Source organism: Semicossyphus pulcher, unplaced genomic scaffold (genome assembly GCF_022749685.1).
Source record: "Semicossyphus pulcher isolate SPU_LCO1_2020_fin unplaced genomic scaffold, fSemPul1.0.p SCAF_22, whole genome shotgun sequence".
NCBI classification, from domain to species: domain Eukaryota; kingdom Metazoa; phylum Chordata; class Actinopteri; order Labriformes; family Labridae; genus Semicossyphus; species Semicossyphus pulcher.
This window is the reverse complement of record NW_027211696.1, coordinates 17,657,852-17,718,799: the sequence shown is the minus strand read 5'-3', so window position 1 is coordinate 17,718,799 and position 60,948 is coordinate 17,657,852. Positions and strand designations below refer to the sequence as shown.

General features: G+C 42.7%; 1 protein-coding gene across 3 annotated transcripts; it reads right to left on the bottom strand.

Annotated features, from left to right (window-relative positions):
* Positions 1 to 6,325: 6,325 nt before the first annotated feature.
* On the bottom strand, positions 6,326 to 33,812 carry pik3r1 (phosphoinositide-3-kinase, regulatory subunit 1 (alpha)). 3 transcript variants are annotated; one of them, XM_069672999.1, is made up of 15 exons: positions 33,572 to 33,812; positions 30,882 to 31,511; positions 17,341 to 17,433; positions 17,148 to 17,222; positions 16,706 to 16,837; positions 15,922 to 16,123; positions 15,503 to 15,585; positions 10,766 to 10,967; positions 10,492 to 10,672; positions 10,279 to 10,404; positions 10,053 to 10,195; positions 9,781 to 9,957; positions 9,595 to 9,669; positions 9,335 to 9,505; positions 6,326 to 8,906 (listed from the first exon to the last, which is right to left on the bottom strand). In XM_069672999.1, the coding sequence occupies exons 2-15, from the start codon at positions 31,216 to 31,218 to the stop codon at positions 8,717 to 8,719; spliced, it is 2,187 nt and encodes a 728-aa protein (XP_069529100.1). In that variant the 5' UTR covers positions 31,219 to 31,511; positions 33,572 to 33,812; the 3' UTR covers positions 6,326 to 8,716. The 3 variants fall into 3 exon arrangements, with proteins under 3 accessions (XP_069529100.1, XP_069529101.1, XP_069529102.1); XM_069673000.1 differs by lacking the exons at positions 15,503 to 15,585; positions 15,922 to 16,123; positions 16,706 to 16,837; ... (2 more) ...; positions 30,882 to 31,511; positions 33,572 to 33,812 and adding an exon at positions 13,169 to 13,567; XM_069673001.1 differs by lacking the exons at positions 15,503 to 15,585; positions 15,922 to 16,123; positions 16,706 to 16,837; ... (2 more) ...; positions 30,882 to 31,511; positions 33,572 to 33,812 and adding an exon at positions 12,043 to 12,387.
* Between the last annotated feature and the right edge of the window lie 27,136 nt (positions 33,813 to 60,948).

The following is a 60,948-nucleotide window of genomic DNA, read 5'->3' as shown; positions in this document are numbered from 1 at the left end:
ACTAGATTTATGAACGTTTATTATTCAGTGACATCAGAGACAATGATATCCTCAGAAAGGCTAAGCCATGTTGAACCTAAGGATATTATTTTGAGGTCTGTGTGTTTAGATTTGACAGAGTTTAGAGTCGGAGAAGAAGTGCGATTTTTGGCGCAAATTATGCCAACCAGGGTCTTTGGATTCTACAGTAACTTTAAGTGACAAACAGGCAACTTCCCAAAAGTCACTTATTTTAATCTAACTTGCAACTTTCCAAGAATTATTGCACTAACCTGTACTCAGGTTTCAACGTGTCATCTTAAGTTCAAGGACCAGGAGTCACCTGTATCACCCGTTTAATAAAGATAGACTGTGGGCCTTCCTATCTCCCAGACGCTGCAAATTGCTGTGGGAATCGCTTAGTCAGGATAATGGCCTCGATTATTGATTTACAGTCTGACTATTTACAGTGTGCACACTTCTGCAGCCCAGCCACATGGTGCGATGCGCTCAGCAGCATGTGACCAGGTACTAAAGTCGTCTTATTTCACTTGAAGCTTGGAGACTGAGGCTGTTTATGGTGTGACTCATCAGGCTGTTTCTCTCAGGGTTCAGATATTCTTACAGCTGCGCACCTGGAGGCCTCACAGTGTGACCACATCAGACACTGGTCCAGTGTGTCTCTGCATGTATTTTAGGAACAGTTAATTGCAGACAAATGTCTAACTGAGGACAAAAGTGATATAAGTTTGTTTTCACTGTAATTGCCCGAGGTCGGAGCTAGAGTCCTTGTTTAGGGAGTCAAAAGAGGTTCTTCTTGGAAGAAGGTTCAGAATGAGTGACTTGTACATCAGCCACAGGTTTAAGTTGGTTGCTGTTTTTTTCCTTTGGTATCAAAATTCTCTAAACAACTCAGTGAATCTTCTTCCTGGAACGTATACATTTCCTAAAACCCGATTTGAGCCGCTTTGCGGATTCACATGATTGGGTCAAATTTCATCTAAAAGGATCGTCGGTGGAACTTTCACGACCACATCAGGACAACGTGACAGAGAATGAAAGGAAGGTTATTTAAAGTTAATTTATAAAGACGTTTTAAACTATTGATGACAAAAGTACACTCTTTCAGTACAGATACTAAAACAAGACTGCTGTTGAAGTAAAAGTACAGTTTCAACTTCTTCTCTGGAGTAAAGGTAAAAAGTGCAGCCTTTGAAATGTAGCCACAGTATTAAAGTTTATTTATAAAGCACCTTTCATACATAGAGCAAATCAAGTTCTTTACACAGTTAAAAACCTTAAGAGTATTAAAATAAATATGACATTAAGCAAATATAAGCATTAATATACAGAATACACTCAAAAAAAAGGTCCGTAAAGCAGCTCACTAAACGACATTTCTGGTTGTTTTTGTACAAAATTCAGTGAATATTTAGGAGACTTTTAAACTAAAATCATTCAATCTTCAAAAGTATATATTTATTTCAAATTTTTTACATTAACTTCGCTCCTTGTGTGTTTTAATCAGTTGGATGTGGTTGGTCCTCCTGCTCTGAATCTGCTCCAATCTCGTCGGCCATGTCGGTTCACTCTCATCCATGTTGGCACAAGTTCTCCCTGTCGCTCGCATACATCTCATTCAAAACACGCATTGTCTGCGTGGTTGAGTTTCCATCTCTTGATCGACTTGATGCGTCTTTTACGCTGTTTTCGCCCGTCACATCTGCTTTGACATCTATGCACTGACGGATGCACCAAGAGATCTCTTTTATGTTTCATCTTCCCGTCCATTCAGGTTGAAATGGGTCATGATTTGGGGAAGCTTCCAGCAGTGATTTAAAATAAATACAATGTTTTATTCCCCTCAAAAGTATTGAAGCTGTTTTGAAAATGTAAGGGGTAAAAAGTACAGATATTTGTGTTAAAATGTCAGAGGTTAAAGCACCTAAAAACTTCTCTTAAATCCAGTAACAAAGTTTTGTACTTAGTTTCTTCCCTCTTCTGTAAAACAGTGAATTCCCTTACTGATAAATCAGGTCACCTTTGCAAAGTTGCTCTACAGTGTCTTAATAAGATAGGAATCATTCTGTAGTTTCAATCCGGCATGAAATGTACGTCAACAACACCTCAGAGTCAGAAATGCTTTATTATTCCCCGGGGAATATTCGTGAAGCTTGTTCATACTTTGTAGGGCGACAGCAGCCGGACTTTGGTCCTGAATTACTTCCCTGAGATCAGTTTCTGAGAGGGGCGCATCACTGCTGCAGATATGTCTGTAAAACATTAACAGAGTGCTGTGCAATGCCGGAGCCTCTGCTCCCTCTATCAGCGTTTTCTGAGATAAACTGTCTGAACCCGAGGCCTTATCTTCAGCCCTCATCCTTTACAGCTCTGTAACCAGTGTGGCTGCATTACAGTCCTCGGGTCTGACCTAAAAGAGGAAGGATTCCTGCTTTTAAAGGACCAGACACACACAAAAAAAAGCGTCTGGAAAAACCAAAGTGGGACTTCTTAGCAGAGTTCTTGCTTTGGGGGAAAAGGCTGACTTCACTGTAAACGCTTTACGCCAGCTCGCTTCCATCATGTTCAGTTCAGAGTCGCTTTCATGTCGATTCGCTTCACAACATCTCCTGGATGTGTCCTTGTGTAAACTCTGAGCCGTTGCAAATCCCTGCCATTAAATATTCCCTGCAGATTATAACCATTAATCACGGTTGTAAAATCAACAATATCCATTAACCTCACCTCCCATGATCCACTAAAGTAGCCCGTAATAACAGCACACGAGCGAGAAGGCCACTTACACCGCATCGTGATGATGCTTTACCTTTTGAAATATTACCGGCCGTGCTTCCTCGTTATTTTTATTTATTTAGAGTCATTTTGCACCAGGAACAGCAGAAGTGGTTAACACGTAATTATTTCACCCTCGCACAACTTACAAGTGAAAAGTAAAGAAGAAGAAAGAAGCATCACTGCTGGATGAGAATCATCTGATGTGTGTTACACTGTTAGGTGAGCTTGTGTACAAAAACTGTAAAGGAACAGGATACTACAGCTGTCACATGAATGTATATTTATCACTTAACTGTAGTATGATTTTAAAAAACGACACAATTAAAGGCAAAGAACTTAAATGTAAGTGTTTTTTTGCATCATAAACTATATAACTTTTTGATTTGATCAATACATGACAGAAAAAACAGACGCAGTCAAATCAAGTGACAATCATTATCATTATGTCAAACTTCATTAATAAGCATAATCATTAAATGACAATTGTTAAAAATTCAGTCTTACTCGACATCTGTAATCGGTTCTTTTCATTATTTGTGTAACAAGGAAACGGCTGCATCGAGACATTAATCATTTAAAATGAAACAGTGCTAAAAATTCAATGATAAACTGTCTGAAGAACTGCTAAATGTATTGTCTTATGTAGGGCAACTATTGGTGGTTTTTTAAGTGTTCTGATTTAAAGTCGAGGTGAAATGAAAAACGTTTTAATCCTTTTAGATCACATCCCCGGTAATATTGTGCATCGATTTGACAATATAGGCCAAAAAAATACAGAAAATTCCTTTCTTCTTCGTATTATATAAAGTCCTGCATTCAAGATTTAACAAATGGACTATTAATAGTTAATACTTTTTCATTGTCGTCCAAATGTAGCAAAGTAAATGTAAAAGAATCATTTTGCAGAGAATTGTAGGATTACTGTAGCATTAATGTGTAAACAGTAGAAGCTAATGCTACAGGAGATAAAGCTAATGCTAACACAATTAAATAATCTTATCAGCTTTATCTATGTCGATGTGCATACTTCACACAAACATACATAGATATTCTGATGATCTTGTATGAGCTATCTGTAGCTCTCAAATGTCTGGATGTGTTAAATTTCCACCTGAAGGTTTTCTTCTTCTGAGAAACAGAAACAAAGTGGTGAAACATTTCCACTCTGACACCTTGTTCTACTTTGGTTGCATGTCTGGTATGACTGTCACGTCCACTGAATCTGTACGCTTCAAACATCAAAGGTGTTTCGCAACGTGGGAAGCTTAAAGTCAGCTGTACCTAAAAGGAAACGGGTTTGTACACCTGTAAACATCTGTAATATGTGCTGCTAGCAAAAGATAAACTTGTGTTATGATCCAAATCTTAACAGGCTGCAAGAACAAATGGCTTGTGTGTAGCTGGAGGTACAAAAATTGACTCAATTTCTTCGGTTTACACCATGCTAACATGCAATGCTAAAGAGTCTACAGGCATGCTAGCATCTCTGTTAGGGGAGTACTTAGCCATTATGGTGCTATTAGCTAAACGCTTATGTTAGCCTGTGTAATGTAAGAATAATGCTAATGCTAACATGATGATTTCAAACAAGTATGAGGTTCACCAGCTTAGGATAACTTCCTAACCTGCTAACGTTGGCTAATTAGCGCTAAACTCAGTGCGGCTACGGCTAAGGCAGATGGCAGTGTTCTAAGTCTTTTACACTAAAGTGATAAAAGATGAAACGTTAAAGAAATCACCAAAGCGGGTTTTTAATGAAGGTAGCGTGATTTTATGTACAAAATGTGTCAGTCCGTTTAATATTTGCCAAGACATTTTACCGATAGCCACTAGAGCTGCAACGATTAGCCTATTTAATCAAATGATTAGTCAGTAGATGTAAAACTATTTGGGTAAACAATTAAGTGCATTTTCTAGCTTTTTAAACGGGAACATTTGGTGCTTCTCTTTCATGTAAAAGTTGATATCTTTGAGTTTTGGACTGTTGGTCCAACAAAAGTAAGACGTAACATGAGTCTCTGAAAAGTTGCTACACGCCATTTTTTTAAGCTATTTCTGGATATTTAATCGACTGTCTATTCATGAGAGAAAATTATATTTGCCAGCTAATTAGGTAATAAAAATACTTATAAAATAAACTATTTAATATAATAATAAGCAACTATTTTGGTTGAAGAAAATCTTCCATCTTACAAATGTGAGGATTTGATGTTTGTCTTTGTCTTAACATGAGATTAAACTAAAAGTCTTACGGGAAAGGAAATTGAAGACGTCACATGGGTCTCTGGGAAAGTTGCAATGAGGCCTTTTTCTCCCCACTTTTTAAAAATGTAATTAGACAACAAACAAATCCAAGTGAACTCAACTGAGTCTGAGATAATTATCTGAGAGTTCTAAAAAAAGTTTACCCGGAAAAATAAAACTGCTTTGTTTCAGAGTAAGAAAAGAAAAGAGTTAATCCCTCACCGACATGGAAAAAGATTGCTGACTGCTGCTAATCTGCCTGACCCTCCAACAGTGTTATCTGATTTCAAACACTGGGTCATTACAGGTGAGGTGTCTGAGGTATTAGTTGCATCTTAGAAGCTAAATAATGTCAGCTATCTATAGCGCTGGTGGGTCAGGCTGGTAAGCAGCAGCAGCAGCAACACAACATGCAGGTCGGAGCGTCTCGCAGGATCTTGAGCCATCCTGTTCATTCAGAAAAACAGAGTCAACATTTTTTTTCCTGAAGCCAATACACTGATATATTAACAACTGTTTAAATACAAGTAAATGGTTTATTAAGAGAATATTTGTGTTTTTGTTTTGTAGTTTGAATAAGACAAGAAACATTAGCGAAGACGTGTTATTCTGTTTTCTCTTATCTTGAAAAAAAAGATTTAGAAATACAGTAAAACATGAAACTTTAAAGTGATAATCTCAAAGATTTTCGTGTAAATGAACGTCTGTTAAGTCACTATCTATTGCACATAACACAATGGTGATTGAGCCTATGGCCCACTGATGAAATCCTTTGCATTTGCAGTATTACAGACTGGCTGTCTGTGGCGACTTTCACAGAAAAAATCACAAGCAGCGCCCAGTTAGTGACGCGTTTTCCATCACCCAGCAGTGGTTGGTCTGCCAGAGAGGGTAGGCGGAGCTAAGTGGCTGCTTTTCCGGTCTCTGCAAGTGTTGCGAGTAAACAGTAATCTACTATGGCTGAACAAACAAAGAAAAGATGGATGACTACAGATACAACTTCAACAAGAAGTGAAAATCCAAAGAAAAAGAAACAAACTCGACGCTCAGATGAAGCAAACAGTCTAAAAAGGAAAGCGACCGTCAGCGAGGAAAATCAAGAGTTACAACCGGAGCCAACCGTGGACGTCACACATGCAGCACTGTCTGGATATCTGGGAAGTGTGCTCCTGCAATTACCGTTTATCACCACAGGTGCCGCCAAAGAGAACCAAACTGAAATCTGTTCCTTTCTTAGAAAAGGACAACTTTGCGTTTGTGGCTAGAAATGGACGATAAATCACGTGTACAAGAATAAGACAAAAACTTTTTTTTTTTCTTAAAAAGAAGTGTTTTATTTCCTTTTTAACAAAGCCCAATACAGATTTGAAGCAAAACTGGGGGAACACTGGTCAATCTCAATCCAATCATCATGTCTGGGGACACCCACAAAAAGATGAGCTTCAAATAAAAAAAGAAGAGAGACACCTAAAATAATCATACAACCCAGAACTGGGGCAAAGAAAATAATGGTGCATGTTGTCGAGACAGAGAGAGAGAGAACTATAAAACAAGATTAATTTGACAAACAAGAAGTTCATGCCAGCAGCTGTTGGGGAGGGAAATAAAACAGCTTTAAAGAACCCAATAATAATAGACCTAATGATACATCTAAACACGTTTTAGTCGCTTGTTTAAGCTGTACAGTTCTGCCATGAGGGGGGGGCGACGATAATATGCAAGAAAATAATTCTTTTATCTTTTGCTGTCTTTAATACACATGTAGACGTTTTTTCCACAAAGAGAAGTTGTGCCAAAGTTGAGAGAATTAAGAGTCAAATTCAACGTTGGGTTAAGTTTTTTTTTTTTTTTTTAACAACTAAATTTGTTACACAAAGATATATTAGAGTTTACGTCGACAGCTGAGCTGACCGTGAGCACATTTTGGGGCTGGGGGGTAAAAATATCACATCATTTTAATGGCAGGTAGATCTACGACTGTGAGACACATTTATTATTAATGGCGGATGTTTTGTCTTTGAGCGATGTAGGTTAGATTGGGTCGGGTTTTTTGTGGCTTACTTTGAAACACTTCCCGCTGGGTTCGCGCGTGTACCGATAAAACCGGACTTGTAAAAGTCGAATAAAAGATGGGGAAAGAAAAATATATATTTGAGCCGTTGTGGTTTTTCCGTCGAGGACTCCTCTGAAACACGTGATCCTCTCTCGGAAATATGAAACGACAGACAGATCTGAAATGAGCTGATCCACCCATGTAAACACAGTGATTTTCTGATACAGAAAAATACTAAGTGGACGATGTTTATATTGATCTTTAATAACAATATCCATCTGAAAACACCAGTCTGCTCTGATATATTCTCATGTGGGAACATATATATTTTATAACAAAATAAATCTATACTGTTGTTTGGGTGGTGATGGTCGCTAAGGGTCGTACACTCCCATCATCCCCGTTTCTCTGAGTGCTCTCTTTGTCCGCCCGAACAAAGAACTTTAGCTCTGTTAGAAATAGTACTTGTGACCGAAGCAGCTCAAATACTCGAGAGGCTCTGCCTGAGAAGAACGTTAGTTCGAAGCAAAAAAGAGACTAATAAAATACTCATCTTTTCCATCTGTATACCAGCTGTTAAAGTAATTTATAATAAAGTGTATGTTGCTATTATTATCTTTAAAAATCAGAAGCAGTTTTTTTCTGTATCGTAGCATTTTGACACAAAATATCCTCGGGGGGATATTTACACAGGAAAAGATACTTTTCAAGCAATAAAACAAGCTTATATCGTCGGTCTGCAACAGAAGAGAACACAGTCTGAAGACGTCACGGAGAAAGAATTGCATAGCAGATCAGAAGAGAACGAAAACAGGAGCTGATCCTTTTTGGTATGGTGCACTTTTTGATTCATGACGTTTTGCACATTTTCACATATGTACATGAAATAAGAAGTCCATTCATAGTTTCTGCCCACAGTTTTACTTCTGCGCTGTGACGCTCGACAGAGAGAAGGCCGGGCGTCTTCTCGCCCGCTGCGCTCGTCTCTCAAGAGTCCATAGGAGTCTTTTCAAAAACAAAAAAAAATTAAACTTTGTTTAAAAAAGTGCCATTTTGCTACATTTATCAGCCGACCCGAGGCCTGCTGAGAACAGTTAACACACGCACATGTGTTACACTCCCCCACAAACGTCACACAGTTTCCTGATTCTATGAGTTTTGGTCACATGGACAATCACACACGCTCACTCACAGACACACAAACACTTGTGCATAAACACACACACACACACATAGATGACATGAAAGGTAAAAGAAGAAGTGGAAAACAGAGTTGTGGCCGGTGGGTACAGTTCCATTTGAAGAGTTTATCTTGCTGCGATTAGACATTCCCGGCTGGTAAAGCTTTGAAAAAGAACAAGCACCGTTAGGAAAAGGCCTCAGAAGTCCTCTGCCGGGGGAGAGTTCAGCAGTTTCCGCTTGATTCTGTGCTCCCACCGAACGCAAGAGAGAGAAATCTACATTCAGACTCGCCTCAGGCTCGTGGTCGGGCAAAGTCACTGAAATGTTTCAGGCTTTTTCTTTCTCCAAGTTCGAACAGAGCCTCGTTTTTTTTTTCTCAAAACCACGGAGTCCGAGGACGTTAAATCTCCAACTCCCATGAGGCCTTTTTCTCGTGTCCGTGTGGAAACATCCGGGAGGTCCTCACCGTCTCTGCTGGGCGTAGACCGGGTACGCTAGCGTCACATTCAGAGAGTCATTGTGCTGGACCAAAGACGTGTGCTGGTAGTGAAGAACGAGTTCTTTTAAGGAGCTGTACAGGTTGTACGGCTCGGCAAAGCCATAACCTGAGGGGGTCTTGTTGATGACGCAGTGCTTCACCTCGCCGTCCACGCTGTGGAGAGAGGACAAACAGGCGGTCACAGGCTGTTCTGTGTCGGGCAATAACACTGTTCTCTCTCTCTAAGTGCTTTTTTAAAGACTGAACTGCTCCCTGTTTTAATGAACCAGAATAATCAGTTTCAAGCTCTCTTTTAATCCTTGTTCTGTGCAAGAATGTGTCTCAAACTTAGAGTTAAATAAATCAACTTGATTTCTGATTATTGGAACATTTTCTGTCTGCGTTTCCAGGCTGAAAAAACAGGAACTTTAGGACTTGCTCTGTCAAACCTCGCCTGTTATCTTCACATGTAGACATTGAACTGAGAGGATCTAAATGTCTGGTATGAACAGGAGGAATAACTACAGCTGGCACAACCTGTTCCTAAGATCATATGGGCACCTAACGTCTGTTTAAGGCTTGGCACACGTGCTGATACGTACACAACGCTGCAGGCGTAGCATCCTGCTTTGCTGCTGTCTCGAACCAGGAATGTTCCGTCTCTCTTGCCCTGGAGGAGAGCCTCCGCCTGTAGCCGGTTGATGTTGCCCAGTTTCCAGGAGCGCTCGTCGTGATGAGGAAGGTCCTCGTCGTCCTCGACCATCGAATATTGACTGGAAAAGAAAAGAGCACAGAAACGTAAGCTTTGAGACGACAGGCGGTTTCGTTTCCTGTCGTGTTTGAGATGAAAAAGTGGACTCACTCTTCTGTGTTCTCGTTCTTGATTCCGAGCCACTCGTTCAGCTTCTTCTGTCTGACTCCCTTCTGGGTCAACCACCTAGAAAAGAGAGACACACAAGGACGTTAGAAACCAGGGCAGACCCATTTCTTCTTCCCCCGGAGGGAACGTTTAAGCTTCCGAAGCAGCCGAGGTGACCGTTACACTCACATGAGATACTGGTCTCTGGTCTTGCGGAGCTGGATGAGGTCGGGCTTGATGCTGTTCATCCTCTTGTCGATCTCTCTGTAGTCTGCAGCCTGTTTCTTCAGGTCCTCCTCCAGCCGGCGCTTGCTGTCCACGATCTCACTTATCCGGGACTTTAACTTCTCGTAGTTTCCCATGATCCTGCAAGAAGGAGTTGTGAGTATTTTCCCACATTTATTATCTTTTTTTGTTACTTGTTTTTAACGTAAAAGGATCTTGTGAGGCCTCGTGTTTACCTCTGGATCTCCTTGTCGTTGCCTTCCCTCCTGAACTTCTCGATGTACTCCTTGCTGTACCGCTCTTGCGTTTGGCATTGCTCCTCGAATATCTTTATGGTTTCGTTAAAAGCTTCGATAGCCGTCCTTTTCATTTGGATTTCCTGCAAGCAGAGGGACGTTATTAGTGCATGTCGTACAAATACTGCTGTTGTAATGTGTGTGTTTGTCTCTGGATGGTCCTCACCTGTGACGTTCTGGTGTACTCTTCGTACAGGCGGTCGTACTCTTTGTTCTTCTCCTGGTACTGCTGGTGGTACTCGCACAGCTTCCTCCCCACAGCTTCGATGTTGTCTTCTTTCACCACCTGATCCTGAAAGAAGAGGCAAAAAGTTGCAGTTAAATCGCTCAAACTTAAGCTTTATAAGTGCGAGTTAGTTTAGACGGCTCTGCTGCGTACCTGCTGGTGTTTGGAGACGGGGTACAGCAGCTTGACGTCGAGCTTGGGGTTGTACTGAGCAAGCGACTCGTTGCGATAGTGGTTGATGAGCTCGACGACGGAGCTGAAGGTCAGCGGGTCCGAGAAGCCGTACTTTCCGTCCCGGTGGAATATCTTAATGAGCTTGTTGTTTCCTCCTTTCCTGCAGACCGAAAAAAGGAGAAGGAAACCGATTAAACTAACCGCCAAAGAGGAAATCAGCTCAAAGCGAAAGAGGAAGAGGAAGAGAGCTCACCTCAGAGTCAGAGTGTAGTCGCCGTGCATCTTCGTCGAGGCGTCCCGCACCAGAAACGTACCGTCGGCCGTGTCCCTCAGTTTCTCGTTGACCTCCTCCCTCGAGATGTCTCCCCAGTACCATTCGGCGTCCTGCAGAGCCATGTTGTTGTTCATACCGTTGTTAGTCACAGAGGCGGGCTTGGGTGGCTTTGGAGGTAGAGCTGTGAGAGGAGGGAGCACAGGAGGTAAATAAACCAGCTCACATTGAATCCTCAGCTTGAACTAAACGGTGGATTTTCTGCCTCGTTATCAGCGGCAGATGACAGATAAAAATAAAGCATTTTGCAGAGGCTGGGAGTCGAACGCACGCTGTGTAACTCTCTCGCTCATCTTTTTTCTCTCCATTGATTAATCGCTGAAAAAAACGCTGCCCGTCTCTGACAGGGAGGGGGAGGCGACGGTGAGGCAGTGGGAGGGGAGATGAGGCATGAGTCAGGGAGAATGAATTTCATTCAAAAGAAGGAGAGGTCTATAAATATTTCCTCGCTGCAAAAACAGCAGGAACGATAGCGTTATGTTTTCATGCAGAGAGAATTATCTCCTTCAAACAGGAACGGTTCAAATGCACATTTTAAATAAGAGACGATCGGATGCAAACGCTCGGCTTGCGGTGGATTCCCCTCCAGCTTTAATGCAAAATAACCAGATTGATTCACCACTGATGATCAGCCCTTTAAAGCTCCTTAAAGCACTGAGAGTTAGCTTTGCATTGCTTTCATGGTGATTAAAACAGACGTGTATTTTTCTCTGCTGTGAATTTAAAGAGGAAAACCTGCAGAGGCTGCCGAGCGTAGCAGAGCTAAGGTAACAGGCTATTTTTAACCCACAAATCTGCACTGCCTTTGTTCACTCCCTCTGCATCAACACTCTTTCTGCTACAACAGACCGAGCAACTCGCTCCCAGCGGCGGCAGCAGCCGCGTTATCTGTTGCCAGACAGATTGTGACACGGCAGAAAACGCAGAGCTTTCCAATCTGTGCACCAAACGCTGCCTACCCGTTCACCCACACAAGCACATGGTTTCCTCTGCGCTTCTCGGCACGGCTGCCTTCCAGCCCGGTCGCAGGATTACAAGAAATGTCTGCTTCTTAAACCCGCTCGTGCACGGTGAAGCTTTAGCTCTGCAGACTGACTGCAACACAAAGACAGCTCCTCTTCTTCTTGTTTAAACGATCGCCTAAAGATCCATCAGAGCCATTAAGGGCAGCCTGCTCGGTAACGTGTTACATCACTTACCACAGCCAATCAGAAGGGGGGTCTGTCACCAACCGCTCCTGCATCTTTCATTTCCTGAGAGCGATGAGGTCATTCTGAAAGCCCAGTACCTTTTTTTTTTACCTCTCTGCTTCAATTCTGTCGCTAAACAGGAAATAAATCTCTCTGCAGAATCCAGCGCTCTGTCCTAGCATGCATCCATGTTAAACGCAAACGTGCAGCATCTCTGTACACGCAGAGAGGAGGGAAAAAAGGGAGCTGCAGCCTGTTCCATGCTTTCCCTCTGTCATCCTCTCTCTCTGTGGCCACTGGCTCTCCTGCAGGTCTGCTCACGCCCCTCCTCCCCGCGCGTGTCGTGCGGAGGGGTTTTAGTCCGTCCCACTGCTGGCACTCAGACAAAGCCAGCTCTGCTGCAGCAGCACGTACGCAGCTAAATTATAATGCCTGAGCCCCGGTCAGCGGCACCCGGAGCTCCAAAATACGCCTGTAATCCCACAGCGTGACACTCGGCATGACAGAGATAGCTCCCCTGATATCCTGAGTGAAATTAAAATAGGCCTAGTTCTAGGTATAAAGGATTGGAGAGGAACGCGGTGGCAGTCGCTACAGGTTCACGTGGGGATCTGTTTGAACTCTTAAGAAGTCACAAAACCGGACGCTTTAAATAAAAAGCAGCGTCTGAAACACTTTCTGTCAAAGCCTGTAAAATGTCTGTTTTGTTACGAGCTGTGAAAAGTCTGAAAGCGAGCGTCTGCAGGCTTTTAAAGACCTCGATTTATCCTGTTCCACTACAGCAACACTCAGCCTGCTGGGGGAGTTTAAGGCCTCTTTGAATCTTACAAATCTCCCATAACTCTTCATCAACTTGCCCCAGAGCGGAGCAGACTTCTACATATGCAGCCTGCGAGAACAGATCACAACCACACAGCTCGAGCAGCCGCCCGAGGCAACACAGCTCGCTGACAGATCTGACTGGAGGCTCAGAGAAAACAAAAAGAGCTATTACACTTGTTCTGTTCTCGTCTCGAGCTGCGGCTCTTTGCGTCTTATTCCGCCTCTTTTGGTTAGCGCCTGAAGGCAACAGGAGAAACAAACCGTCCCACCTCTCTGTGGTCGTTCCCAGAAAGGTGTAGAACATGAAACTTACGTTGCAAGTTGTGCATGATTTGGTGAGTCGTCTTTGTAGCTTCGGTTTTATTCCCAAACGGTAAAATAAATCCAACAGAGTTACTTTCAAGTCCTGAAGTAACGCTCCATTTCATAGTTCAGGCCAGTGAGAAGCTCGATTATTTAATACTTCGGAATAAAGCAGGCTGCGGCTTTATGTGCTTCTTAATGAAATCCAGGTAATCCGCTCGGCGTGAGGCAGGTGCAACATGCGACACAAGTGGAGCTGAGTGACTGCTCGGTTCCTGCTGCGAGTGTGGTACACTCTCTCTCTCTCTCTCTCTCTCGCTCGCTCTCTCTCTCTCTCTCTGAGCTCTGTGAGGCCTGCTCGCGTGGAGGCAGATAGTTAATGATTAGCGGTAGCTGCTCCGGTGTCAGTGCTGCCTGTTCTGAAAGCGGCCGCTCGTGCCAGCTGCGTGTGTGTGCGTGTCTCTCTCTCTCTCTCTCTCCCTCTTTCTCTGTTTGCAAAGGAGGAGGCGGGAGGGAGGGACGACCAGAGGGGAGAAAGGGGGGAGTTCAGTCTTATGATTAACTTGCAAAGTTTCAAATATTTGCTGAGCTGGGCACTTTGAGGCAGGGAGGACATGTGGAGGGAGGGAGGGAGGAGAGGAGGAGGGAGGGAGGGAGGAGAGTGGCCCTAGAAACTGGAAGCAGCCCTCAGTTAACAAGAAGTGCTCTGTGGAGCAGGCCGACTTTCCAGCCAACCAAATCTAAGTGGGCCTTTTGTCGCTTACTTAAAATAGGCAGGCAGTAACTGGGAGGAGGCGCGCACACACACACACACACACACACACACACACACACACAGGTCATTGACAGAGCGTATATGTGTGTTTAGCAGGCTTTTCTTCCTCTCTTCCTCTTGTCGTGCGTCTGTACGAGACAGGTGACTGACACCAGTTTGCCACGCACTAACTCCGTCCGCCTGGGTCATGTGTTTATGTGTGTGCGCCTCAGCGCTGGGCTCTTGCCCACCTGGCCGCCCTTCAATCCATCCATCCAGCGAAGCAGCGAGCTCCCGCAGGTGCAAATTACCGACAGCTGAGAGTGACCCACGCACAGGGACATTATAAATAGACCCTAACAGGTAATAAAATGTTTAAACAGCCACAGCCGGCCTCTGGGCCTCTGGGGCCAGCCGACGACAGTGCTTTTAACTAGCACTGTAAAAACAGTGTCCCACGCACACACACACACACACACACACACACACACACACACACACACACACACACACACACACACAGAGAGGACAGACCTCGTCTCTGCAGAGCGGCCATGAACACTGACTTTGTGCAGCTTGAGGTTTGACATTTTATATCGACTTACAACCCACTTGGAAAACAATCTGTCCCGAGAAGGAAACCCGAAAATGAAACAAGATTTTAACAGCTTTCTGCTTTCATACCTGCTCCATCAAATGTCAAACGGAAACTCACCGGTAGTCACCGTCACTCTCAAACCATGTCTTCCTAATGTTGCAAATACATGCATTTGATTTTCAAGCTTATTTTTCATCAGTTGGTTCTAATTTGTCATCTTATGTTATGCATTAAACTTTGCACCCTTACTTCCTTATTTTCACTGTTGCTATAAGTTGGTTTGAACTTTGCATCTCACCATTATTGGAGCTTTATCTCTGACTTTACATCTGTTTCATGCACAGCACATGTTGCATGCGTTTCCTTATTGTAAAGCACACTGAGCTGCATTTCTTGCACTTTACAAATGATGCTTATATATATATATATGCAAAGTTGTACTTGTGCCTGTGGCAACTTTGTGCACCGTTTCATTAACTATAAAACCCAAACGTTATATATATTTTTAACAAGGTAACCTGCAAACCATAAAGCAGAAGCATGCATCCTCTGCAGCTGTAGATGCAGTTCAAACACGCTTATGTAACTGAGTCTAAGAGGAAATGTGTTGCAGTCGAAGCACTTGTTTCCTTCACTGACCAGCACACGATGCTTTAACTCTAACTTTGCTTCAGCCACACAAGAGTCAGTCATTCCCCTCTCACTTGTGCGCCCTGTGGCTCCTCTACAGCTGCAGCAGTTGCAAGTCTCGACACCTTTCTTCAAAGCTATTAATATTTCAGGTCGTTCAGTTCATGTTCTGCAGCGTTTGAGGCCCTGCAGGATGCACATGCATGTTCTGCATTGGACAATGAGTGCAACAAAAACTCCCCAGCAATGCAAAGCTAACCAGCTTTGCATTTTTAAAACACATAAATAATATGCCACCATCCTGCACAAGCAAACAGCGCTTTAAGACGTTTTGCATGATAGAAGCAGAAGAGTTTCAGTACCTGGAGCTGCCTGGCTTTCAGTCCATTCACTGGTCACCAGAACCTCAATGATCTTGATGTGAGCATCCGAGCTGGGTTCACAGCTGTGGGAGGAAGAGGGCAACAAAAAAGGAAAGTTAAACGAAGTGGGTGTTTTACAGGCCAGGTGACTCTGCTGCTCAGTGCTGCTTTCAATCTGCTGCTGATTCAGGCTTAGCTACTTTAATTGTGGCGCACAGCTGGTAAGTAGAAAAGCTCCAACCTATATCCGTGTACAGCTGAAAGCCATGAGTGCCTGACAGCCTGTGCTCTGATGAGTGTGTGTGTGTGTGTGTCTGAGAGTCAGTGTGTGTCAGCGTTGCATGACTGAGCCTGTGTCTGTCTGCTGTCTATCTCTGACAGAGCGGTGGCACGATGGCCGCGGCTGCTCCGACACCCACCTGGTGGTCTGTTGTCTGAAAAACACGGGGCTGAAGATCTCGCCCAGTGCCCGGGCGCTGAGCAGGTTCTTGGAGCCGTTTTGGCACACTCTAGCGAAATGCCTGAGCACACAGTGGAGGGTGAGCCAGTACTGGGGAGGCAGGCTGGGGCTGCTGGCGATGCGACGCAGCAGCTGGGCGCATTCCTCAGCATTCACCACCTCTGTTGGAGCAGACGAGAAACGAGCCGGGAGGTCAGCGAGACAGACAGATGTGAAAAAACTGATCAGAGCAGGAAACTCAGAAGAGAAAGAAAAATGAAAGACGTTCAAAAAAAAATATGAAGGGATGGAAAGAAAGCGTCATGTGCAGTTAGGTTTGGAGACCGCAGAGAGATTGTGTGGTTGACAATGAGCGTAAGGTACACTGGCAGGTGATTGGCTGCCTCGAGATGCTACAGATAAACTTTCAGGCTTCTTTTAGTTCCTATTAACCACAGATATCCTGTTTCTGGCCATGTGACGGCACGAGAATGCAGCGCTGCAGAACGCGGTGCGGTGTGAGAATTGTCTCTGTGCTTGCAGCAGAAGAAGCAACACAACGTCAGTTAAAGAACGTGCAGAAACACAAACTATAGTAAAGCTTGTGTACGTCTTTGTGGGCCAGAGGGAACTGACGAGGTCTTGTGGTTTTGTGTTCAAGTACTGAATGTGCAGGGGCTCATTACGTCAGCACTTTGGTTTTAGGTCAGCTGTACTAGGTGACAAATGATTGTTGGATCTGTGTTAGAGTTGACTGCTCTCACCTTTGACTGTGTGCACCATCTGAGCATACATTGCACTGGGGATGATGGGCTGGGGGAGATCCTGCAGGTACCTGCGCAGACCGTCACACAGGACGGGGAGCTCCAGCTGATCCAGGTCTGCTGAGGGAGGATCTGATGTGCAGAATCACAGAGGCACGATTAATACTAACACTCCCTGCACGGTGCAATCTTTAATTAAAGGCATCATGCATAGGCAGACACGAACATGCACTGCAATGCGAGCGTCACAAACGTGCCTTTTCTGCACACATTCAAATCTTTTTCAGTCACCACACACTTAAAACTCGATCCGTCTTCACCACTGACGCAAGTCCTTTTTTTTTAGACTTCCTCTCTTCTGTCTTCTTCTCACGCGCTCAAATAATGGAAACTAGGTTTCATACAGGTAGTAAACAGAGGTGATGGAAAAGAAGCTGCTTACCACAATCAAAATACTGTCTGACTTCGAGTCCACCACCAGCAGTGAATGTTCGGTATAGAGTCGGGTTGTCCAGACCTGCAAGAATCAGTGAGACACGAGTCATTACATCTTTTAACTCTAACTTAACCGATGCCGTTTTGTTCGTGTGATTCTGTGCAACAGGTGAGAGGCTTTTTCTCTCAGTCACGCTCACCTTTCCTCTCCACAGCCTCCAGCAGTCTGGCCAGCATGGGGGGAGTCGTCTCTGGGAGGGAAAACTGCTCCGTCAAGTCCAGCAGACAGAAGCCTGGAAGAGATGGTGACAGATTGTCAACCGAGGTGTTAAACATGTGAAGAACCTACTCTGAAAACACGAACGCACGAACGGCCAGTGAAGCGACCGCGACCGTTTATCTGCAACCAAAGGATTCAGTCAAAACAGGTTCTCCAACTTGAAATAAATGACCTCCATTGGAGACAAGTGCATATTTAACGCAAGTGTAACCTTAGCGTACACCGAGTGTTAGCATGTGACAGATCCAGATGTTGTTGAAGGCTGCAACACTTCAAACCCAACATATTCAGTTTATAAACTTACAACAAAAGACGTCCTAACACACGTTAGTCATTTTGCTTTAAGAATATTATGTTAATTTCAAGCTTCATCTTTCACTCTGTGTTTCCTGTGGAGTAGCTTAGCATAATTTACAGTTAAAAAACCTCTGCTCCGTGCAGGCCCTCATACAGCCTCTGCCCGAAACGACTCAGTCAGTCCCTTTCAGAAACCCTGCACCCTACAAGCCCGCTTTCTTCTGATTGGCCAGCTCTCTGAAGCCTGTGATGTCACTAAGTGCAGCGTGTAGAAAAAACTGTCGTTCACAGCAGCCTGCAGACTGAGCTGAGCAGCCTGGTGATTTCTCCCAACATACTTTTACCTACAGATCTGAAACTTCACCCACGTTTAGACGTTTGGATATCCAACATTGTAACAATATATATATATATGTCTTAAAATGTGAAACAGCATAATACCCCCACTTTATAAAAGATCCCAGACAATATGCAATGTTTTAAACCAAATTCTGACAACGAATTTGAAGAGGAAAATTTACAAAAATACCGATGTGGTGGCCATTATAGGAACGTTTAAGCTAGGATGCAAGTAGACTTTTTCTAAGTGGAGTTTGAACTGAAATGACTCTGAAGGCCCCAGGAGGCTGTTTTTCTTAAACAAATAACTTTACATAAGAATATTTACCATTCTTATGCATTGTCAACAAATTCTAGTGAGGACCGCCGGCTGCTCAGCTGTGAAGCTCAGCGCTGAAGAAAGTGCTTAGAGTGTTGTAAACTATGGAGTCAGAGCGCAATCAGCTGGACAAACTATGTGTTAACATGCTAACACCAAGCTTTTTGGCTTAGTGGGAAAGGTTACAATCAGCATTCAGACCCGGGTAATTATCGCCTCAGCACCGATCGGCATCAATGGGAACACAAAACCCGTGCCGACATGCTAATCTCCGCCCCCTTTCCGCATTTCCGTCTGTAACTTCTGCGACTCCTCGTCGTCTCAGCTACAAATTCTGTCCATCTCGTCAGAGCAGCGCTCGAACATCGTTACAAATTTGTCGACACCAATAAACAGACTGAATGAGTAATAGATACAATACAGACCTAACCACCGTAACATCTTCACTGTTTACTAACCGTGTTTCGGGTGCATTTGTGACATCAAACGGTGACGCAGCAGAAAAGAGACCGACAGGAGTATACTTCACTGGCAATGGGAACAGAGAGCATTTATTAGCGGGTCTTCCCGGGTCATAAAGACCCGTGTCACACGCTAAATTTGTTGGGAAAGGGTTATAAGTGTTCTGTAAAAAAGTTTTAATATTGGCATTTACAGGCAAACATTCGCCAACATCGGCATACCTGTGATGGCTGATATCGGCCTAACAGATATATCGGTCAGGCTCAAATTTAGAGCACTCCTTTGATGGATGAAAAATGTTGAAATAAGAATGATTCCAGTCTTTGTGGTGAGTTCCAAAAAATGTGAGCAATGCAGGAGGAAATACTTTTCCTGCCTCGATGCCTAAGAGCAATTTTTCTACACATGCAAAATGCAGAAATATCTCCCTCAGCGTGAGAGCACAGAGGTGCTTTGTCTGAGTGGGTGCTAAATTTAGACCAAAATGAAACATAATCGTGACTGAGAGAAACTATTGTTTCATCCTGTAGCTGTTTCACAACATGGTGGCTTTTAGGGGATTTCACTTTTTGCTCTGAGACGAGTGGTGACAGCGGTGGGGTGCTTTCTGGGACGCAAGTTTTGTCTTCGATCAGCAGATAAACAGAAAGAAAAAGTGTCCCATACAGAAGTCAAATGACCTGCGAGTCAGGCTCAGAAACTGTGATTAATGTCCCATGTGACATTAAATGGTGAGTCCTGTGATTCCTCAGCAGCAGGAAAGGTCGGCTCGGGCGCATGACTGTCAGACCTTCAAAAGGACGCAGGCACGAGACCAAAGGGCCGCCTTCAAAAAGTAAAAGGTGAGTATTTACAACACTAAAGTCGGGCTTTGGTGGACCGGGGAGCTAAGCAAACACCCTGTGATATGAGGTAAGCCAGGTCTGAGTTTCCCCCCTCAGAACTCTGCGTCCAGGTGTGGACATGAAAGGATGAAGGGGCTGGCAGGGATTTTATTTGGATTTGGGCAGGCGTGTTTTGAAGAGGCACTTTTCTGAAAGGCTCAACTGTTCCACGGCGAGTCCGCAGTTTCAGAATCCAGAGAAACCATGAATGGGCGCCTTTCTCGCGACCGTATTTTTCTTTCTCGCTGCCTTAAAAAATTATTACAATTTTTTGAATCGGGCATGAAAGCGGGCACCTACCGCTCCCATTGTTGCATGCGTGCAAGTCATTACTAAAGGAACTGCCCTCTTCCACCCAAGGAGCGTTCAATCAGGCAAATAATGAACCACTTCATCCAAATCCACATCCTCTTTGGCTGCCGGAGCACACAGGCTGGCATGTTGCGTGTGAAGGGATCTGGCAACCAAAGTCCTCCTAACCACAGAACACACAAAACTGCATGTAGGACAACTGGTCATCTGGAAGACATTATTGGAACTGCAAAGCTGGAAGAGGGAGGAGGGAGCGGAGGGGGTTTCTCAGAAGCAATGAACTCTGAGATGGAACACCAGAGTTTCCCTAAATAGAGATGGAGACACGCAGGGCTGCCATCGCACACCTTGAAAGTGTAGCCTTGCTCCCAGACAAGATATCTAACACGGCTGCCGTTCAGCGGCCAACCTTTTTCTGAGAAACTCAACTCACAACCTGGAGTTAAATTTAAACGCCCGACCCACCCACGCACAAAGTTCAGATCTATGAAAGTTACCCAACTGCAATAACCCGGGGATGGGCGACTTTTACAAAGGCCTTCTGACAACGTAAAGAGGGTTTAAAGGGAGACAGTAAAGACATCCGTTAGGACAAAGAGCAGCGTACAACACAATACGTCTATTTTAAAGCGTCTGCCTCGGGTTCCTCCAGCAGCTTGGTGATAACGGCTAAAACAAGACGACACTCCGAACCATTCCAAAGGTTTGTATTTATTTACTCCATCTGCGGCTGGCCTTTGAGTGACACCGGGCAGGCCGCGGATAGAGTTGCTTCTCGGTACTGTCGACGATGTGAGAGTTTCGGCACCGATGGGATTGTATCAAGTAGCAGACGAAATATGGGAGTAATGTTCGGAGCCATCAGTGATGATGTCTGAGATGCTTTGGCATGCAATCAAACGATCGACATGCCTCGACTCGGCCGCCGCTTATAACCATGGAAACGCAGGAAGATACACGCATAAATCATGGCAACCAGATATGTTTTAAGGTTGAGCTGGTCCTTCAAATGTTTGCAAACACATGAGATTACTGTAACTTTTGCAAGAGCTTCAATGGTTTGTCTACCAATCAAAAGAAAAATAATGAGCAAAGATTTTGACTATCCACCCCTCCGTAAGTAAGATTTAAAGGGCCAGTTCGCCGATGTTCAACCTCAGTCCTATCATGCTATCATGGGGAGCTAGTGCCGTTACACTCTGTGCCTTTGGAGGGCGCTATTCGCTTCTCCAACGGGCCCTGGAAATCCTCCAGACTACGTAAAACGCGTCATCTGGCAGAAACCAGGGAGCTGGCTGAACTACACTTCCACAATCTAGGACGCCCGCCTCCGATGTCTCGTTCAAACCGTTAGGTTTGTTATGTAGACCGCAGACCCGAAGATCCATCGGTATATTCTCGGCGTCTCTCGCTGGGCCGTTCTTTGCAGAGGGAGGGGCGCGATGCATGCTGGGTGTTGTGGGAATGTAGAACTTTCTCCAAAGCTACGGCGCCATTTTCAAATATTATTGTTTCTATCGATTACAGAGAACACCAGCTGTGACTGACAGACTGTTTCCTGAGATTTCCTGATTCTCTCGGTTTTACATCCTATTAAACGGAATACGTTCAGGTTTGTGTTGGTTGGAGTTATAAAACACTTGGAAGAAACTAAGATGCACATTTTTGCAGCCAACTTCAAACCTCGTTAGATTATCTAAGTGTAGCTGAGACTCTGACTCACACTAGTGAAGTCAGAAATAGCTGCATTATATGCAAAAATAAAACACCAGTCAGTTTAAACCAATGCCCGAGATGTTCTGAATAATCCTCCTTGTATTGCTGCAGTAACAACACAATGTAACACCGTTGTCTGTCTGTGTTTAAAGCAGCTCAGCGGCTGCGCACATCACGAGGCATTTTCAACGAAAGTCGGTTTGTGTGGCACCTCGGGAAAGGAGAGCGGGGAGACAGGGGCCCCTCGGACGAGTCCCTGCAAGCCTGCATGTTATGCAGACCTTCTCATCATATCCCAAATGGCCTCAGCCAGTCAGTAGTCAGTTAGACAACCGCAGGTCGAGGAAGTAGTCGATGCAGCTGCCACTGGTGCTGCTGTGGTGTGTGTGTATGGAGGAGGGGGGGGGACAATCTCCCCCGCTGAAACGGTATGTCTGAAGTGAACAAACTGCAGACTGTGGGCAGGACAGGGCTGGGGTACCACGGACACACTAAAGATAGCGCACACTTTGGATACATTTAGAGGGCCGACTCAAGTAACCAGCACTTTCAGGTTATACCGTTTCTTCTTGTCTGACAGAGAGGACGAGCAGAGGCGCGGCAGTAAAAACTTATCACCCACGGAAAGCACCTCACACTCCACCACATGTGACAGCACATTACAGACCTATACGTGCAGGAGAGTACAGAATGCATTAAACACCACAACAAGAAGGAATGAAGGATCGTCTGAAGGCCGCTGATAAACTAAGAAGGTAAAACATAAATAAATCACACACGTCCAAGTGAACATGCTTCAACATGCCTGCACCATAAGTCAAAGTATGGTACAGTTTTAAGTTACAAAAGTGGCAGGCAATGTCTCCCCCTGCAGGGTGGACGGTGCAGTGCGCATGCTAAGCAGCAGCCAATGAGGAGCCTGTTGCTACAGCCTGATGATTAACCCTATGAAGAGCAGGCCGTCAATGAATCACCACACCTACACACCTAACCGCAGCTTCCTGGTGTGCGAGGAACTGTGAATGAGCTGGTCACATACTGCACGCACACAAACTTATTACCGCTCTCAGGCAGGTTTGTATTTTTGTCATGCGTGTGACATTTTAATATGTGGAGTCAGATTTAGAGCTGCAACTCTAAATCGATCAGTTGTCAACTATTAAATAAACTGCAGACGAAATAATAAAGCAAGGAAGTAAGCGACAGATCATTTAATAATTGAAATAATCTTCGGTGCGTTGGATCTGTTGATGCATATTAAAGAAAAGGAGCAAGTCAATCCCAAAGCACCAAAAAACTTTGGTCTTTCTGCAAAATATCAGACGCATTCACCGGACACGAAACTTTGAAACCTCAAAGCTTTATTGCACTTCTGTTCTGGTTAGTTGCTAAACTGCATTTCGTTGTTCACTGCTTGTGCAATGACCTTAGAGCTGAATCTAATCTATTGTTCTCTGATGCAGCGATGACACACTTTACTGCGCTTATTTAGAAGACGAGCACGAGGAAAAGGAAGGGTGCAATATGTCTCATCAGCCCCGACAGACTGTGAGGAGAACAAAAAACCACTGAATCTGACGCAAGAGGTTTAAGATATGTAAAGTCATACTTGTAGAATAAGGTCAAATGGTTTCTCACTAAATCCAGACATAAAAAGGGTTTACAAGTAGACAAGTTGTATCGAGTAGAGCTGCAATTCTAAAGGTGTCTTTGACAACATTTCAGTCATTTTTTTGAAGCAAGAATGTTAAAGTTTTCTGATTGTAGCTTTTTAAATGTTTGATTTGCTGCTTTTCTTTGTCATGCATGATAAAAACAGAGGCGTCGTCGGGTTTTTTAAGTGTTGGTTGGACATAAAAAGTTATTTAAATATGGCAATTTGGGCTCCGGGGAATTGTGATGAGCATTATTCACTTTTTGACATTTCAAGAACAAACAATAATCATTTAATCAAGTAAATAGGTAGAAGATGGGATAATGAAAACCATGGTTACTTGCTGTCTAAGTATAAAACACTTGTTATGTAGTGGTGGTGGTTTAAAGATGCAGTGTGGGCTCTGCACTGAGAGGGTGTGCTGTAACTGCTCTTTGGTCTTCCTTGGCGCAGCAGATCATTCTGCGCACTGAGACCTACAAGAGGCTCTTTAGTGAAGTAATTGCTTCTATTTTTAATCGAACTGACCAGCAGCATGACCCAAACTAGGGAAATAAACTCCCAGATGAAAATAACGGAGGCTCTTTAAACGGAGCCTGTGATCTGCGCTGTGAGCGGCGTTATGTAACGCCACACCTCCACAGCACGAGGCTGACACGCAGTCCTCCTCGCTACACTTGCTCGTCCACCTGGCCTCCCTCTCCCCGTCAAATAAGTTACATATTTGAAATGCCTTCTTTGTTCCACTTGACTTTGTCTCTCGCTAATCTCGCTCGTGTCTTACTGCACCACCTCTTCAGGTCTATCAGTCCGTCCCCCTCTGTCTTATTCTCTCTCCGTGTCCTAATCCTGCTCGCAGACATGCCCCGACTCAAGCAAAGAAGATTTGCCAATTCAGACTTCGGTCTCTGCACACAATCAAGTAATGACACAGTTATGCACGCTTTCATGCACACCAGTCTTACTGGATTCATACACTAATGCAGCTTGGAGGAGGAAAAAATCTAATTACAGTGTTGATTTTATTGAGCCCTGAAATTACATCGCTTTTCTTTTTTCTGTCACATCTCTGAGCAGCGAGAACAGGATGTGTCGCTATTTTTTTTACCCCTTTTACACAGGAAGAGCTCTCAAACATGCCAAGTGTGGGTGAGCTGCGTTTTAACTCAGATTATAAGGTGGTCTGAATACAGTTTTGTGCATAATAAATAAAGTTTTTATTTCTGTGGATTAGTATTTAGTCAGTGTGGGATCCCATCGGCTTTAGCCTGACGACGATATAGCCTCTGAGGACAGCGGCGAACGTGCCGGGCGTGTAGCCAGCGGTTAGCGTTAAACGACCTCCAATCAAGACGTCCTTTTCCGTGTGTTTACAGAAAAAGCACCTGTTTTTCTTGTGATTGACTTTAATTAACGGCTCTTACCTTTGCTGAAATTTCAACATCACGATGCAGATAAGTAAAAAGTCAAAATGAAGCTTTGTCAGGTCTGTCCTCGAGAGGAGAAAACTTTTAAAATACACGGACGTTGAACGTTGAACGTTGAACGTTGAACGTTGAACGGAGGCCGGATCGATCTGATGCATTTAGGAAGTCAGGAAATCTGAAAACTGAGCGACTTTCTTGACACAGCGTCAAGGAACTTATCTCAAGTTGAATTTTAGATCTAGAACAGATTGTTAGCTGTTAGCATGCACATGTCTGTTTATGGAGATTAATAAGAAGCTAAATCATCGTCGGATGGCGCTGATGGGAGCCGCCTGCTTTTGTTCTCCACACGGACTGTTTTTCCTGCAGCCTGCTGACACGCGATTGGTCAGTATTACTCGGACTACAAGCGTACTACAAACGGAAACCAGAACACAAGAAAATCCACGTCCTTGCCTATGGAGAGACGACCATAAAAACTGAAGCACATCAGGAAAACAATAAAGACGTTTAATAAACATTCCTTCTTGACACAGTTTAAAGGGATAGTTGGGATTTTTGGACACTAACTTGTATGAAATACTTGCTAGTAGTGTCGTGGAAACTGGCCTGCCGCAGGCGTAGTGATACAGGATTTGTCAAGAGAGAAAAATAGTGCCGAAAAACGGCGCCGTATATGAAATCCTAGGACGCTGATTTTGTGTTGGCATCTCGCTGGAACTACGTTCAGAACCGGCCAGAACTCCGACCACGAGACTCGAGACACGAGAGGCTAGTAGCTTTGCATCCACTACACTACTAACAAATATTTCACTCAACTTGGTGTCCAAAAATCCGAACTTTCCCTTTAATGTTGACGAGCTAAAATTATATTTAAATCCAGCTTCAGCGTGACGTTAGCAGAAAGCAGATTTGCCGCTCTCGCTCTCCTCAACCGATGATTTGCAAGTAAATATAAAAGCAACAAAAAGTGTGTTTTTGTAGAACTTCTAAGATGCAAATTTAAAAAGTCACACAATTATAATTTATTATAATTAACCTCACGCCAGCAGCATGCACACTGATAACACAGGAGGTGTGGATCAGCGTCACCGGGGTCCCATTCAGCGTGCTACCATTTATTGTCCCGTTGCTTTGTGCCCCAAGTTACTGCAATCAGCACTAAGCACAATACTGATTCATCACAAAGCTACAAATCAGTCTACCCATGCAGTCTGTGCGAGCAACCCTACAGCAAAGAAGCGCCAACACATTCCTGTCCTCAGCTGCCTTTAGTCCCACACAGGAGCTCGATCCAACACGGAGCAAAGTATTAGTTAAGGTGAACGGCTGGGTTTGGTCTGCCGCCGACCGAACTGGTGACAGTCCCTTCTGGGGTGAAGAGAAGTGAATTCTTAGCAGAGACAACAATCGACTGACAGAAAGTGTTCGATACAGAAGATGTCAGCCAGAGTGCTAAAGAGGCCCCGAGAAGGAGAGCTACATTATCTCAATCCCCAGCTATGCACAGTACTCTCCTCTGTACAGCCTGCTCTCTTCCTTCCAGTAGCTCCTTTTCACAATGTGTGTGTCACATAAAAAGTGAACATCTTCCACACAGATGTTCGGTATAGTTAGTCCATGACACGAATATATGATGGGTGTCTTACTAGGCAAAAAATCCACCTTAAAAAGCCAGTTTGTTTACGATAAAATAGTCTTTAACATTAAAACAGAGACTGCAGTGTCTGTTTTATGTGGAATTAAAGTAATGCGATGCAAAGTTAGTTACATGAAAACGGCGAACATAATGATACGACTCAGACGGGAAAGAGGAGATGCCCGATGGCATCAAATATTTCTCAAAACAAGACGGGGCATGTGGGCTGATCCTTGCGAGAGCACGCAGAGTAACGACCCGTTTTTATCATAAACATTTCGAGGAATGTTCCCTCAGACCGGCTCTTGGAAGATAAAGAGCAATTATAAACACACACACACACACACACACCAGAGTAAATGTTTAACCATTATTTAGCCAGCCATTGCCTTAGACATCTGGCATGGTTACTTAAATTCACAATGGTAACAAAAGGCAACACAAACCGCCTAACTTCAAGAAGTAGCTGCCTTTTTAAGCTTATTAAAACACAACCCCTTGACTAGAGCAGGATCTGTCATACAATAAAGCAGTTATGATTAAACATATTAGCTGTGTCCCGATCCAGGGGCTGCATCCTTCGAAGGCTCCTTCAGATGCGTCCTCCTCTTCCCGGGCCACGAAGGATCCATCGGGTGCATCCTTCGCAGCCCAACGTATCCAAAGATTAATTGCGTGCCGATGATGACGGACTCTTATGCGGCCGAGGAAGAAGTAAGGGGCCCTTGAATCTAATTCTCTTTAAAATAATAGGTTAAGTTACGTGACATTAAATATGCTAGCTAGTTAGCCCGTTAGCTACTTGCTGTACTTGAAGCTGTTTTTTGGCTCTTACTGACTTCGTTCCCTCCTGTCTTGATCGCTGCTTGTGTTGTATTAACTCTCAGATGTACGTCGCTAAATGAAAGTGTAACATTGCAACTTGTTGCTAGGCGACAGGAGCAGCGTTTGGTGACGCAAGGGTACGGGCTGAAACAGCCACAAACAGGAAACCCTCCGTAGACCAGAGCGTCTCATTTCAGGTCGGCGTACGCGTCTATGCAGGCTACGAATGACTCATCCTCCGTAGCCCGCATCCTTTAAAAGGATGCAGCCCCTGAACTGAGACACAGCTATTGTCATGTGTCACGAGACTGCAGACAAGGTGATGTTATGCTAATTATGCTAACTTTCACCGTATGAAGAACAAACCACTTTATGCATCAAATCTTCTGGAAAAAAGTGTTTTTACTTACTTTTTGTAAAGTTTGAGAAAAGGAATTAACCCATCTTTGCATGTAAACTATCAAGTAACAATTGGTGTTTTTTGGAGACAAACTAAGCAACACTGGTGCCTTGGACCGATGCATTAGCTATGTTAAGAAATGTAAGAGATCTGTGAGTTGTATTCTTTGTGGCCGCTGATAAAACAGCAGGATAATTTTGTACTAGAAATAAAACTGCTTCATCCAACGCTGTTTTACTGTATGAAATCTAATTAGCGTTGGAGCTACAGGCTGAAGTAAGAAGAGCTTCCTTTCTGCTCGGCGGGCCCGGACACATGCATATTCTCTCAACTGAGAGGCCCAGAAAAGGAGCAACACTTTAATGTTCCAGAAAAAAAAGTCAGAGCGCTGGAATGAGGCGGAACAGTTTCCCAGCCCAGCCCTCCTCTCTTTCTCTCTTACCCTCTCCACATCTGCTGCACTCATGTAAACCCCTGTGGCTCAGAGAGGAGAGGCCCCTTTCCAAACCTCCATTCCCCCTACCAGAGCTGACTGTAGGAACTATCAAAACATTAAAAAAAAAGAGAGAGAGAGAGAGGAGGAGGGGGGAGGATGAAGAGCGAGAGAAAAAGCTGAGGAGTAGGAGGAAGGGGAGCGAGATCCCTTGGTGGCGGGCAATAAATCACAAACACTCTGGGAGCAACAAGAGCCCTGCCTCCATCCCAGAGCCCCTCTTCAAAGCCCCCTTGAGCATGCATGTCCCTCCCAAGGCCCCCCAAAGCACCCTGCGCCTGCTTCAGCCCCTCTACCAAGCCCCCGGCTCCGCTCCAGTCCTGATCCTTTCGCACACAACCTCTCGCTCAGGCCCTGTTGCAATCACAGGGGCTCTCTCTCCCTTACCCGCAACCTCAGGGGCCCCTTCCCTCCCCCCTCTGCGTGTCTCTCACAGCCCAGCACACAGAAACTTTTCTTCTCCCGGTGCTACATTCACACTCGCTCCGGGCTCAGCGCTGCCACTCAACCACAACACAGCCATTCAACACATGCCCCCTTCATGCAGCTCCCTCGCTCACCCTGCAAACCACAGCAAAGAATTTCACAATCGCACCACAAAAGGCAGAAACTAGAAACCTGGCAACTACAGCTGCTCTTTAGGTGAGCAGAAACGCTTCAAGCGCACATTCACGCAAGCCGCAGCGTCTTTAAAAAGATGCGAGTTTTAATTGCAGCTCAGGGTTGCGGCCTGAGCGGTAACACTGATTCAGATTTCTGAGGGGAGTTTTTACACGCAACCATAGTGAAATTCACAGAACTCGAACAAAACGAGGCATGTCAGGGTCTGCAACAGGAACAAACATGCTAAATAGAGCTTACTTTAAATCACTTGCTAAAAATGTCCTCTAACTACAGTGATGTGATGCATTTTTGTAGCTAGAAGATGCCACATTGACCCTTTAAAGAGCAGCAGTACATCTTCTGCCTCGTGGATCCGTTTCACCTCTTTGTCTTCTGCAGCAACTCATCATCTGTTCAGCGTCGCTTTGCACAAAAATGGTGCAACACTGCTAACCTTAGCACCAGCTCCAACGTGGTTTTATTCACCCACTGTATATTGTTTAATATATGCAAACAGGTAAGTCAAAATGAGGGGCTCTTTTCGTCTGCAGTATTTCTCTAAATGCAGCTAGTCTAAAAGTCTTTACCTTATCATCAACAGAAAAGCTAGCCTAGCTGTTCCCCCCCCAGGCGTTCAGGGACGGAGCAATTTCCCTTAATCACCAGCACATAGTGATCTAATCATCTTTCTCCACACTGATAAGTGAATAATATTCCCTTAAGATGTGGCTTTGTGGAGAGACACAGATGATATCCACTGGTAACATATGGCTTGCACAAGATGCTCTGGTGTACTATGGCTTGGATACACGCCAGCACCGTTGTCCTCCGGGACTGAAGCTTGGCTCAGATTCAGTGCAGCTGTACAGCATGGGGGAAGAGGTACTTGTTGCAGAAGACCGCAACTGTTTTGCAAAGTCAGCAGCTTTCTCACGTTTTATTAAGCTCCTTTCCCACTGGTCCAAAAACCCACTAACACCCGCTAACACTCTGCTTTTTTGCTTAGTGGGAAAGGCTGCAATCTGCATTCAGACCCAGTCAAATGACTCTGCAGTAGATCGGCAATGATGGGAACACAAAACCTGTGTCGACGCACTAATCCGCCCCCTTTCTGGCGCAATGCTGTGACGCGCATGAAAGTTCCCGCCGCTGTTGCGTAAATACAGAAGAACATAGAATGGCGAATTTGTTATTTGTGTCGTGCAAGATGCAGCAACACTGGCAAGACAGCGAGGTGAGAGAGCTTCTTCTGATCCGAGGGGAAGAAGAAATAAGGCGACGGGTTTCCGGCACGTTTGAGACGTAAGGCGGTGACGCAGCAGAAAAGAGTATACGCCACTGGCACATCTGCATTTATTGGTTTTACCAGGTCTGAAAAACATGCGTCAACGCGCTAATTATCAATTATCACCACATAATCAAAGCCCCTTCACGACGACGTCTTGGGCCCTGACTTTTGAGTCTAACCCAAACTTTCCAGCTTCTCGGAGTTTATCCTTTTTTTCTTATTACGTCCCCCTGAGACGATGGTCCAAACCAAACAGCTGAAACTTTGTCCAACTTTGTGGCAGTTGGGATCTAATTAAAACCATGATTCACTCGCGCTTAGTGTAAAAACCTTGCGTGGACAGTTTTACAGGAATCATTTACAGGAAGTTTGCTCACAGTTTATTTTCTGAGAGAGAATTGACAACTTGATGACACACATGATCTAAAAACCTTAAGTCCTTGAATCAAACGCATACAATGCATCTAAAGTGCGTATACATTATCCCTAAAACTGTTCTGAAATCAAATCCCAATGAGAAGAAGCACACTGGATTCACTGATTAAGGCCAAGAGATGTGGCCTAACGCTAGCTTATGTATACTTGCGCATCTTACGTCATAAGTAAGCAGAGCACTGGGTGGCTGTTTAGCTGGAAGGAAGGTAGATGTAGCTACAATGGCAGCATCCAACAAGCTAAAGTGTCAGATTGAAATAACCGAAAAGTTCCACTGCTCCTTGCAATGTCGGCAAACTTTTCTTTGTTAAGTGAGATCAGTGCATCCCTAATGAGTAAATGGTTCTGTTTCCTGTTGTTAAACTCACCTTGTTCTGAGTCTGAGTCCGTCTCAGTCTTGTAGGCCCCAGGTGCGACAGGTAAGGGTCTGAGGGGCCTTGGCTTAGGCGTAGGAGGGGAGATCCATTTCTTTCCGACGAACTCGACATATGTCCCAGGGAAGTCCCCTTTTTCCTGAGTGGTTTCATTGAAGCCTGGCAGCCAGCCAATCTCATCAGGCCTCTGCTCCAGCCCATCAGTGTACCCGAGAGCCACCAGAGCTCCTTTACTCACCAGCAGTATATCCCCCACATGCAGATTAATGTCCTCCTCCCTCTCCTTCTTGTAGTCATAAAGCGCCCTGTACTGATATCCTTCAGCACTCATATTGATCACTTTGTGTCACTGTGTTCTTTTGACGTTGAGCTTCACGGCAGTGAAGTAACTTTTCAGGTTTCTCTGATTATGTGTTTAGTCCAGGTACACATTTGCCGCAGGTGTTTTCTTCCACGAATTCTAGCAAAAGCAGTTCTTTGAAGACAACGATATCTAGCCTGTCTTCATTCTTCCACAGGCCCTGTCTCTTCTGAATGATTTCCAGTTCTCTTGGTGTGTTGCCTCACAGTATGCACCCATCAATAAATGGCCTGCAGCTGTGATCTTCAGAATGTTACCCAGACCTGAAAGGTGAGAGTGGAGGCAATATTCAACACATTACGAAAGATAATTACAGAATTTATGGCAAGCAATGCACAAATTACAACCATGGTTACATAACAAGAACATATCAGGTCATTTAAGAGATATATATCAGCACAAAGCCCCTTTATCTATTTTAACACATGGCCATGACTTATAGCAGCATTAAGAATAGTAAACACAAGCTTTTGTCAACATTTAGCGGGTTTGAACAACAAACAAGCTGTCAAAAACAAAGACTTCATTGTTTCCACTCCATTTGATTGACATGAGTTGTATTTAATCATATGAATTATATGAATAATTGTGTCGCTCACATCTCATTGCAGTACTTGATCACTTTATTATGGTCTCACCACTGCGCCAGGGGTGCATTTTGCAATTTGTGTATTTGGTTCTCTAACTGCACTCTTTTTGGGTATAGCACATTTATCTAACAATTTATCTTTGGTTACTCGATGCAGATTTGAAGCTTAGTTTGCTTGTGATCTGTTTCCTATTGCGTATGCAATGGTTTTTTGGTTTTACATGGGTTTCTGGCAAGGTTATGATTTGGGCTGGTTTTTATTTAATTAGGCATCAACTTTTACCATCTGACTACCACAAAAGTTAATAATTCCCTTGTGCATAATCCTTTTCTCTGTAGTTAATTTTTAAACGGTTTATGTACTCTTTCATTTTTGAAACGTTTTGATTTCTGTTTAGTTTTACAAGTTCATAATTAGTTTTATTTTTATTTTGAGGAATTGCCTGGTTTTAGTTTAGTTTTTATTTAGTTTTTGTGTTAATTTGTCCAAGTATTAAAAGGACAGCCTTGATTTAAAGAAGCTGAAAAGGGTAGGATGAAAGAATGCATGACATCAAATATGGTTTTCATTAGGCCTTTTTATTAGGCCAGTGTCTCTTGAGAAATCAAACAGAGCAGAACTAAGTGGAATAGCAACCACAGTGTGAATCGAGGGGGAAAATGAAAACTAGGCTGATTTTACCTGCAATTCTATTTAGTTTTAGTTTGTGTTGCATTGCTCATTGTAGTTTTATTTTTTAATTTGTAGTTTTTATTTTTATTTCAGTTAAAGAAATATTTTTTTCCACTGCTGGTTTTAGTTTTCGTTAACTAAAATAACCCTGTTTCTGGCACACTGCAGTGTTGTTCAGCCAACATATGGTTGCTAACGTTATGCATGATGCGTGACAGCTTAAATTTACTACGCTTCCACTGTTATATAACTAAATAGCATGCCTCCTTGGTTAAAAATTGAAAAACGTGTTGGAAGCAAGAAACTAAACGTTTGCAGTGCTTCTTAAAGAGATTCTTAATAAGTTTAAAGACAGTTCAACACAGTTAAACGTTACTGTGTCTGAAAAATCTAGGCAGCTGAGTGGTTAACTGCTAGCTAAGTTAGCTAGCCTGCTAATATCAAGAGGGTCCAAATGCAGCAGCTCAGACCTCTCTGCTCAGGTACCTCATGCGGGAGGATGTATTGTATTTAATGGATCGGGAAAATTAGAAAAAGGGCGTTTTAGTTGTATAGTTACTTGCGATCACTCTTAACATTGTTTATTTAGTATATCAAACAGCATTTGAGAGCTAGATACTAGCGGCTACGAGCTAGTGATTGAGCATAGAGGTCACGTGTGCCCAAGCTCAAACCCCATTGGCTCACAGAACGAGGTGCCTGAGGGAAGAGGACTGCATTTGGACCCTTCTCGCTTATATGGTCGACTAGTGATAATTAGCTATCTGTCTGCTGGGAGTAACTACAATTAACGTGTTCAAAAAGTTTTCATTGTGGATTGCCTTTTATAAAACGAAACTAGCAAAAGAGAGACAAATAAAATAGTAGTTAACGAACATCGAAAAATCGACTATTAAAACAGAAGAAAAATGCAAGTTTACAAAAGGGTAAAAAGTAACTTAAAACCAAAGTAGTATCACGAAAAGGTAAGGTTAATTACCTAACAAGTACCTTCTTAAATTATCACTTTTAAACGGTAGCTTCAACATTTGTCATGCTTGAACAGCAGTAACGCTACATACCGAGTCTGCATGAATCCACAGGCGAATCCAACGAGTCCTCTTCCTCCCACACTAATCGCTTCCACTTGATTAAACTTCAGACTTGCGGGATACTATCAACAAAACGCAACCCTTAACAAGATCCTTAACTAACAAGGTTAAAAAACAAACATCCTCCGCTTGAGTTTAAATCCGTTTAACGTGCAGGACAAACTGTTACAACCCGCACCCCTGTCCACATAACGGCACGGCTTCCCCCGTCCTGAACAAATGCTCCCTTGAACGTCGCCTCTGCGGCCAACAAGGGGCAAGACAAAGCACGGCCGCTCATTGGTCCGCGACTCTGTCAATCATTAACGTCTCTTAATCGGACTAATCAGATTCACGCTAGAGGCGGACACTCCCCCCTTCCATGTACTCTTGCACGGAACATGAAACACCTATGGAAATTACATAACTTCTGCACGCAAACCTACTGTTAACCAGGATGCTTTTGGTTTTTATTACCAGCATGTGTTCTTATACTTGGCAGGGATTATTTTCACAGCATTATCAGCCAAAGTAATCAGGGCAATGTCAATATATCACTTTACACAGTGTGGGAGACATCAGAGAGGCACTCCAAGGGAGAGCTGGAGAGCTGGAACTATTGTGGATTCTTCCCAAATTCTGAAGTTTCACTTCAATAATATAAACGTATGCTGTTTCTTAAATTATTTGTAAAATAAAGTAATATATACAACAGAACAGAGCAGGAAATTGATCATAAAAAGGAGTCTGAAACATCCATAACTACACGTAACTACGTCTTAGCTTATTTATTCAGTCTTTTGTTTTCACTTTCTCTCCCCTTTTAATAAATCATTACATGTTCTCATCATGGGAGGTACCTAAATCTACAGAGTCACCATCTAAAGCGCATGACTGTGTATGTGGGTGGCCTAATTATGGTAGGGAAAGAGGGCTGGCTTGCAGAAATCCCCTATCAAGTATAAACCCTACTGTCCCGGCTGTGCTAAAAGAGGCTGTAAGCAGCTTTGTACGAGGGTAGGCCCCTTGTGAGTGTTCTGCAGTCACATAGCAGGCATCATTGGCCGTCACCACTGAGAAAAAGAGGAAGCACTGAGCAGAAAACAGTCAAATTTGTGGTGTCGAAATCAACCGTTGTGAGGAACTTAAAACCGTTGCTGTGGTGAATCGGGAAACTTAAACAAAATGTACTTTAGACGGCTTTTAGTGAGTCATATTATCACATTTTTCCAAGAAAATTCACAAATGCTGTAATTTTCATCCACCACAGTAACCTCACAGTGACTGCATTTCTCTATCATTACTTAATTTATGTGTTTGCATTGACAGAAGATTTAGTTCCTCTTCCTTCCAAACGCCAGACCAAACTGTCCAGCCGCTGAAAGCCGCTGAATATTTTAGTCAGGGTTTATATTTCCGCTGTAGAAGATGGAAATTAATATTTGAACCACCAGACCATGTAATCCCCCTCTCTGCCAGCACCACACCTCACCCCCCTGATTAAACAGTCAGACTCTGGTGACCCATCTGCTTCCCTGCAGATTCCCAAAAATGCACCTCTGAACGTTTACCGGACTGGGCTGCACATCTTACTTCCCCTAAACTGTGTTGGGCTTCATAATAAGCAACTTGTGTCAAAGCCTGGTGGTGTTTATTCTTCACTCACAGAGTTACTCATTAACTGTTCTTTGTCTGCCATAACAGGCAAGTGTAAATTTAGCACCTGTGTTTGCAGGAGGTCCTGAACCAAAAGTGGAAAACAGCTTTGTTTTTCTCTTTCATGGGACACGCAGGCCTATCAGTTAGTCGTAGTGTGCGTTGATATTTATTTCAAAGTCATATTTTTTATCAAAGCTGTTTGTTCTTATCATTAATGCAAAAAATATCAAAATACACTCATCAACAAACTAAAGGAATGCATTTTACGATGGCATATCTGTTTGTGATCGCTGAATTTCTCCTGCACAATTACAGCCATGAATTATGTAATGTAATTATGTAACTTTAGTTTCTACTTTTGAATCGTCTTACTCACATATTTTCTGCAGAACTAAGAAGCTTTTAATGCGAACCATCCATCCGTGACTCGCCGCCATTCCACGTTCTGGGTAATCAGATACACGCTTGTTTATGCTGAGAATATTTTGTGGTCATGAAGTTTCCTTTTCTACCCTTTAGCACAAAGCAGACAGGAAGTGTGCTCTTAAGCTACATATACATACAAAATACATATGTGTACTGTAGCTGCACAGACAAGGATCCTGAAGGCAGTTTATGGTCCCAATAAACAATCAGTAAATCTCTTTTAACCATGTATAAATACAGTATGAATACATGAATATAAATACACAAATTCTACTGAAGCTTAAAATACTGATTAAAAGTCAGCCTATGTCTTGGCTCCTGATAAAAGCTGCAGTTTTACAGATTTATCAAAGAATAGTTGGACATTTTGGGACATTAGCCGTCTTGCTGAGACTTAAATAATACAATTGTTACTCTCTTATATACGTCTTCTAAATATACTTCCAGCAAAGGTTAGCTTAAACACACGTAACAGGTGAGGACAGCTGGTACTGAAGTTATGTCAATTATGAGACATAACATGTTAAAGCTGGGGTAGGCAATTTTGGTGTAACAGTAAGCTAGCATTTCAAAGCTAAGCTAGCTCTTTTTTGTGTGTCTTATTTTTTCTTTTTTTGAGAGTTTTAATACAAGAAATGCTTCCTGTTTGTAAAGAGAATTATGACAAAAATTTGCTTCTAAAATTAGTTAGTTAGCTTTTATTGTGGAATTTGTTACCTAACAGCGAAACTCGGATCCCAACAACGGTGAACATGTTAGCCGTTAGCAGTAGCAGTAGTTAGCTGGCGGTTAGCGATAAACGACTTCCAGTCAAGACTTCCTTTTCCACGTGCTGCATTGTTTACAGAAAAAGAACCTGTGATTTTAATTAACGGGTCTTACCGTTGCCGAAATTTCAACATCATGATGCAGGTTTGTAAAAAGTCAAAATGAAGCTTTGTCAAGTCTGTCGACAAGAGGAGAAGAAAACTACTTTTAACATGCTCGTTTGTTGAACAGAGGTCAGATCTTTGTTATTTACTTACAAGGACCACACCATCAACAGGATATGATTTAACAAGTTATTGATTAATGAGATGATAATGATGCTTGGGCATGGAGAGGTGGATCCGCCATAGCACCCGGGCACGACGAAACCCCTCAGGGCCGTACGGATAAGAGGACAGACAGAAACAGAAAAAGAAAGTGGTAGGAGGGAGGGGTGCAGGATACAAGAGCGAAAGGGGAGCAGAGGGTTAGGTTTGAATTTATGGGAACGCCGGAAGAGGCGCAGTCGAGGTGTGGTCCTGCTTCTGAAACTTCGCTATATAGCATCAAATTCTGAACGGCTTTTGTGACACAGCGTCAAGGGAATTTGTCTCAAGTTGACTTTTAGATCTAGAACGGATTGTTAGCTGTTAGCATGCAGATGTCTGTTTACAGAGATTAATAAGAAGCTAAATCATCGTCACACAGACTGTTTTTCCTGCATACGCCGCAGCCTGCTGATACGTGATTGGTCAATATAACTCAGACTACAAGCGTACTACAAAAAATCCATGTCCCTGCCTACAGATTCTACATTTCTATATAGAATCTGTAAATAGTTGCAGCTAACCTTCCTGAGCCAAGTTCACTGTAGCTGTGTGTTAAGCTAAGCTAAGCTAACCATCTGCTACCTGCTATTTAGCGTACAGACATGAGAGTGGTATCAAGCCTCTCATAAACGCTCAGGAAGAAAGGGGATTTCCTAAGTCGTCAGACTACTTGTAGCACGCCCTGAGAAAACCGCTCAACATTAAGATTTGTTTTACTGATAAATCGCAGCCTTACGTCTGTTTCCTCATAGAAACCCTTTTCCTGTTTAAAGAGCTATTTCAGTGAACATACATTTCATTGAAGAGCACTTGAGCTCCACTGTGCAGTGCGTCAGACCTCCTCAGCTTTTATTATGGTAATTTCCAAAGTGTGAAGTGTTCTCAGACCACCTACTGTGCTGCAGCCGTGCAAAACAGCCTGAAATAGATCAACAAACTAATATCTCAGAATAATAATATTGTATCATACGTTATAATGATATACTATATACGTAAAAACATACATGTAGCAGGATTACAAACATCATGTGAGCACGAGGCCTTCATGCAGAAAGTCTTAGGATTATTACTTCACCTCTCTGCAGCACACACTCTCTGCATGTTCTTTGAAGTGTGAGACTTTGTAACATGTTTTAAAATAAAGGCTCTTTCTTCTCTTCCAGGATCTGTCAGAATGGTTTTGCTTTGGGGGGGTAGCGTGCTGTATGGGCTCTCAGACGCTGAAGTAAAGCTGCAGGTACGCGGCAGCCGGCTCCTTTCATGTCGCAGCAATGGGACCTACTTTTTAAAGAATCCATTCTGCGTGGATCGGGCCCCTTAAACCATTAATCTATGCAGTGTTTTCAGGCTTTAAATAATGGCTAACTCCAGCGTAGAGCTCTCAGGCTCCCAGCTTTTTATTCCCCCCACCTCTCTCGCCATTCACTGATTCTTTCACTTTTGTGAGCAAGCTGAGAATTCGCACATGGGTAACCCCGTAATGCTCACTAACATGAGATGAACTTGTGAAATGCATCACCCACCAACGCCTATTCAAACAACAAAAAAAGGAAAAACAGATACTTCCTCCTGATGCTTTGGTTCCCCGTCACAGGAATTCTCTTTTTCAGGCGATAAACCCAGTCACCCCTCTGCTGTATTGTTTGTTTAATGTGTCATCATACTTTCATTTTGAAGGGACTTTTATTTAAGGAAAGGAATGTGACAAAACAAACTTAATCCCACCTTGGAATTTACATAAAACCCAGTGGCCTGAAACAGGTTTAATAATTAGCTGAGAGCTGTTCACATGTTTAGGCAACTAAATTATTGCATGCTGCATTCAAGGTGTTAAAGAAGCAATTTGTCACTGTCAGTCAAAGCTGGTGTTCTCTGTAATCGATAGAAGCAATAATATTTGAAATTGGCGACATAGCTTTGGAGAAAGTTGTACAAAAAGTTCGTGGTTTCGCCCATTCCACATTCCTACAACACCCAGCGTGCATTGCGCCCCTCCCTCTGAAAGGAACCGCCCTTTTGCTATTAAAACACTACCATTTTCGCCGCAGGCAACGGCTCAGAGCGGTACAAAATCCAAAATACGATGAGAATATACCGGTGGATCGTCTAAAAAATCTTCAGGTCTGCAGTCTACATTTCAAACCTGACGATTTTGAACGAGACATGACATCAGAGGCGGACGACTAGATTGAGGAAGTGTAGTTTAGCGAGCTCCCTGGCCTCCGCCAGATGACGCGTTTTACATAGTCTGGCGGGGGTTTTCCAGGGCCCATTGGAGGAGCGGATAGCGTCCTCCAAAGGCACAGAGCGAATTGGCATATTGGCATTAGCTCCCCATAATAGCATGATAGGACTGAGGGTGAAAATCAGCGAACTGGCCCTTTATGATGTAAAGGAGTCAGAGGGAGGTAACAAAGACAGTCTCGTATAAATTGTATAGCTGTAAATATGTTAAAAATGCTTGTTTCTGGCACTCAGTAGAGTTCATGTTGATCGATCTGCAGCTAATTCCACGTCCTGTAATTCAAAGAATCCTCTCAAAATTCTTCTACGTCGCTCTCTGACTCGGCTCGTGTGCTTCTGTCAGTATAACAACATTCCTCTGGTATGAAGGAACACGTAGCTCTACTCAACCATCAACTCCTCACAAGCAGCAGACGACGACCTTCTCCTCTGGACTCGTCCATAAATCATTCATTCTCAGAGTTAGCCACAGTTCAAGTGTTTTCTGGCACAAGAACTCAGATGTTCTGCAAAGAACAAACAGACAGACTGCAGAGTATCAGGCTTTTTGCAACAACATGAGGCTGTAAATCAGGAAGTAGATTATTGAAATTAAGTAACTTTATCTTAGGAGGGCTCAAAAGTGGAAGGCGCTAACAATATATAGGAAGTACATAATTATACTGCATGTGTTAGACCACATTTTCACTCCTCATTACTAAAGCAAATCTATATTTCCTCATTTTAAAAGCTGCCATAAGCATTTTCTTTTGTCACTTTGGGGCTGTGGAAACAAGTTTAAACACTAAGTTGACATCTTTAGTTCATATGACAAACATGTCAGCAAAAATTCACCAACATTGGTACCAATTTGTATCATGCTTCTGGCCTCCTCCTCCAATATTAACTGTAATTTTTGCTCTGGTTTTGGTCCCAACCAACCTTTGAGAAATCTGCCTCTCTAGATGCTCAACCCGGTTTAAGTTCACTGGCTGTGTGTTGATTGGTCGGTAGTGCACAGTTTGTTTTCTGTGCATGAGTATTTGTTACTTCAAGAAACAATGCCGATGGCAGTAAAGTTAAGGACTCTTCAATCCATCCATCCATATCTTCCACTTATCTGGGGCTGGGTCGCGGTGGCAGCAGGCTAAGCAAGGCGACCCAGGCTTGCAACACTTTCCAGCTACTCCTGGGGGATCCCGAGGCCTTCCCAGGCCAGACAGGATATATAATCCCTCCAGCAAGTTCTGGGTCTGCCCCGGGGTCTCCTCCCAGTTGGACGTGCCCGGAAAACCTCTAAAGGGAGGCATCCTAACCAGATGCCCAAACCATCTGAACTGGCTCCTTTCGATGCGAAGGAGTAGCGGCTCTACTCCGAGCTCCCTCCGGATGTCCGAGCTCCTTACCGTGTGACTCGTCAATCTTTCTCTTCAATCTGCAAACAAATACTTTAACAATTTTACTCTTTCAAATTGCATGCAGTGCATTCGCCCAAGTCCGATTTAGTGTCCGGATGATGTTCCACTACTTACACTTAACTCCTGTAGAGAGCTAACGTGTCCAAACAGCATGCATTACCTCAAATAAACCGGGTTAATGTGGTAGAACTGTCAGGGGTTAGTTCGGTTTTAGGCCCGCACTTAAACTCGTTAATAATCTTAACAGATGTGTAAAATGTGAGAGAACCCACACATGACGACAGATAAGGATAGATTGAACAGTTTCGTTCCTGTAGTGTGTGGAGAGCAATGATAAGACCCAAACAGCACACCACACACTAACAGATTAATTCACCAACAACCAGAGTCCGACTCAAAACTGGAAATCTCATTAAATCTCTCGCGGTCAAATGAGACTTCAGAGTAAACAAACATGGCGGACGATGGGCAGGATCGTTTTTGTATTTTTAACAGAAAATTCAGGAAGTGGTGGAGACGGCGTGAACACGGGCTGTACATGTAACTTCACGTTTGCTTTGGTCGCCATGGCTGCAGTTGTTGTGCTTCCTTCTTCAGTCAGTTTGCTTCCCTATTGGCTATTGTATCGCTCCACGTGACGATCCACAGACTGAGTACTTGGCTGTCATTGAGGTAAATATTGAACATGTTTAATATTTACAAAATTGAAATTGATTAGGGGGACTCTTATCAGGCCTCACACCACAGGAACATCTGGAGAGATAATCTTTAGAACCATGAAAAACTCAGGGCTCTGCTTTGGGAATCAGGCCCATAATCAGGTCCTAATTCGGCTTGTTTATCTTGGATTGTGTACCCCGCCTCAGGCATCAGGAGTATTTGGTTAGATTGAGGAAAAAGTTACGGTTACGGTTAGACAAGTAAGTTAGCTTACGTACGTTTATTTTTATTTTATGTAAACTCTGCAAGTTTGGGGCGCTGGTTTAGCTCAGTTGGTAGAGCAGGCGCTCGACTACCAGTCTGCCGATTATTTGGTCCACCAGTCTGTCCTCCCCACATTTCCTGTCTCTCTTCAGCTATCCTGTCCATAAAAGCCAAAACTTTTGTACATACGTTTAAATAAGTCATCACAGTCTTCAGGTTTCACACAGGGCAAGAATAAAAGTCTCCTTCTGTCCACCCTGACTTTGACCTCTGGACTTTGCCGCTCTGTACTGCGTCATTCATGCGTGAAATGACCCGTCTGATGCTGAATATAAACAGCAGCTCTTGACCAAAATGTTCCAGCAAAGCCCTAAAACAATAAGGGGATTATTGTAGAATAAAAGCTTGCGTCAATAAGATATCATTTCACAATATTTTCCTCATATTGCTGAACACATTGCTAACCGACCTGGTGCAACTTGAACATTTATATATTCCCGTCTGGGCTGGGAGCGCCTTGGGAATTCCCCAGGAGGAGCTGGAAAACGTGGCTGGGGAGAAGGAAGCCTGGGTCACCTTGCTTAGCCTGCTGCAACCGCATGTGGAGTCAACTATGAATTACTGTTAGTCAAATATAGACTCATATTAGGAGTTGAGGCTGCAGGATTTACCTTTTAAAACACTTTATGCTCATATTGGATGTAACTTTATCTTGTGCCTCTGCAACATAAATCTGGGGGTGCACAGTAATTGTCTGTAGACGTGCCACTGAAACACTCGGGATGCAGCGCATGTGATAATGTTACACTTGAGATACTGTGACAGTAATTAAGTCAAACACAGTATGACAGCCTCAGCACACAGTAAATGTGCTGTAATTATTGCAAAGGTTAACACACTGCAGTAATTGTGTAGAACAAGTTGCCATTCTTAAAGGGACAGAGCATCATTTGTGACATCTTATTTCTCAGAACTGACGGCCTGAATCTTGCAGACGTAAAAGAAGAAAAAAAAGCATGTGAGCCGCCTCTCTAAAAGAACAAAATAAACGTATTTCCCGAAATGTTGAACTCTGAAATATTCAAACTTAACATAAATAATTCACCATGAAACACTTCTGTAAACTAAAAAAAGGCGCAGAAGAGAAAGCAGGAGGTTCGTATCGCGCCACATGTCAGCTGAACACTGCTCCAAAAATTCAGAAACTTCTGCCTTGCATTAACAAGACGTGCCGGCACAAAGCACAGCGAGCTGATTAATGAATAATGTTGGCAGGCTGGAGTGGAGACTTCTGGGAAATCAGTGACACAGATAGAAACCTGAGCTGTCATCTGAAGTGAAGGTTTGGACTTCTTTCTCTCTCTTACTCTGTCTCTTTCTCTTCTGGTTTTTGCAGCAGGGAAGACTTTTGTTTTGATAATCCACTCTTTAACCAATGGCTAACGGCTAACGCTGCATTTTTTAAAGTCTTTCTTTACATACAGAAGACTTCCTTCTGCAACGCCTTTAAATTTCTCTTTTTCTTCTCACCATCTCTACATTCACTCACTTCCTCCTTCCTCTTTTACTCTCTCTGTCTTTGCGTCCTCAACTGATCTGACCCTCTCTTTTTAACGCTGAAAAGGCCGTGTCAGTCCACGTCTCCCCCTTCTTTCTTCGCTGCCTGCTGCGGGAGCAAAGAGGCGGTGACATGTCACATAAACAAAGGAAGAAAAAAATGGGCCACATCATGTGGAGGTGCAGCACAGAAAGTGGCCTGCTAACAGTGGAGCAGAGGCCCCTGTTTGATGTGCGCGCACAGAGAACAGTGACCTAGTTCTGCACTGACATGTTTATGGCTGATGAGCACAGGCCAGTGATTTCGCTAGCAGAGATTGCAGCCTTGCTCCAGGGCCCTCTCATTTGGAGCACTTGGGATTGAAACCATTCCAAGAGACGAGACACGATTCTTGCTGGGTGGAACCTGAACACTCCTCCTTCTTCATGCTGACAGCCGCCCCTCTTCTTCTTCTGCTTTCTCCTTCTTTTACTCTGTTATGCTTTTAGCTATGCTAACGTCACGACTCCAGGGATGGCCCGTCTGTTTTTCTCTATGTTCTGTTCTTTCTTGGGTCCAGACAGAAATATGGGAACAGTCTCTGGCTGGACTTCCTTTAAATTCTTCATTCATTCATTGTCTGCAGCGGAGGGATGCTAATCTCTATAAACAGATGTTAGTGTAGGAAAGGAGAATCTGTACGTATGGGAACAGATTGTCTCTGTCTGTATTTGTTCAGATTTGATGGGCTTTGATTGTATGCAGGAAAATAGCCCAAACCAGAGCAAAAGATTTGAACTGCATGGCAGAAATGCAATACTAGAATATCATCACATGAGATTTTTATTCATCTCTATAAGCAGATAACTGCTTGTGAGGCCAGAGAATGGTAAATTAACTGTCCTTTTATAGCACTTTTCTAGTCACACACTGATGGCAAAGGCCTAAGCGCCAATCTCCAATCAGATCTATGCCTATTCATACCCGATGGCTATGCTGGGGTTCAGTGTCATGCTCAAGGACACTTCGACATCGAACCCCCAACCTTCGGATTGAGAGACAACTGACTCTACCACTGAGCCACAGCCGCCCCAATCAGAGAACAATCCAGTCATACATTCTGTCACTGAAAAGAAAGTCTTCAGAGCGGATGTTCCTCATCCATTATCTGAATATTCGCTGGTTATGCCCGGAATATATCTGCTATTGCCACCAACTTTGGTGATTCCTTGACCTTTAACCTCGCACCGTCATTGAGTCAAAATTTAAATTTTAGCCAATACTTTGGCTTATGAGTTACCCACAAAATAATGACATTTCCATCTCGACCTACCTTGATTTTAGAGATAGGCTAAATAGCAAATGTTAGCATGCTAAAATATTTAACGAATGCTTCGTTCATGACCACCTGGAAGTCAGACATTTCTGACTTTCTACTAGAAATAGTACAATGGTTCCTTGTGGTTAACTTGGAGAAAATCAATCTCCGCCAACTTCACAAAGAAGCAGCTGTCTGATGCAAGAAAATCCCAGTGCTGGTGGACATTGTAAATGGTAATCCATCGACTAAAAGGGAAGTCTAACTGCCTGTATTAACTTGATATAATAAATACTATCATAATTAATAAGTGTTCTTGTAATTGCATGTCAAAATATGTCAGCTATGTTTTAATCTGTTAAAGAATGTCCTAAAAGGGGTGCTGGTTTAGCTCAGTTGGTAGAACAGGCACCCCATGTACAGAGGCTACAGTCCTCGTCGCACTGGTCGTAGGTTCGACTCCCAGTCTGCCGGTCATTTGGTGCATATCATCCCCCGCTCTCTCCTCCCAACATTTCCTGTCTATCTTCAGCTGTCCTGTCAATTAAAGGCAAAAAGCCCAAAATATAATCTTTAAAAAAAAAACATCTTCAATGCACAAAAGATAATCTGGTAAATATAGAAAATGCCAGGAAAAACTGAAAACGAAAAGCACAGAAACGTGGCTAAAAAGAACATCTATTGTATGTCTGTCATTTGTTCTCATTAAAGCAACTGTCTGTTCAAACAACACCAAGGGCACAAGTCCATTACATTTGAACAAATTGTACACATGTTTCTCCGTCGTTCATTTTTTTTGTTTACATTTGGAGTCGTGCACCTTGAACTCTTGGAGGTCAACAGTTGGAAAGTTTAACTGGAAAATCCCGACCTTTAACTTTGACTGGAATGCAGCATTGGATAGTGAACATGGTGTACATCATACCTGCTTAGCATGTGCACATTAGCATCGTCATTGTGCGCATATTAGCATGCTAACATTTATAACTAAGCACTGCTGTGCTCTGAGCACTGCCTCACAGAGCTTCTAGCATCTAGGTTTGTCTATTTACAAAGTTTTATTTACGTAAGTCACTTTTCAGGTTGTTCTCCTTCGTAATGCAGTTTCTCCACTGTAGTTTGGGATAAGTATGTGTACGGTAAGTGGCTTGAATCATTTATCTTCCCCTCAATGTGAAACCTTTCTAAGTCGACTCACAGCTCTTGACTGGTAACCTCAGGGAAGCTACAGTTGCTCATTGTCGTTTTTCTTGTCAAAATATATGTCATTACGCGACAGGAAACAGTGACATCAATTGCCCTCCCCGCCATTATTTTGAAATTACACTTAATGCTCATTTCACAAGTTCACAGGTTCAACAGCAGTAATGAGTCATGCTCCTGTAGCCGCTGCTTCATGGTGTCCGAGGGTCATGTGTGAGCTGCCACCGGGCCTGCATGACAGCCCGGTGGCAGCTGTAAGATTTTTTAGATTAAAGCCTCCGATGAAGAAGCCTGTTGTATAATTACAGGCAACGCCACAGCCACTCTTTGTGAGATTCACGTTACCAGGGCAACAGGCAAATTAAACACGTCTCAGAGGGGAGTAAATATACGCTTGCTCTATAAGTGTAATCTTGTTTGATGTGTTTGCCACGACGCTCCCCATGTGAGGGAGGAAATAATTCAAAGAGATTGGATGGAGTGAAGGGCTGCGGGGAGCGAGCCCACTGTGTTACCCTGTCATAACATCAGTCAGAGAGCTGCAGAGACATTCGGTCCCAGTATGAGGTTTTCCTCTTGACATTAATAATACATTTAAGAACCACAGTGTATGATCATTTCATATGGTCGACTTGGCCCGGAGATCAATTTCCACTGTGTTTCTCTCAGAGCAGAAGGGATTCATTTGGCAAGCAATGGCCGGGTTATAATCTGTTCGCTGTCATAAAAAAATGGCCGCAATGACAAACAAAATGAGCCCTCGCGGTTAGGAACATTTGATATCGACTGTTATACAACTAATGTGGCTCCTGGGATGGAAATCTAATGTACTTGGTCGGTTTACCACTTTGGTCCAAACTGAAACCTCTCAATGACTATTGGATGGATTGCTATGAAACTTTGCACAGATATACATGATCACTAGAGGATGATGTCCTTATTTTTTCTGTTGCGTCCCCTTTATTGCCCAGATTTGGCTTTGAGTTTTGCATAGATATCTGCAGCATCCAAATCCCAATAACTACATGCATTTTCCTCCAGCACCAACTAAAGAAAGATCCCTCCCTCCCCATCCCCATACCAGCCCCACACTTATATCCACGATACATAGCCCGACATCACACATAAATAAGAAAGTATACAGAAATTGGTTTGATTGTCAGCATCCATATCCTCAAAAAAAGCTAAAAAAGGCTGACCCTCTGACGGTATATTTAATTTAATATGGTACATGACTTCCCTGATCCAATGACTATATATTGGTGGAATAGGCTCCTTCCATTTAAATAATATCAGTCTCCTGGCCAGGAGAGATCAGAAGGCCAACATGCTGGTTTCCAACCTACTGAGAGGAGCGTTTACTGGGCACAGGCTAAACTGCAATGAGTGGAGAAGGCTCCACTGTTTCTCCAAATCTTTTTGAGAAAGACTCAAAGATGGTTAGCCAGAATGTGCAAAGCTTTGGGCATGTCCACAACATATGCAACAGAGGAGCTGGAGTCTTGAAACATCTTGACAACTAATGCATATTTTATACGTAGGCCTACATCCATTGCGCAATTGTCCCACTTTGGATGCCGTGTCATAGATTTGGTGATCCCATAATGTTTTATCTAGCTCCACTATCACATCAATTTTTTGGTCTACTGTAGTTGTGAAGAAACAAAACAAATTCAAAGGGTTTCTCTTGCACACAATCCAATCCAACTTTATTTGTAAAGCAAAGTTTAAAACAACCACAGAGGACCAAAGTACAGAAGAATAAAAGATGTAAAATACACAGCTCACACGAGGCATAAGATACAAATAAACAAATAGAAATAGATAAAAATAGAAAAAAAACAAGCTTGAAAGCGCCTGTGTTTCATCATGAGTAAAGTAACTAAATGCCACGTGCTAGCAAACTCAACAGTACACTTTAGCGTAGCAAGCTACAAGGCAGCCGCGGAACACAGACAAACCTCGGTACACGACTCCTCTAATTTGTGGATGTACATGAAAAGAAATGAACTGCAACTGTAGAAAGTGTCGAAGATAACACACTGACTTTACACCAGTTGGAGAATGCGTACCTTTTAATGTAAAATCCCTTAGACAAAGAGGAAGAAGAGCTAACGATGAAAGCTAACAAGTAAAGCTAACATAAGCGCAGCAAATGCTACACGTGGAATAAAAGCTAGCCAAGGGATGGAAAGAGTTTAACCTCAACAACAAAATACTAATTTAACACACATCATAACACTTACTACATGTTAGCTTAAAGAAAATAGATGACTTGCTAGCTGTAATGCTAAACCACAACATTCAAAATAAAAGTCGGTAAACTCTATTAAAAGTAAAATTATCTCCGATAACTTGTTCATAATATAGGGAAACTACAACAAACTATACATTATTTTATGCTGACAACTATGTTCAGCTAAAGGCATCACTGTGTAAAGTAAAGCCTCAAAGAGCTGCTAGCATGATGTAGAGCTAGCTTGTTTTCTCAACTCTATTTATAGCTTCTACAATTAGTTTCTGGGATGGCTTTCAGCCTTGGGCCGAGTGTGAAAATCATGACGCTGTTGAAAGATGTAGCCGTAATTTGACCCTTTAGTTCTGCTCATTTTTCTGCAGTTAAGACATACATGGAGCTGTCAGCAGCTGCACCAGGTTTAAATGTAGGTGATATGTGCTGCATGTAACATTTCATGGGTAAGATCATCAGTCAAAATAAACTCTGCTAAAGATATCCTCAGGATCTCCACACACGCTGTTCTGTTCTCTGCACCCACACCAGGGACCTGTTCAGCTATTTCTCACCTGCATTTCAAATTCGTCATCAGCACACAGCGAGGGTCTCAAAGTGTCGATTTGAATTACATGAGGGCGCTGTAAGATGTGGCTGCAAATTGGATTTCCTGGTAGATACTCATCCGTCCACGTCACTGGTCCGCTGTTACATCCACGGTTATATTGCAAGATATGCTGTTGGAAAGATTCAGTGGTGCAATCTCTGTGGATTATTCTGCGGCTTTCTTACAGAGCAAATGTGTCAGGTTCTATAAATAATCCACACATAATGATAATATACTATTAAACAAATGTGTGCTAGTTTAATATCTAATAGCAAAAGACAGATCTATTATGTGTGGAAGATTAAAATGGCAGAAATGTCCAATGCAAAAAGAGAAATATTATCAAAGATAATACACCTCTGTTTTCATGTTTATGTTTCACAGCTAGAAGCTTCCTAATTCGAATCCCTGTTTGGATGTAGAGGGCCTTTCTGAGAGGAGTTTGCACGTTCTCCCCGTGCATGCGTGGCTTCCCTCCAGCTTCTTCCCACAGTCCAAAGACATGCTCGTTAAGGTTAATGGTGACTCTAAAATTGCCCGTAGGTGTGAATGTGAGCGTGAAAGGTTGTCTGTCTCTATTTCCCATTTCCCACCAAAATTAGCGCATTGGTGCAGCTTTTTCAGTCCCGGGAAGACCCGCTAATAATGCGATTGTCTCTTTTCCCATTGCCAGTGGAGTAATGGAGTCCCTTTCCTGCTCTGTCACCGCCTGACGTCACAAACGCGCCCGAAACACGGTTAGTAAAAAGTGAAGATGTTATGGTGGTTAGGCCTTTATTGTATCTATTACTCATTCAGTCTGTGTATCAAACTCGGTGCAGACAAATTTGGAACGATGTTCGAGCGCTGCTCGGATGGAGACATGCAGAGATTGTAGCTGAGATGACAAGGAGTCGCAGAAGTTACCGACGGAGCATAGCATCGCGCCGGAAAGGGGGCGGAGATTAGCGTGTCGACACAGGTTCCCATCAATGCCGATCAGAGCTGAGGCGATAATTACCCGGGTCTACTGCAGAGTCATTTGACCCGGGTCTGAATGCCGATTGTAAATTTTTCCCATTAAGCAAAAAAGCAGGGTGTTAGCAGGTGTTAGCAGGTTTTTTGACCAGTGGGAAATGTGTGAGTCCTGTGACTGACTGGCGAATAGTCCAAGTGTAACCCCGCCTCTCGCCCAATAACTGCTTGGATGGGATAGCCGATGGGATCTGAGATTGCGCAACACTGAATACAACAGTTGACATGATAATCATCATGCTTGTGCAGAGCTATATTGTGCCCCAATAACAATTGAAACAGCAACTAAAGTTCTGTTCCACTACAGTACATTAAAATCAACTCTGGACCAAAAACCTTCAGGGCGAGGCTCAAAACATCCGGGACTAAAGTCCCAAATGTTTGGCTGTAGCGACGCCAATGCTATCGCTGCAGCTAACAAAGATTTTCATATTTGATTAATCTGGCAAAACTTTTTATGGTTAATTGATCATTTAGAAGCTAAAAAGGCTCATCAACAAGTGTTTTTTCCGCCTTTTGTCCAACCAACTGTACAAAACCAAAGACTTTTCAACAGCAAAATGACAAAAAGTGACAAATCCTACATTTAATTAGCAATTTTTTTGACATGCTTGCTTGAAAAATCACAGAAAAAATTAATTATCAAAATATTTGGTGGTTAGTCCTTTTGAGTGAATAAGTGTTGAAGCTCTAGAAGGACAAGAATATGTTGTGGGTACGTTTAGATTATTGCTTGTTGGAAGCACAGTGCTATGGTTTGTGTCCAAGGTCAGAGATAAGCATAGCATAAATAAACTTTACACATACTGTTTTTATTTGATGTAAGGAATTTACTGTAGCACTTTTAAATTTTATGACACAAGAAGGCATAAAGAGCTGTAACTGTGCCCGCTCATACATGTTTGTTCCAACTCTGACAGCAGATGGTGAATAAAAACACCTCTTAAAGATGGCAGAGCGAACAACAACTTAATGGAACAGAGAGTCTTTGAATGCAGCACTGAATGAGAGGCTCTGGAGACCAGTTAAAGCAACAGTGTGAGCAATGACCTGCTACTTTCATCTGGACACCACATCCAGTTCCCAGCACAGGCTTAGGTATCAGCGCACAGGACATGATGGAGGGATCGCTGCATTGTGAATAAGGCCGACCATCTGGCGTCATAAAAAAAGCTGGGAACAGGGAGGCCCCACAGAGCGTCCATCACAGCACACAAACACAGCATACACTGAAGAGTCGGTGTCAGGATTGACTTGTGGGTTTGATTCAACAGCAATTTCTGTCAGAAGCAGTTTTAATGCTTGGAATAATAGGTTTTTATTTCCATATTTTAGCATATCAAGGACGCGTTTATATGAACAGGTGCAGATTAAAGGTTGACGTTGCCAACACACACTGTGAAAGAAATCCCTTAACACTATTTTTGTCTGGCCTGGGAACCAGAAGAATCTGCAAGCTCATGTTTTCTTTGCTCTGGCTCATTCTAATGGACCTCCTCCTGACAGACAGATTTTCATCCGACCTAATTCAAGTCAGGCCAATCACAACTGTTTATCTAACATGAGTTGGGTTTAATATGATCACTGTTGGGCACTGTTGGGTACTGTCGGTTCCCGGGTACCCGATTTCCACCTCAAGTGTGAACATTTGATGGCAGCAAGTTTTTTTTAACTTAATGAACAACACATTATTGGACAAATACAACACAAATAACAGTACATGGTCGTTATTAGCCAACATAAAAGCACAGAAAGGTTGCACAACTGCTCTTCTTTTATTAACATGAATTGTTGATCAAATGGGGCGACGCCTGCGAGCTAGTTCAGGCAGACAACTCGAGCTGCGCTGATTCACACTTGACATGCGTCATCTCCACAGTCAAATGAAAACACTTCCTCCCAAATTGGCGGTCTATTTAAGCTGTAAGATTTCCGCTCTCTCCCTCTGCTCTGTCATTGCTATCGCTGCCCTGCACCAGTCTGCACTCTGACTTCAGCCCCACCACCACCCCAGCATCCACCTGCAGGCTCCGACTAGGGGGGTTTAAGAGATCTCATCTCATCACTCCTCAAAATCCGCATGAAAATAATTCTGCGAAGAGTGATGAGGTCGGAGCTTAGACGCCAAACAAACTATGTATGCTGCTAAATTAACATGTCAATCTATACAAACGTGAGTTGTCTGACTGAAAGAAAACAAAGATGTTTTAGATGTTTTAGTAAAATTACGTGCTGATCAATACAGACATTTTTGATGGACGTATTGTTCTGGGGCCCTACGATCATTCTGTCACAGGGCCCCGTCACCCATAGGTCATATTAAAGTAAGCTGTCAGCTGATATAAATACACAGCTCTGGAGTTGTGTGTGTTTTTCGATCTGAAAACTCACCGTGAAATGATACTTTCTGAAACTTTTTTGACAACCAAGCAACATTTCATGGTGTATTTTCAGTGTATGGTACGTGGTGCACATTTAATGAACGCAGTCATGACTCATTTCGCCAGACTGACTATTTATTAACATATAAAACAGACAGTACTTACTCTCTAACGTATAACAGGTTCAATTCTGCGCATGTGCAGAACGGATCGGGCAGCCGGGACAGATTGGGTATTGACAGGTACAAAAGGAGCACCACGTTTTTGTAACAACCAAGATGGCTGCCACTGTTTTTAATTTGCTATCTCGCAGTATTAAACAAACTGGACAGAAGATTATGTTATGTACGAGTGGTAAGTTTTTACTTCTAAGTCATGCCAAACGTTCCTGTAATATGTTGAAGCAGAAGCAATTTTGACTGGTTGGTGGAACCAGCTACATAGCCTAGCATCGTCCGGCTATGTTACACAGTTTGTTGCTCTTTTTTATTGTAGCATCCAGAAGAATTCGGTCAGCACCCATTGATAATGCCCTCCAGAAATCTAAAATAAACTGAGCGTTACAAGTTAATATTTGCAAATTGGTTCCAGCCATACCAGATACATTTGTGTCTTAGCTACGCATTTCCCTAACCTAAATGGGAAAAGCTCAACAGTATGGGAAACACAGTTATTATACTACTGTCTTATTAGTATAAAGCCAGTTAGTTAGCTCAGCTAGCTTAGCTTAGCATTAAGACATGAAAAGGAGGTATGAAGCTAGTATGGCTCTGTTGATAACAAAATCCACCTCTTTACCCGTTATCACGCCTTTGTTTCGACTATTTCTTATCTGGGAGTTCCTGGAGTCTTAATCGGTCAGTTACCAGGCAACTAGGCGACTGTACCAATATTACAAACCTTTGTACACCTTGTTTAACCACTCAATAGTTCATTTTTGCACATATTATCACAGCTTTGTTGTAAGCTGTATTTTCTTGCCTGTATATATTGCATTTCTATATATTTTCCTATGTTGTCAAGCACTCTAATTCAAGTAAAGAATGCATGTTATGGAAAATCCCACATGGGGAAGCTAAGCCAACATAAGTGCAGCAAATGCAATATATTATGTCAGGGTCAATACTATCACAGCTTCCAAAGAGATCCAAGCCTGATCCTCAATAGTTTAAAGTTCAGGACGTTCCTACATTAAAGGGTAACTACTGTATTTTTAAACCTTTTTTTAGCCTAAGCGTAAGATGTAGATCCACTAAAAGTATTTTGCTGTCTGACAAAGATTGTGAGTTCTAGTTGTGCCATCCATGTAACATTCTGTGAGCTGAAATAACCATCTAATATTAGATGGCTCACTTTAAGTGCAGTCTGGCTTCCCCACGCAGGCCAGGACAGGTGTAGGTGCCCGGAGGCTCAGACTATGTGTGCTAACGGAATAGACTGATAAAAAAAGATTGAGCATTGTTTGACATATTATATTAATTCAGCAGCGCGCTCCTCTGCCGGGGCATGACTGACATTTATGAACAGCGCTCCGAGGCATTTCATCCCTCCAGGAAGTGATATAAAAAATATTGCAGCTCGCTCTCCATGTCTGATCGTGACACCAATCTCCCAGCAGGCCGGGAAGAATTCAGGCCTGTGAGATCGCTGCAGGGCGAGATATGAGGGAATCCTTTGCATGTCTTAATCCGTACGAGACAACGAGAAAGAAGTCCATCATTTAGTCCCCTAAGGAATCAACGTTCGGTGAGATCTGATGCTACGTGAAGCTCAGCCACAGATAATATTCAGTTTGATTGACTTGTCAAAGAGGCATTTATTTAACTACATTTAATATTGACTTTCATAGTGGTGTATTGAATTATAATATATTGAGAGGTGTTCCCATGTCTGATCAATCCCTTTTACAAACGTGACGGGGTGGGGGGGGATTTAATATCATCATTAAATACGGTTACAGTTACAAAGAAATGATTGAATTTACACATTTGAGGAAAATTTCAACAAAAAACAGTCGTCATAAGTTTCATAAAGTTGGAGTATGTGGTTGTAATGGTGTGATATTTATATGGGGGTCAGAATCACCCGAAGCCTGACGATACAATGTTATCAGGATACTTTAAACACAATACGATTTTATCACAATACTTATGTCACAATATGATATTATCACGATACTTTAATTACAACACGATATTATCACGATACTTTAAACATAGTATAATATTATCACGATACTTTAATTACAACACGATATTATCACAATACTTTAATTACAACACGATATTATCACGATACTTTAAACATAGTATAATATTATCACGATACTTTAATTACAATACGATATTATCACAATACTTTAAACATAGTATAATATTATCACGATACTTTAATTACAATACGATATTATCACAATACTTTAAACATAGTATAATATTATCACGATACTTTTATCAAAATACGATATTACAATACTTTAGACACAATACGATATTATCACAATACTTTAAACATAGTATAATATTATCACGATACTTTTATCAAAATACGATATTATGATACTTTAGACACAATACGATATTATCACAATACTTTAAACACAGTACAACATTATCACAATACTTTTATCAAAATACGATATTACGATACTTTAGACACAATACGATATTATCACGATATTTTATATATCGTGATAATGATATTATTGGACATAATAGTATTGGTATTTAAATAAACTTCTGAGTATTGCAATAACATAACAACACAACACACAGACAACCAGGTACAGTTCACAGTGTCTTTTACTGACAGCTTCAGGCAGAGATACAAGCTGACAGGAAACACAGTAAACTGCAGGCACAGGCGTAATCCCTGTATTCTCTCCACGGAGATAATGCGTCGCGCACACTTCAAACTGGCAGAGAAACAGGAGGACTGAACAAAGTCTCATAGTCTGGTACAGAAGGCAGGGTATTTTACTGGGTAGCAGGCGAAAAAGAAAAGTCGGGGACAGGCAGAGTCGGCAATAGGTTATCCAATCGGGAAACGCTGGAGAGTCTTGCATCAGGATGTCAAAGAACAATCTGGCAATGAGTGTGAGTGAAACCGGAGTCTTTATAGTGGCAGAGTGATTGCAGTCAGGTGTGTGCGCTGATGAGAAGGCAGGTGTGTGTGATTGTCCTGATTGAAGCAGAGCAGAGGGAAGCGGATGCGTGGCCGAGGCAGAGAGTGAATGAATGAATCAATGAGACCAGGAAATGGAAACTGTGACAACCTTTTTTCAACTACAAATTATGTCCTTAAAGGAAAACTGTGTCAACATCTGTTTTATTTATTTACATGAAGTTTTCAGTCTTTATCTTACTTTATTTTTATTGCATCAAAATGGAATCGGCAGACGGACACAGGAATTATGAATAATGCAACTTGTACCAAAATAGTACGCCGCCCCAACATATAACTGCAAGTACATCACTGTTTAATTGAATAGAATGAAAATGTCTTCATTTTGTTTAAACCAACCCTTAACTGATCCCTGCTGACTTCATGAGAAGTCAGCAACATCTAGTAAAATGCAAAAGCAATTATTCTTGTCCGAAGGTTGAATTTGTAATTCAATACCCTGGTAATTGCTATAATAACAGTTTGACACTTGGTGTCCTGCCCCAGTGCTATATTGCTAAGTAAAGTACCCCTCTACCTCTATATTTATATTCAAAAAGGATAGAAATTCCAAGGGTTGTAATTTCCTGGACCTTGTACTGAGTGTTTTTGAACACATTTTGTTAATGTTCCCTAAAAGATCCCTGTAATGCCTTCGATTTGGTCCTCTCTTGGAAAGCCCCATGTCTGATTTAGTGTGGCGGGAGTTTGTTAAAGCATCATTTAGAAACTCCTTTCTAATATTAGAACTTCTTGTCTAACTGTGACGTATGTTACTTGATCCTAGCACAACATTCAAGACAAGATACAATATACTTTTGAAATAAACAGCTTTCAAAAGTGAGAGTCAATGTTTGTTTCTTGCTTAAATATTTGTGCAAAAAAAAGGGCGTTTAGGTGGCCTGAACCAGCCAGATGAATGTTCCTGTAAACACTGTCACTTTTCTTGTGAACAACTGAAAGGAACATAATGAATGTCTTCAGGGAGGCTCTCCTGCAAGAACACTCATGACTTCCCCTCTCTCCTCCTGCACACAAGCTGTGTTAAGACCATCGGAGATGTTACTTTTTTGGAGTTTAATTGCATTATCATTTGTATTTAAAAGTGTTGGGCAAACACACCCTGCGATTAGGTTGCAATCTAGCTTACCTCAGCTGTATGCACTAGAGATAGACCGATATGGTTTTTTCAGGGCCGATACCGATTATTAGTAGTCAAGCAGGCCGATAACCGATATTGGAGCCGATATTTATTTGCAGTAAAAGTGAAAATATTGGCGTCAAAACTTTGAATAATACAAACTCCAACACTTAACTTTGTTTAAATGCCTTTAAGCATATGTTTATTAAACAAACAAACAAAAAGCGCAGGGAGTTCCCAGGGTCAGCAGCATCTCTTATAAAGTTAACTGAAAATTTAAATAAATAAATAAATAACTTCCTTAAGTTTTATAAAGTAAATAAAACAAAGTTAAATAAAATTTGCAAAGAAATGAACACTTATTGGCCGTCGTATAAACATTTTTTTTAAAAAAAGGCCGATGCCGATATGCGTCAAAAGGCCGATAATCGGTCTATCCCTAGTATGCACCCTTATTAAATATATAGTGCTGCATAATACGAGACATTCAAACAACTATCAAAATTGTCGGTGGAGACCAAAAACAGAGCTAAAAGCGAGTGACTATCGGTCCTGTGTTCATTAGAGAGATAAGACAGAGTAATGATAACGCTGCTGCATGTCTGGTGGACGTTCACATGACAAACTGTTTGCTCTTATTCAAACTTAAAAGGTGATTTTAGGTTAGTGTTGTGTGCACACAGTTTTGGCCCCTAATTAATTAGTGCAGGTTTAACTTTGAAGATACATACATCAAAAACATCAGTGCTACTTTGGTAGTTGAGGAATCATTTTAAAAGTCCCTGATTGTTTTTCTCTCTCTGGTAATTCTTTGTGATAACGAGGTTTCATACATGAGTAAGTGTGAACCAAGAACCGCAAAATCAATCACCATAAAAGCTCCCTTTGTTGTAACACAGAAACATCTTTCCACAGCGTGCTGGACGATTGTAATGCATTTCAACACAGTCAATTGTGACTGACTTCATGCATGTATCTGTGACTAAGTGGTTTACTCTTATTTCTTCACAGTCTTGGTACTTTTGTCTGTTGCACTTTTGTTTACATGGACTATCTTCGCACCACAGGAAATGTTATTGGGAATAAAATCGGTGCAGCAGCGAGTGATGCCGCCGTGTAAAATCAGATTATCAGACTTCTGAACGTCTTTGGTTTAAAGCCAGGATCAATCTTTATATATTTTCACCGTGCTGCTCCTCAGATAACACGGAGCTGCAGTGTTTGTATCCACGCGCTGCCAAATATCTACAGATTTAACAAAAAGGGTGATGTGCTCTGGGAGACAAGTGTGGCATTTACCTCATTTGACTACCTGGTCCTCGAGTGAACCTTAAAAGGGGAGATAAAGTGAGCGAGACGCTGAGCAGAACAACCACTCTGGGAACATTGGAGCATGGTCTTGTCAACAAGTAGCGGCATGAGTCATCCATTAAAGGAAAGTGCTTCCTGTGATCAGAGGGAGTCGAAAATAGACTGTGTCATTACATATTTGCTCTGCCATTCATTCAACGCTCTTAATGCAAGCTTTTACCATAAATGCTTTGATGCGAGCTCAAATGGAAAAACATATCTCACCATCTGGACATATCTATCTGCCACACATTAGACTTCTCTATCTAAAAGACCAGTGACTACTGTCGCCTGTGTATTTTTAGGATGTCTTTATGCTACACACATCAAGCTGAGAATGAAAGGAGTGCATTATTGCTCAAGACACGGCCTGTTTAAGGGAACTTTCTCAATGTTTTTGTGGAACTCCAGTCAGGGTTGATCGTAAATGCAGTCAATTTAAACAACAAACTCTGCAGGTTGAGCTAAACTGACCTGCGTTTCTGCAAGCAGCTGTATGGAGGCCACGCTCCTCTGCATTTCTTCAACTGCACACCCTGGCTTTAAAAAATATGGTAGCAACTCTAAGTCAATAAAAATATATCTTCATCCTGCAGACATATTTTGGTGCTGACTAGAAATCCAGGATGAGTTCCTCTGGGCCACCAACTACAGCAAACAATGGCGCTGGTGTAGACGAGCAACAGATTTTGCAGCTTTGCAAAGCTGCGCCGCAGGGAATACTATAAACAAGTGTTCTTCACATATGCTTAAATTGGGTAGATAGAGAGAAAGTTTAAGGATAAGATTAAAGCCAGTCCATTCTTACTCCAAACTCGTCAAACATGGCAGCTTCCTGGTGGCCCAACGCTTCAAAATATGACCTTCTTGGTTGCTCCCCTAGAGTTATTTCTGCACGCTATCCTCTAGCTCAGGGGTCTCCAAATGCACCTTGAAAGCCTCTTCCCATTTCAATTCAATCAAACACACAGATGTCCCGTCCCCTCCAATACAAAATAATAGGATAGGCTGATCAGCTGTTAATAAAAAATAGTGCTCCTGGCAAGTTTGTCAACCTCTGAACCGAACCAATCACAGCCATGTTGCAGCAACCTGTATTGACAGGTCAGGTCAGTTATGCTATATGCTAGTTGAGCTAAAGTGAGGAGTTCTATGCTATTAGCCTGTTGGTGGCCACACCAAGAGAATTAGAAAACATACGACTTCCACGGCGAGAGGGAAAGCTAGGTTTTTATTCATGAATGTGAAGGACAGGTGTGTGTGCCTCGTGCGGTACCAACGTTTCAGTCAACTAAAGAATCAACACGGGGCGCCACCAGCGATTACAGCGATGTAATGCAAGTAGCTCTTGGCCACTTTTTTCAAAGTAGCTCTCAGATGAAAAATGGTTGGAGACCCCTGTTCGAGTTTATTGTTTTGATTGTTGAAGTCAGGTGATGCAGTATGAAGAGCACAAAAGTCTTAAGTTGGTGGTCGGGGACACTCAACGTTCGTTAGCTACATAACTTAGGAACGCAAGTTAAAACCAGGGCGGCGCCGGGTTAGCTCAGCGGTAAATCACAATCCTCCATGCGAAGGCCCCGGGTTTGACTCCGACCCTCGGCTCCTTTGCAAGTGTCCTCTCCACTCTTCCAGCTTGAGATCAAAGAAGTCCATCCATCCATCTACCACCTTTTTTTTCTAAACCAAACCTATTTTATTTTGTGTCTAAAATGAAAACCAAACTGCCACTTTTCCAAAACGCTAAGCACATGTTGTTTTTTCACACCAAAACTCAGAAAAAGGGAAAGGAAAATCAGACAGTGCTTATTCATAATTTGTTTGTGTTTTTGTCAAACTTGGGACGGAGAATGTGTTGCAAATATCAGCTCAATTTCTCCTTAACTTCTGGCTCCTTCTCCTGCCGTCTGTCCGTCCCATGAAAGCACCACTTTTCTGCGTTTTCCCTGCACTACAATAATAGCTCAGCAAAGTGAGCCTGCATGAAATATTTAGAAAAGCTTCCAGCAGATTTGGGCCGTACGGTGCTTTTATGCACAACATCCAAATAGTTTTGGACGCGTTCCAAAGTCACATGCTACTTTTATTATGTCTTCTATTTCCCATGTATTGGTAGTATTAGCTTTCTAATTAGAGAGCACTCGCTTTTAGAGGACGGGATGCAGAAATAGAACGTCTTTTATGGTATCACACAATCTGCATTGGAGTTAAAACTGTCAAAAGTGTGCTGCCCTGAATGTGAGAAGCCCTGACTCTGCACCTCACGGTCCAGCGACGCCTCCTCAGCTTGTGTCCGGCTGAATTATTGAGCTATTGACCCTCACTAAGCATCAGATCCTTCCTGTGGGGATTTCTTCAACATGTGGCACCCGAGACGACAATTTTGTGTCCTTTCTCTCCTCGGGCTCTGTGTCACATACATTTGTCTGCCTCTTACATGTGACCAGCGTTCCTCTGTGACTCGTAAGCATGTTAGCTACAGTACATTAGCTTTGATCCGTGTGTTAACATGTCTGCACTGTGAACCTTGGAACGCACCATAATCTAACCCACTTTATATTAGTTTAAAAGACAAATTTGGGCCGGTGGAGTTTCCACAGATTAAGGACAAAGACCTTTGCATCTTTGTCAGTCACACAGGGCCACTTGTAATGAGAGAGTGAACAAGTCTCCACCAAGCTGATTATTGCACAAGCCTGTAATCTGTGAACATCTGCAGCTCGACGAGGCTGTCGCCGCTGGTCTCCGCGGGGCGAGAAATCTGCCAATCGCAGATTTGTCTGCTCTCGCTTTAGAGAATTACCGCAGTTTGGACTCGAATGTGCTCTTGCTAAATTGCAGCACACGGCCAAGTAGAAATCCATATTGATCAGGTTTAATTCGGAATAATCTCTGACACACATGCTGGTGTGACTTGGTTATGGGAACGACTCATTCTGCCAACGCAAGTGTTGATGGGAGAAGGAAATGTATCCACTGATGGTGGAAAGTTACATTAACTCAAATGCTGTTTTGAGGTATTTTATTTCGGTCACCTTCTGCTTCTACTCAACTACACATCAGAGGAATATATTGTACTGTTTTACTGCTGTACATGTATGTAACAGCTTTAGAAAACAGCTTTGCATTTAACAAAGAACGATGCAATGTTACATAGCTCTTTTTCTTCTTTTCTTTATTTTCTAATTACAGTTGGGTACTTGCCGATACCGAGTACTGATATGAGTACTTAATAATGTCATTACAGTTCTCATAATGACTTTAAAAACATGTTTAATTTTCATCAGATGTTCCTCACTTTCTGACTGTAACAAAGTAGGCTTCTCTGCCTACCTGCTTAACTAACGGGAGGCTAACGTCGAGCTGTAGAGTGGCATTCAGGTGCGATACTCGTCTTAGTTTTACGAGTATGAGTACTTAAGCTCCGATACCGCCCGATACCTGATACTGGTTATCGGTGCAAGACCACTCCAAACACTACATGTCACATTCACCCTTTCTGATGGCAAAGGCCTAAGTGCCAATCTCCAGTCAGGAACTAACTACATTCATACACTGAAGGCTATGCAATGTAATTTAGGGTTCAGTGTCTTGCCCAAGGATACTTTGACATGTAGACTGTAGCAGTCAGAGATTAATCCACCAGCCGTCCGATCCGGAGACGACTGAATCTGAGCACAGCCGCCTTTACATTCG

What these genes read in the sequence shown, in the direction of transcription:
- pik3r1 (XM_069672999.1), bottom strand. Translation starts at nt 31,218, where the DNA reads ATGAGTGCTGAAGGATATCAGTACAGGGCGCTTTATGACTACAAGAAG. An exon ending in CCGTCTCCAAACACCAGCAG is followed by an intron (nt 10,405 to 10,491) that starts GTACGCAGCAGA and finishes CTCTTCTTTCAG; the next exon opens with GATCAGGTGGTGAAAGAAGA. An exon ending in AAGAACGAGAACACAGAAGA is followed by an intron (nt 9,506 to 9,594) that starts GTGAGTCCACTT and finishes TTTCTTTTCCAG; the next exon opens with TCAATATTCGATGGTCGAGG.